The sequence below is a fragment of the Gorilla gorilla genome, chromosome 18, assembly GCF_029281585.2.
Source record: "Gorilla gorilla gorilla isolate KB3781 chromosome 18, NHGRI_mGorGor1-v2.1_pri, whole genome shotgun sequence".
In the NCBI taxonomy this organism is placed as follows: Eukaryota; Metazoa; Chordata; class Mammalia; order Primates; family Hominidae; genus Gorilla; species Gorilla gorilla.
Window position 1 is genome coordinate 104,378,849 of NC_073242.2, and position 72,089 is coordinate 104,450,937.

The 72,089-nt window shown below is 41.8% G+C and overlaps 1 protein-coding gene across 1 annotated transcript; it reads right to left on the bottom strand.

Annotated features, from left to right (window-relative positions):
* Positions 1 to 486: 486 nt before the first annotated feature.
* On the bottom strand, positions 487 to 57,143 carry LOC115933368 (Golgi apparatus protein 1-like). Its single transcript, XM_055366523.2, has 12 exons — positions 57,104 to 57,143; positions 34,802 to 34,888; positions 29,497 to 29,712; positions 22,435 to 22,638; positions 20,749 to 20,820; positions 18,959 to 19,142; positions 16,994 to 17,208; positions 11,794 to 11,915; positions 9,048 to 9,149; positions 6,265 to 6,418; positions 3,434 to 3,571; positions 487 to 669 (listed from the first exon to the last, which is right to left on the bottom strand). Exons 3-12 carry the CDS (start codon positions 29,671 to 29,673, stop codon positions 502 to 504), a joined length of 1,536 nt encoding a protein of 511 aa, XP_055222498.1. The 5' UTR covers positions 29,674 to 29,712; positions 34,802 to 34,888; positions 57,104 to 57,143; the 3' UTR covers positions 487 to 501.
* Between the last annotated feature and the right edge of the window lie 14,946 nt (positions 57,144 to 72,089).

A 72,089-nucleotide genomic window follows, 5' to 3' on the forward strand; every position in this document is an offset into this window, starting at 1 on the left:
TTTTTTTAAACACAGTCTCCCACTCTGTTGCCCAGGCTGGAGTACAGTGGCGCAATCTAGGCTTACTGCAACCTCCGCCTCCCGGGTTCAAGTGATTCTCCTGCCTCAGCCTCCCAAGTACGTGGCACTACAGGCGTGTTTCACCACACCCAGCTAATTTTTGTATTTTTAGTAGAGATGGGGTTTCACTATATTTGGCAAGCTGGTCTCGAACTCCTGACCTCGAGATCCGCCTGACTCGGCCTCTCAAAGTGCTGGGATTCAAGGCGTGAGCCACCGCTCCCGGCTGTACAGCTGCTATCTTAAGGGAGAAACAGAGGCAAGTCTAATGACTATGATAAATCTAATTTATGAAGAAAACCAAAGGGCTGTATAGAGTGTTGTTCTAGAGAAATGAGGGAAGGAGCTCACAAAGCAACACAATATACTTCTTTATAAAGCAAATATGGAAAATTTGATCAGGTTTCTTTTCATTGACAGAAAATCTGCACTCTCAGGAGTCTAGAAACAGTAGAATCGAACACAAAAGGCCAGGATGCTGGCAGCCACTCTCCTCCAATGAGTAAGCTGCATACCACTTACCTCTGATTCTAACTCAGTGAGGTTGCCAACTATATCTCTACACTCCACCACCAAGTCATCCAGATGGTCCTGGAGGCACTCCAGCTCCTGCAAATATAAAGGCAAGCCACTGGCATTTATCAGTCACATACATGAACAAGGGAAGGGGAGATATCAGCGTCATGACACTTCCCTTTTCAGTGGTCCTCCTTTCTCTTCTTTTTAAAATTACCTCACCGAACAGGACACAAAAGCTTTGTTTAATTCCCCAGACTAAGATTGTTGAAAAGATAATTACTTCATGTAGCAGGTTGGTTATGAGGGCCAAGTGGGCACAAGAGCCATGCAAAGGCTGGGCACGATGGCTCACACCTTTGATCCCAGCACTTTGGGAGGCTGAAGTGGGAAGATCACCTGGGGTCAGGAGTTCGAGACCAGCCTGGCCAACACAGTGAAACCCCATCCCTACTAAAAATACAAAAATTACCCGGGTGTGGTGGTGGGTGCCTGTAATCCCAGCAACTCAGGAGGCTAAGGCAGGAGAATTGCTTGAACCCAGGAGGGGGAGGCTGCAGTAAGCCAGGATCGTGCCACTGCACTGCAGCCTGGGCAACAAGAGTGAAACTCCATCTCAAAAAAAAAAAAAAAAAAAAAAAAAAAAGAGCTGTGCAAATCCCTCAGAAGACCAAATCTACAAGTGCAAGGAGAATCAATCTTCAAGTGTCCTCAAAGTCTAAAAACCTTATCAGGCCTTGATTCTATTTTCAATCTGTGCTTTGATAATTTGTCACCTCTCATTTTAAATATGCACTTTAATAATGATCATCAGACAAATTCACAGTGAAGAGCACAGATTATTTTAAGACTCTTTATTGGCAAAGTAATTGGGAACCAGGGGTCTGGAACACAGGATACAACTGATAGCTCCTGCAAGTCAGATCTGGGATTCTAACTCCAGTATACATCAAAAGGGTCCTCTGAAGAAAAACAAGTGAACACACTAGGGTTTGGGTACTTAAAAGCTATCTTGTGTGGGCTTTGGCAACCGAGCTGGAGCTATCTGTAGCATTAGTCTATTACTATTCCTTCTAGAGGTTTACAGGTTTAGAGGTTTCAAGTATAATATCAGCTCACTTTCACAAAACATATCAACAGCTATTTCTTAGCAAAGTGCTCTGTTAAAGGATCAAGTTTAACTTACTATTCTGCAAGAATCTCTCTGTTTCAGAATTAGAATGTGAGGGGAAGAGAGGAGTTGTAGGAATTATACAACAGCCAGAATGGAAGAAGAAGAAATAAAAAAGCTAAAGGAAAATACCCCAAACTTTTGGGAGTAAAATAAACGGCTAAGAGAAAGATCCTATTAATAGAATCCTGGCTGGTCTCAGTGGCTCACACCTGTAATCCTAGCACTTTGGGAGGCCGAGACAGGTGGATTGCCTGAGCTCAGGAGTTTGAGACCAGCATGGGTAACATGGTGAAACCCTGTCTCTACTAAAATACAAAAAATCAGGTGGGTGTGGTGGCAGGTGCCTGTGATCCCAGTTACTAAGGAGTCTGGGGTACAAGAATTGCTTGAACCCGGGAGGCAGAGGTTGCAGTGAGCCGAGATTGTGCCACTGCACTCCAGCATGGGTGACAAAGCGAAACTGTCTCAAAATAAAAAAAAAAAAAGAATTCTTAAGTTTAGCTTCTCCATGACGGGCTGCAATGTAGTGCAGCTTTCTAAAGTTTACTTTACTCGGGGTTCTAAAGGAAACTATTTTCTGGGATTCCAAATCACCATATCCCTTGTTTCATTGGACAGAGGCAACAGAAAGCTGAACTATAAGCATTTTCTAACAATATACCCAACAGAACTGTAGCAGGCTCAGGAAACAGACTGCTGAACATGATAGTCCTATGCTCAACAGACCTGAGTAGGCAATCACGTTTCTCCTTTAAAATGTCCAATTCCTGTACCTGTGACTTTTTCATACTGTACTTCCAGAGGGGGTTTTGTAGTGGTACAAATGGAACCCAGAAACCTGAGTTCACTCCTTGAGTATTTATGTGGCTTTAAACATGCAGTATTCCTACTGCTGAGTATCCTGCATTCAGATGGAAGACAGCTAGCTTCCCACATGACCTGCAGTCATGCATCTTTCCTTCTTTCCCTTAAACTGGGACACAATCCTAAGGAGCCAATCACAGCACTCAGGGAATTCTTGGGGGCTGCTCCTTCCCTCTGCTTCCTAGATGGAGAGGCTATATAATGAACCCAACTGAATTTTAGGTAAGGGAATGTATACACTTAACTTCTCTGAGCTTCAATTTGTCAACCAGGTGAGAAAAAATTCCATTTCTACATGTTTTTTGGGACTGTTCTAGGGCATGCCCACTATTCATGCAGACCAGTACTCACATATGCACAGATTTACACCCTGCTTATCTCAAAAGGACTTAATGGAGAAAATGAATTAAAAATGAGTAAAATGAATAAAGATGAGAAACAAAAAGGAAAGAGGATGTGAAATGGAGCCAGTAGTAAGCTTTCTACAAAAATGCCTACCATGAAATCTTATATACCTGTAAGACGCAGGCCATACCATTGGCTCTAGAAGTTTTAATAAGCAACAGGAAGAGGGAAAATAATCAATTACAAAATACAATAACCATAATGCAAACACAAACTCGCTGCCAACTATTCCTGATACAAAGACCAGAGAGAAAATTTTCCTGAGAATTTCTTCCAGAGAAAATATTGAACAATACAACAAATCACATCTGTAAGGTAAAGAGAGATGGATTTTATGGTGTTTGTACTCTGCATAAAATGTTAAACATTAACATCATCATTATTGTAAGACAAACAGAAAGCGATGTCACCTACCTGTCCAGTCTCTGTTTTCTCACTGCACCATTTTCCCAGATCAATCAGGCACTTATCCTGGAGGGCAGGATCCAGCTTGACATCCATGGCACGCTGGTGTAGGATCCTTTGGACTTCAGCTCGGCACTCCCGTGAGAGCTGCATGAGAAAAAATGAGCTAAATACTTGAAAGGTAACAAAACAAAAACACAAAGATATGAGATAAACCTGCTATGAGGAAACTAACAAATAACCCTGTATTTTATCTCCCAAATTTTATACCTCAAATATCTTCCAGAATAAAAATTAAATGTTGCGGCCAGGTGCGGTGGCTCACGCATGTAATCCCAGCACTTTGGGAGGTCGAGGCGGGCGGATCACCTGAGGTCGGGAGTTTGAGACCAGCCTGACCTACATGGAGAAACCCTGTCTCTACTAAACACACAAAATTAGCCAGGCATGGTGGCACATGCCTGTAATCCTAGCTACTCGGGAGGCTGAGGGAGAAGAGTCGCTTGAACCCGGGAGGCGGACATTGTGGTGAGCTGAGATTGCACCATTGCACTCCAGCCTGGGCAACAAGAGTGAAACTCCATCTCAAAAAAAATAAAAAAAATAAAAATAAATAAATAAATAAAATGTGCAAGAGGCTTCGAAAAGCCCATATCTTTAGCAATGCGATTATACATATTCAGCAGTTTCTAATATACTATATAAACAACATTCTTTTATGAGAGTATCCTGATAAAAGTGAACTGGCTTCATTCAGACTAGGTTAGTTGGAAAGTTTTGTGTTTGTTGTTTTGCTTAGCAAAACTAATGTGTCAGTCTATGAACGCCATGTAGAAGGTCAGATCCAATTCAAGAGAGCATAATATACACTTGACTCAGGAGAAATGAGTTCAAATTGACCTAAATCAGAAAAAGCAGGAAAATGTAGATATAACATTATGAGATAGGACTGGACTCTTCTAGATGAGCTATGAAGAATTAGCAGAGGGTAAAGCAGGTGAAAACTAGTATTTTTCCAAGGGCCATGACAAAGCTGTTACTGACAGATACGGTTAGTCTCTCTTGCAAAAAAAGAAAAAAAAGCCAGCATACCCGGGGCAGGAGGGATGGAAAGTAACTGTTTAATGAACACAGGGTTTCCTTTTGGAGTCATGGAGTGTTTTGAAACTAGACAGACATGATGACCACACAACACTGTAAATGTACTAAATGTCACTGAATTTTTCTCTTTAAAATGGTTAAGACCAGGAGCGGTGGCTCACACCTGTAATCCCAGCTCTTTGGGAGGCTGAGGCGGGCAGATCACCTGAGGTCTGGAGTTCGAGACCAGCCCGACCAATATGGAGAAACCCCATCTCTACTAAAAATACAAAAATTAGCCGGGCATAGTGGCGCATGCCTGTAATCCCAGCTAATCTGGAGGGTGAGGCAGGAGGCGGAGATTGTGGTGAGCCGAGATCGCACCATTGCACTCCAGCCTGGGCCAACAAGAGTGAAACTCCGTCTCAAAAAAAAAAAAAAGGGTTATTTTGGCCAGGCACAGTGGCTCACATCTCTAATCCCAGCACTTTGGGAGGCCCAGGTGGGCGGATCACCTGAGGTCAGGAGTTCAAGACCAACCTGGCCAACCTGGTGAAACCCCGTCTCTATTAAAAATCCAAAAAAAAAAAAAAGCCAGGCATGACGGCAGGCACCTGTAATCCCAGCTACTCGGGAGGCTGAGGCAGGAGAATCACTTGAGCCAGGAGGAAGAGGTTGCAGTGAGCCAAGATCACACCACTGCACTCCAGCCTGGTGTGCAGTGAGACACATTCAAGAGTGAGGCTTTGTGTCAAAAAAAAAAAAAAAAAAAAAAAGGTTAACTTTATGTTATGTGAATTTCACCTCAATTAAAAAAAAAAAAAAAGAAAAGAAAACTAGCACCACAGACTCCAACTCTTTCTTATTTAAAAGAGAAGAAACCTCCTACCCCCTAGTCACTATAGTGACCAGAAAGATGCCGGGATTTGGGAGCCCTCACGGTTAATGAGAGGCTCATTATATGGAGAAAAAAAAAAAAAAAAAAAATTCCCAAGTTTTCTCACACAGCAGTATGAACACTGGGTTAGGGTGCAGCAACTGATGTATGCCATTTCCTTCTGAGTCCCCTCATTCTGGATTTGAGATAGCCAGGCTTTTGCATTAAGCTCAGAAGGGGTATTTCTAAGGATGGATGAGAAGTGATACCATCTCAACTCTCCGGAACAAAGGCAGGACTGATAATGGAGCATCTCAGAAGGTAGAGAAAGCCATCGTGGAGAACAAGTGCATGTCAGTGCGCACCGGGAAGCAACTGATGCTGCCGAGACCCCAGCACACACAAACATCCCAACAAAAAGCAGCAGTTGGGGCAGACAAATACCAAGAGACTGAGGTATGGAGGTTTCTGCTCCAACCAGTCCATGGGCAGACAATGCGAATGTGTTCAGCTGCCAAGAGGAGAAGCCTAAAATCCATTTGTAGCCTGGCTAAAAGCTTCTAATGGATCCTTAAACCTAAATAAAGTTAGGACAGCAGAATTTAACTGTCCATTTGTGATTCAGATTTTGGGAATTAAAAAAAAAATCTGGAAATCTTCCCCCACCCACTTTGTTAAAAACATAAAATCAGATGATAGAAGCTGGTAGGGCAACTCTAAGTGCACTCATGGAAGGAAGAAGTTTCTAGAAGTGCAGCAATCTTCTCACCAAAAAATAGTCTAAAAAGTTTTCCTAAGATGACTGAAATCAGAAGAATATACAGCAAACAATTTAAAAAACAAATGACAATAAGAAGAAATGAAGTCGATATTCACTGCATACCCTCCTTCCCTGTTCCTCAGTGCGGTAGGCGTGTCTGTATAAACAAGAGAACACAGCTCCCTGAGGCATAAATTCACTGGTCTCATTCCAACCGTGGGTGTGGCAAAGACGAGAAGCGTCTCCCTGGCACTTGCGGTACAGGACAGGGTCCAGCCTATAAGGTTAAGAGTTAGAAGATAACCACTAATTAATAGACATTTCCTTCTAACACAGGCTCAGGGTTTTTATGAGGTGTTTGCTTGTATACTCATTGATAATCACTTCCAGGGGCGTGGAGACAGAAGATATGTAAAAGTATATTTCTGAATTTTGTTCTTTTGTTGTTTTTTTTTTGACACGGGATCTCTCAATCTGTCACCCAGGCTGGAGTGCAGTGGTGCTATCTTGGCTCACTGGAACCTCCGTCCCCCGGGGCTTGAAGGCAATCCTCCCACCTCAGCCTCCCAAGCAGTTGAGGCAACAGGCACACACCAGGCTCTTTTTTGATATTTTTGGTAGAGACAGAGTCTCACCATATTGTCCAGGCAGGTCTCAAACTCCTGAGCTCAAGCAATCAGCCTGCCTTGGCCTCTCAAAGTGCTGGGATTACAGGCATAAGGCACCGCACCCAGCCGTGAATTCTGTTCTTAATGAACACACAGTAGTCAGCACTGTGGGAGGCCTAGGCAGGAGAATAACCTTCTATAGAAGTTTGTTAACCTTCTACAGAAGATTTAAAGTCTCTCTCAAAGATATCTTGGCTTTGTTAGATACCTAACATTTTAATAGACTTAGCACTCACATGCCCTGGGTGAAAACAGAAAACTAGGGTTGCAGCCACCACCAGGCAATTCACAACTTTTTACTTAATACTTTTTACTAAATACCTTTTTCTAAGTAGGAATGAAGTTCAATCCTATGTAATGTATTAGATTCAGTAAGATCAGGAAATGGCAAGATAAATAGTCTCCTATTCAATTTTCTCTCTTCTTCCTGTGCCAGGTAAGGTGGTTATCTTTTTGGTCACTTGAGTGTGCTTATCAATTTATGAGACTTGACATTTAACTCTGAATCTGGAGACAGTGGATTAGACAATGAGCCTGCTTCTTCTCCAAATCAGACCAGGGCATGCTTAATTCTGTCCATATTATATTGTCAACTTTGGTAGATGGCTAGTTAATGGGAGAAAAAAGCTAATAGTTAATGAGTAACTATTAAGAACTAATATTTAATGAGTAACTATGCAGCACTTTTTTTATTATGGGGGAAGGAATTAAAGAGGAGAAAACGTGATTTTGATTAAGGCAATACACTCAGTAGACTATTTAGGTTGAGATGGCCTGAGTAAGCAAAGGGAAATTACAGCCCAGCTTTCTGTAGTCCTTTCCAGAGCTAATCTGAAGGAATAGAAATAAGAATATATTGAATCTTTAAGTAACCTCTTTCTAGAAAAAGTGTGTGGGCAAAACACATGCACACACACACGTTTTTTGAGATAGGGTCTCACTGTTAACATGCAGTGGCATGATCACAGCTCATTGTAACCTACAGCTCCTGGGCTCAAGTGAATCTCCTTTTTCTTTTGAGACGGAGTCTCGCTCTGTCTCCCAGGCTGGAGGGCAGTGGCGCGATATCGGCTCACTGCAACCTCTGACTCCCGGGTTTTACGCCATTCTCCTGCCTCAGCCTCCCGAATAGCTGGGACTACAGGCATGCACCACCTACGCCTGGCTAATTTTTTTTGTATTTTTAGTAGAGATGGGGTTTCACCGTGTTAGCCAGGATGGTCTCGAACTCCTGCCCTTGTTATCCTCCCACCTCGGACTCCCAAAGTGCTGGGATTACAGGCGTGAGCCACCGCGCCCGGTTCAAGTGAATCTCCTGCTTCAGCCTCTCAAGTAGCTAGGACTACAGGTGCACGCTACCATACCTGGCTGATTTTTTTTTAGTTTTTAAAGAGACAAGGTCTTGCTATGTTGACCAGGCTGGCCTTAAACTCCTGGCCTCAAGCTATCCTCCTGCCTAGGCCTCCCGAACTGCTGGGATTATATGTGTGAGCCACTGTGCCTGGCCAAAATATATATTAATCACCAAAAAAAATTAACTACCACACCATGGTGGCTTAACAACCGAATGGAGAAGCCACTGAACTTGAAAAGCTAGAGAAGCAGTCGGATCCAGCACTGGCTGCTTTGGAGGTGGGGAGAGAAAGCAAGATGCGGAAAGAGGAGGGGAATGACAGCCAATGAACTCAATGATTCTGGCTGTAATACGGATCCTTCTCCTAGTTCATCCTCCCACCCCCGCCGCTTTTTGTTAACAGAATGAGAGGGAAATCAGAGAATCAAGTTGTCACTTATTGACAAAAACCCCTTAAGACAGACTTAATTCAGTAACTCTCAATAAATAAATAAAAGCCAATTACCATATCCACTGCAAATCAATAAAAATACAACTGCACTATTATCTTCTTAGAGACATATCTGAAGGCGCTTTTGCCACCCCCACAGGTGCCATACTTCTTACTAGACAGATCTTTGTAGTATTAGAAACATTTTGACCCTGACTTCCAAAGTCGTGGTGAACAAGGATGTGTGGTACAGGCTGGTAGTGGGCTGACTCTGCTTTTAGATAATGTTCTGAAAGTGATAAAGAATAGTTTTTCAGGGGATTGGAGTGTGTTAGCTGTCCCAGAACCGAACAAAAAGAGTTTCCTACTGATTATTTTAATAAATACAAGTAATTATGACTACACAGGAGAAGAGGCTGAGGCAATACATTTACTTTGGCTTCAAAATACTCACTTCCAATCCCGGGAGATGAAATACTGCAGCTCTAAGAGACGGTGTTCACAGTCTTCTACCATCTTCTCTGTGTATAAATGTTCCATCAGGCACGACAAGATCCTAGCCATAAAATGTGTAAAATTGTAACAAGAGAGAAGTGTTCAGAACTCTATGTCAATATAATATTTCCCTGGTCTGTAGAAGGCGGCTTTTAGTTATTTTCTTAGGGCAATCAGATTTATTTTTCTGAGAATCACTCAAATTAACTGAACCTGACAGTGGTTATACCTTCGATCAACTTCAGAGCCACTCAGCACTGAAGACTATGCATGCACAAGGGCAGTGTGCAGCTGCTGTATTTTTAACTGGTTATGAAAACTTTCCAACACACAAAGAAGTAGAGAATAATGTAACAGCCACCTTCCCTCCCCATAACTTTATCAATCTATGGCCAAGTCTGTTTTAACTCTAGGCCTCTTTGCTGATATTTTAAAGCAAAATCCCAGATACTCCATCATTTCATTTGTAAATATTTCAGCATGTTTCTTTAAAATATAAGGACTTAATACCATTATCACACCACTAAGCAATTATTTTAAAAGCTTTACTATCATGTAATACCCTGTTAGTTTTCAAATATTTTCCTTTCTTTTCTTTTCTTTTTTTTTTTTTGAGATGGAGTCTCGCTCTGTCGCCCAGGCTGGAGTGCAGTGGCGCAATCTTGACTCACGCAAGCTCCGCCTCCCAGGTTCACACCATTCTCCTGCCTCAGCCTCCCAAGTAGCTGGGACTACAGGCACCCACCACCACGCCCGGCTAATTTTTTTGTATTTTTAGTAGAGATGGGGTTTCACTGTGTTAGCCAGGATGGTCTCGATCTCCTGACCTCGTGATCTGCCCGCCTCGGCCTCCCAAAGTGCTGGGATTACAGGCGTAAGCCACCGTGCCCGGCCCAGATACTTTCAATTATCTTTTTTTTTTTACAAGTTTGTTCAAATCAGGATCCAGAAAAGGTTAACTGATAAGTATCTTAAATGTATTTTCATCTGTAGCAGTTCTTCCTTCTTCCCTCTCCCCTGCCCCCTCTTTGCTTGATGTGGTTATTTTTACACTGTAAATATTCTTAATTAGTTTAACCACACAGAAAGCTTTGAGGAAGAATATGATTTTCTAATTCTCTAGCACAGCATGAACAGCAGGAGTTCTTGCATAGCAGCATGAGATAAACATGGACTATACTGCAGGCTATAAAGATTTTTGCAGAATGGGAAAGCTGCTCTTACTTGTAACTGGTTTTTTTTGTTTTTGTTTTTGTTTTTTTTTTGAGATCGAGTTTTCCTCGTTGCCCAGGCTGGAATGCAATGGCACGATCTTGGCTTCACCTGCCTCAGCCTCCCAAGTAACTGGGATTACAGGTATGCGCCACCAACACCCCACTAATTTTGTATTTTTGGCCAGGCGTGGTGGCTCACACCTGTAATCCCAACACTTTGGGAGGCCGAGGCGGGTGGGTCATGAGGTCAGGAGTTCAAGACCAGACTAACCAACATGGTAAAACCCTGTCTCTACTAAAAACACAAAAATTAGCTGGGCATGGTGTCATGTGCCTGCAATCCCAGCTACTCGGGAGGCTGAGCCAGAAGAATTGCTTGAACTGGGATCCGGGAGGCGGAGGCAGCACTAAGTGAGATTGCGCCACTGCACTCCAGCCTGGGCTACAGAGCAAGATTCTGTCTAAAATAAAAATAAAAATAAATTGTATTTTTAGTAGAGACGGGGTTTCTCCATGTTGGTTAGAGGCTCATCTCGAACTCTGGACCTCACGTGATCTGCCAGCCTCAGCCTCCCAAGGTGCTGGGATTACAGGTGTGAGCCACCACGCCTGGCTTGGTTTGGTTTTCTGAGACAGGGTTTTGCTCTGTCATCTGGGCTGGAGTGCAGTGGTATGATCATAACTCACTGTAACCTTGAACTCCTGGGCTCAAGCAATCTTCCCACATCAACCTCCCAAGGAGATGGGACTACAGGCATGCACCACCACGCCAGCTGATTTTAAAAACTTTTATGTTGCCTTGCTATATTGCCCAGGCTTGTTTCAAACTCGTAGCTTCAAGTGATCCTCTCACCTCGGCCTCCCAAAGCACTACAATTACAGGCATGAGCTACTGCATCCGGCCATGGTTTAAGAGCTGTTTTTACATCATAAAAAATAAAACTAAAGAATGAGAATACTTTAATATAGCATTTATTCAGCTTTTCTAGATCTTGGTTGCAACTTTAGTATTCATTTTGTCCATTACTACTCCCTTCAACTACCACATTTTGTTTTCTATTTCTATTTTCTGTTTCAAGTATTTTCTGATGATTACCAGGTAGTCAATGTATACAATGAGTCAATATACAACTAGGATGAAAAGTACAGAGTGCCAAAGTATGTACCACCTATCCTCAGTGTTTCTCTCTTTCATTTTAATTTGATCGTGATATAAAATTATTCAGTAACCTAATATATAGGTCCATATATGCTCAGTCATTGTCCGTAAACACCATCACAATATTGGGTCTAGGTGTCTCTATATCATGGATGAGGCAGATCCTAGGTTTTAATTCCAATACTAGTTTTAATAAAAGTTGGTGTATATTCAACTTGTTCAACAAAATTTCAGTTAAGATGTCAAACCACCCAAAAGTCATTTGAAGGAATGTTCCCTGTGCTGCCAAATGAAATACAATATGGATAAATACCATGGAGAAGATAACTTACATCGGGTCTCCAGATCTTATATGTTTGCAGGCTGTCTGGATTACAGATTCACAAGCTTCATTCAAAGCTCGATCAATGCGGTAATCTGCACCAGGGTCAGTCTCCTGAATCAGTGTTTGAAGCTGAATTAAAATAAATTAAGAAGGAAGAAAGAAAGTCACTTAGGTGCTAGGTAAGAGCAGTGTCTTCATACATTCAGTTGCTCAGTCCTATTTACCACAATGTACTCCAATAAAGTTGTCTACAGTTGTCACTAGCCAAGCTCAAGAGCATTTGCCAAATACTTTTCCAACTGGTTTCTCTACCTTGACTGCAGGTTTTTCTGTTTGAGTCATTGATGGGGACTGCTTATCTATGTTCTCAGTAATCCCTGGAGGTCTTTACAACATGAATATGAAGGCTGCCTCTTTGCTTTTATCTGCCTACTTGTTAATCAGATTACTAAACCTGGTGCACCCAGCAAAGCCAGATTTAAGTGGAAAAGAGTAAATAAAGAACATTTTCACTTAAGAGACCTAATTGGGTCCTAAGAATCTAGAATTTGAATTTTGCTGCAAAGACACTGGTATTAAGTCAAGTGTGCTGTGCTTTATTAAAAGCAGATGTGCAATTTCATTTAACTTGCAGAAATATCAATTACAAAAAACAGGATTATGGTATTTATAATTTCCCATTTTCCTCAACTATTTTTCTATAACCAAGAGGTAAACCAGAGCTTGCTCATTCTAAGTACATAGAAAAATACTTGTCATTATGCAGCTGGAAATGAGACTATATTCTTTATCATTTACTTTTCCATCTTGTCATGGAACAAAGGAAAGACAGGAGAATAGGTACTTCACATTTTTTTTCCTGCCTTTAAAGCACTTGGGGCATAGATGAAAAAGCTCTAAATTAAAATCAAAAGAACTGAGTTCTATTAATAGTTCTGGCTCTGACAGATTAGCTTTGAGAACATGGACAAATTGATTACCTCTAAGTTTTAGTTTCTTTAACTGCAGAAAATTGTAAGAAATAATAATATATGGGAGAATATTAGGTAAACTGCAAAGCATTTTATAGACATGAAAGATGATTATTACTACAGATAAGTAGCAGATGGTGTTTTGGGGTAGAAATCTTTTTTTTTTCTCCCCGAGACAGAGTTTCGCTCTGTCACCCAGGCTGGAGTGCAGTGGCATGATCTCTGCTCACTGCAACCTCCACTTCCCGGGTTCAAGTGATTCTCCTGCCTCAGCCTCCTAAGCAGCTGGGACTATGGGCATGTGCCACCACTCCCGGCTAACTTTTGTATTTTTAGCGGGGATGAGGTTTCGCCACGTTGGCCAGGCTGGTCTTGAACTCAAGTGATCCGCCCACCTCGAACTCCCAAAGTGCTGGGATTACAGGCATAAGCCACCACACCCAGACCTGGGGTAGAACTCCTTAATAATAGAAAGCAAATTTGAAAACCATAATCCTTACTGGTTTGCATTCCCTTTTGCCAAGTTAAAAAACTGGAACCCTGTTGTGTCACTGATTTGTCCTCTGATCCTTATACATCTAACCTATGATCCCACAGGGCCTTCACTGGAGCACCTGTGGGATCATAGGTTAGATCACAAATTTATCAGAGAACCATAATCAAAAGGAAATAAAGGAAAAAACCACAAACTTCTATTATCCTGAAAGAAGCTGGTAATCCAGAAGAGAGAAACATGAAAGATTTCCAATATTCTAGGATAGAAGTTATTTATACCAAAAATTGTTGGTGGCAATTTGGGAAACCTACAAAATGCTGTGGTTAGCTGGTGGGAAAATTACTATCGAATGATTACCAATGTTACTTATGACATTTGTTGACAAAGACCAAAGCATTTACATCTTTTTCTGAGAAAAGTTGGAAGCAACATGGGAGTCTGCAAGTCTCTGCAAGAACTCTATCAGTTAAATATCCATGACTGACAGGCAAACGTCAAGAAACAATACATGCACTAGACTGCAAGCATTTACAGGCGAAAATGAATGCCCTCTAGAGCCTAGTGGGCTAACAGCTCCAGGGATCATTGCCACTCTGGAATTTAGTGACAGTAGCGTGGGAAATAAACACTGAAAATGTGAATTGCTACATGATTATACACCTATTCCAGCCCCTGGCATGCTTAGGAAAACCTGGGAAAATGCTTCAGAGAGATGACTAGAGAATAAGACTGGCAGTTATCTTTGGCCTAGGAGAGCCTGGGCCCACGCTTACTCAGCCATGAACGAAGAGAATTTCACAGTTCATGATTATGGTGCATTTGGGAGAGTAAGTACTCAACAAGATGATAATTATCCTTACGCTTTACAGCTTACTACCTGTTGAGAAATCACTAAATCAATCACCAAGCAGAGAACAGGGAAAACTAATGGTCAACCACAGACAGGTATGGAAGTCTGCTGTATTAGGAAGAAAAATTTGAAAAAGAAAGAAAAAAGGGGCCAGGAACAGTGGCTCATGCCTGTAATCCCAGCAGTTTGGGAGGCCAAAACGGGCAGACTGCTTGAGCCCAGTAGTTTGAGAACAGCCTGGGCAACACGGCGAGACCCCATCACTTAAAAAACAAAACAACAAAAAAGAAATAAAAATAAACTCCCCCAAAATGAATTACTTTAAAACATTCATCAATTTGACTGGGGATGGCTACTGTAGTAGAACACTAAGGACATTTTTCTCCCTTTGGATCATTTAGGCCTTCAATTTTTGTGGGCAAAAGCTAAAAACCCTGGGTCCATAAAAATAAAAATAAAGCGCTTCTTTCCTACTTGGCTAAATTTTTTTAAAATTTTATTTTAATGTTTTAATTTTTTATTTTTTGAGGTGGAGTCTTGCTCTATTGCCCAGGCTGGAGTGCAGTAGTGTGATCTCAGCTTACTGCAACCTCTGCTTCCCAGGTTCAAGTGATTCTCCTACCTCAGCCTCCCAAGTAGCTGGGACTACAGGTGCGTGCCACCACGCCCGGCTAATTTCGTATTTTTCATAGAGACTGGGTTTCACCATGTTGGCCAGGCTGGTCATGAACTCCTGACCTCAAGTGATCTGCCTGCCTTGGCCTCCCAAAGTTCTGGGATTATAGGTGTGAGCCACCATGCCCAGCCCCACTTGGCTAAATTTAATATGGGCAAAACCATATGTTTCACTACTTGAAGCCACTCTACATTTGGAAAGTACTTTTCTTCTGGACACAAAGGGTGATGTGGGAAGTACTTATGTATCTTTCAAGCTGAGTCACTAGTTCTTTCAACAAGCTACATTTTAAAAAGCCCTGGGTGTGAATTAGGTGCCTCGAAATAAAGTCAAATCAGTCTATTTTCTTTTTTCTGTATCCCTTACTACAAGTGTAGCCTCAGTAGAAAGACAGGTTTAGGCCGGGCATGGTGGCTTACACCTGTAATCCCAGCACTTTGGGAGGCTGAGGCGGGAAGATCACCTGAGGTCCAGAGTTTGAGACCAGCCTAGCCAACATGATGAAACCCCATCTCTACTAAAAATACAAAAATTAGCTGGGTGTGGTGGTGGGCAACTGTAATCCCAGCTACTCAGGAGGTTGAGGCAGGAGAATCATTTGAACCCGGGAGGTGGATGCTGCAATGAGCAGAGATTGAGCCATTACACTCCAGCCTGGGCAACAAGAGTGAGACTCTGTCTCGAAAAAAAAAAGGTAGGTTCATTCCTAACCCCTGCCACAACAACCTTTCTGTGCTGCTTTAAGGATGAAGTGCAAATATAGGCTGTCTCCTGATTCATTTTTGGTCTGGGTCCCAGGACCCACACTGGCACAGAGGTTCCCCAAGGAAGTCACCAGCAACAACTGCACCTTAGAAACAACACTGTGGCAAAATCAAACAGCAGATTCCAGAAGCCTTCCCTCCTGCCCAGGTTGGTATTTTAAAGAAGTTACATTTGTCTGTTTTCCCACCATGGGATGCATAGACACGCATGCGTGCGCACACACACACACACACAGACACACGTGCACACATGCACTGGTGTCTACTCTGGGTCAAGGTGAGTAACTAAAGCTAAGATATAATTTTACTCCACATCCAAATTCTATAAAACTGCTGTGTTTCAGACTGCAAAGTTTTGTTTCAGACTGTAAAAATCTGATTTTACACGATTATCAGGAAAATAAAATTCGAGTTGATATCCAGTTTTTAATAAAAATGCCAACTATAAAATAATAGACTGATTGTGGCTTTCTAAAGTTACACTGAAGGAGGAGAGCCTCAAGTTTCTACTATTCTAGGATATAAAGCGAAACTATCTCTTGTGCTCCCTAAAGGAAAGTTCACTGCACAGGGCACACTGGTGCACATGGTATGTTAAGTTGCTCTAAGACTCCTATCCAGTAAAAAGTAATCAACATGGACAACAGGAATGAAAGGGATGTACTAAATCTCTAATACATTAACTTGTGTTTTGTACCTGACCTACAGTTATTCAACTGTTTATAAACGCTAGATCAAGAAGAACTTTATCTCCCCAAGCAAAGTATGCTAACTGTGAGGTTTAGTGATAGAAAAAGGACTCCCACCATGGCACACGTTTACCCATGTAACAAACCTGCACATGTATCCTGGAACTTAACATTAAATTAAATTAAAAAGAAAATGGCTCTTCCATGCATAGTTGCCCTAGTATATGAAGAAAAGATAGTGTGATTTCAAAAATGACATGCTCTCTTGATCCTTCAGGCCAGGAATTCATGCCATGCGGTAAATTAGTAACAGAAAAAATTTAGAAACTTAGAAAAAATTTCAATTCATATCAACTCTTTTTCAGCCTCAACTCAATCAAATCTATTACAACAGGCAAATTCTCTCTTGGTAGAGGGCCTGTCGTCATTGACTGGAACCTGGTTTGCCTTGATTCTGAGTTTAGGAAATCCAGTCTAGCAAGCTGCACTTTCTTTAGGAACTCTAGCAAATAATGCATTCTATCTATCTAAGAAGACAATTCTTTTTATTGATTATGAGCTCAAACTTTTGCTCTGTAGCAAATGTCACATTCTTACTAAGATATGCCTGAAGAAGCAACGTTCAGTCTCTGATCATTAGTACCTAATGTTCAATGTGATACCACAGATGATCCATATAAAGCAAGGTGGGACAGCATCAGGAAGAGGCTCTTCAGCTGATAAATGTGACATTCAAAATGGCAATAGCAATGTCTCCTTACCGCCTGCTGGCAGTTCATTCCAAGGTTCCCCTTCTCCCCTCGAACTACTTTCATCAAACAGTGTAGGGTCCGCCCTTTTCGATGTAATCCAGAACAATGGTGTTCAATCTCCCCCCGACAGCTTAGGATGATCTCAGGGCTCAGAGAAAAGTCTTCCATCAACATGCGTCGGTAATCCAACATCTCCCCCTGGCACTCACTGCTGACTTGTCGCCCTAAGTTAGGATGTAAGTCATAACATTACGAAGGGTGATGCTATGTATTAGCATCAGAAATCACCACCTATTAAAAGTACATATTTCTATCTGTAATACAATATACCTATCAGACATGCTAACATCTGAAAAGTTTCGAATTAGCAAAAGCTTTAGCAGCATAAAATAGGCTTAGACTCCAGATATTCAGGCTTCTCCTGTCACTGTTCTGCATGAAACAGGTTTTATACTACTGCACTAATAATGCAAATGCTTTGCCCATGGAAATCTTATCAATAAGATAACTATTAGGGTAAAAATGAAAGCCAAAGAACAATCTCCACTGGCCTACACAATTAAAGCTTTTGGAAAAGACTACATTTAAGATATTCACTATAAGCTCCCCCAACTTCTTTGAGCTGTAAATGCCAATGGGGAAAACTTTTTTTTTTTTTTTTTTTTTGGGGGGACAGAGTCTCACTGTGTCACCCAGGCTGGAGTGCAGTGGCGCGATCTCGGCTCACTGCAAGCTCCGCCTCTCGGGTTCACACCATCCTCCTGCCTCAGCCTCTCCGAGTAGCTGGGACTATAGGCGCCTGCCACCACGCCCGGCTAATTTTTTTGTATTTTCAGTAGAGACGGGGTTTCACCGTGGTCTCGATCTCCTGACCTCGTGATCTTCCTACCTCGGCCTCCCAAAGTGCTGGGATTACAAGCGTGAGCCACCGCGCCTGGCCGGGAAAACTTAAAATAAAAAGATTAAAACAAAACAAAAACTGGTCACCCAGACAGTTTGTTTAGTGATAAAGCCAAAATTTGAAGCCAAGTCTGACCCATGTGCTACATCACGCTACCCTGAGTCTCCTCAAAATGTTGCACAATGTGTATTTCAAAAACGAAAACTAGGCCAGGCGCAGTGGCTCACACCTGTAATCCCAGCACTTTGGGAGGCCGAGGCAGGCAGATCACGAGGTCAGGAGATAGAGACTATCATGGCCAACATGGTGAAATCCCATCTCTACTAAAAATACAAAAATTAGCTGGGCATAGTGGTGCGTGCCTGTAATCCCAGCTATTCCAGAGGCTGAACTAGGGAGTCGGAGGTAGCAGTGAGCTGAGATTGCGCCACTGCACTACAGCCTGGTGACACAGCGAGACTCTGTCTCAAAAAAAAAAAAAAAAAAGAAAAGAAAAGAAAAAACTATTCAGCTGGGCACAGTGGCTCACGCCTGTAATCCTAGCACTCTGGGAGCTAAGGTGGGAGGATCACTTGAGGGCAGGAGTTTTGAGACCCGGCATGCCAACGTGGCAAAACCTCATCTCTATTAAAAAAAAAAAAAAATTGCTAGGTGCAGTGGCTCACACCTATAATCCAAGCACTTTGGGAGGCCGAGATGGGCAGATCACCTAAGTTTGGGAGTTTGAGACCAGCCTGACCAACATGGTGAAACCCCATCTCTACTAAAAATACAAGAATTAGCCGGGCGCAGTGGCGGGCGCCTGTAGTCCCAGCTACTTGGGAGGCTGAGGCAGGAGAATGGCGTGAACCCGGAAGGCGGAGCTTGCAGTGAGCCGAGATTGCGCCACTGTACTCCAGCCTGGGCGACAGAGCGAGAGACTCCGTCTCAAGAAAAAAAAAAAGAAAAAAAAAAGAAAAATACTCAAAAAAGCAAATATGGGAGGAAACTAACGTTTATATATATAAAGCTCTAGAGTGTGAATCCAAAAAGGAACAGAAATGATAATTTAAAAAAAAAAAAAAGAATGCTACCTCTGTGTACAGCTGACTCCAGGCACATTAACAAGTAGGAGAGCCTGGCTTCACGCGATCGCGGAAGGTTTTCCACATTGCACCGGTATTTCTTCAAGTCACTTTTACAGGATTTGGCCAATGAATAACTGACTTTATAATCCTGGGCAATCAGCTTTTGGCGGGTTGTAAGTGCTTCTCGACACTGAGGAAAGAGTACAGCAACAGCCGTGAGACCACTCATGTAACTTTACTGTTGACGTGTACCACTAAGATGAGCATAGCGACTCAGCCAAGTACATGTCAACAACTGCAGTTATTACCAACATATCTATCTTTAAGTTTGGTTAAAATTTTCACAATTGAGCTAAGCTACTGTGGCATGAGACAGGGGTAAGTGGGTGGGGAACCTAGAAATTCTGTAGTCACTTGCTAGTTGTTGCTGCAATAGCAGCTGTCCAAAACATGTAAATATCTCATAGATCCCAATATGTTAACTTGACACACAGCATTCTTTTCCACTTTAACAATACCCCTAACATAAATTTCACTAGCATCAAACTGGCAACTAACATAACATTTGGGATATTCTGTTCAATGCTTTAAAATACAATTATTCAATTATTCTGTATCATCTGAATAATAAGATTTGAATAAGATTGTTCAAATGATACAAGAAAAAGGAAATGAGAAACATTTCTTCAGCTACACAGGAAAGTAAATGACAAGATAGCAAAATTAATTATTTCAAAAGCCATCAACTATTCTTGCATTCATTCAGGGACAAAGAACTAAAAGAGGATGCTTAATGATATAGCTGCTGAAAAATTAAATAACTAATTGCCTAGAAAGCACATTGATTTGGTTAACCTAAACTTCTTGAGGAGGCAGGGCTGGCCTTAGTGTGGTTTTATATAAAATTCTCTGATTTTACTCCCCAAACAAATATCTGAGAATTTTATATAAAATCACACTGAGGATTTTATATAAAACCACAGTGAGAGGCGGGTGGATCACCTGAGGTCAGGAGTTTGAGAGCAGCTTGGCCAACATGGTGAAACCCCGTCTCTACTAAAAATACAAAAATTAGCTGGGCGTGTTGGCAGGTGCCTGTAGTCATAGCTACTAGGGAGGCTGAGGCAGGAGACTTGCTTGAACCCGGGAGGCAGAGGCTACAGTGAGCCGAATCATGCCACTGCACCCCAGCCTGGGTGACAGAGAAAGACTCCACTCAAAAAAAACAAAAACAAAACAAAACAAAACAAAAACACCTAAAAAAACCACCACAGTGAGAACCCTACTTGGCTTCTCACTATCTAGATATCACAATCAGGGTTTCATTTTCTTGGTTTCAGCCAAATATGCTTAAAACCCAAGTACCTCACCTCTGAAAGGGGTGAGCTTTAACAGTCATTTACGTTTTGGTATAAGATTATAAGAAATATTGTTTGAGAGAAATTGAGAAAGCTTTTTTTTGAGACAGAGTCTCACTCTGTCGCCCAGGCTGGAGTGCAGTGGTGCGATCTCAGCTCACTGCAACCTCCACCTCCTGGGTTCAAGTGATTCTCCTGCTTCAGCCTCCCGAGTAGCTGGGATTACAGGCGCCTGCCACCACGTCCGACTAATTTTTGTATTTTTAGTAGAGACGGCGTTTCACCATCTTGGCCAGGCTGGTCTTGAACTCCTGACCTCGTGGTCCACCTGCCTCAGCCTCCCAAAGTGCTGGGATTACAGGCGTGAGCCACCGTGTCTGGCTGAGAAAGCTTTTAAAAAACAAATAAAACATTCATTAGTTTCAAAATAATACTTACCTTTTCACTCATGGATTCTTCAAATTTATGGTTAAAGAGGCACTTATACACTCTGCCCTCACCAGCTTGTGTCTATAAGATGGAACATACACATTATTATTACTTTAGCTAAATAGTTATGCTGAACATTATCCACAATCTCATATAGAACTTTCTATTAAATGATTATAATCGTAGATACCTTTGGACAAACAGCTCTTCCATTTATAAAATTTAATAGGCTTTTAACAAAAACAGTGACTGCAGTAAAGACGAAAAAAATATTCCCATGATATTTGGAGTTTGTCATTTGTTCTCAGATGTATTTTGTTAATTAGGGAACCAAGAGAAGTGTTAGAGTCTGAGTCTTTTTTTTTTTTTTTTTTTTTTTTTTGAGATAGAGTCAGTCTTGCTCTGTTGCCCAGGCTGGAGTGCAGTGGCACAATCTTAGCTCGGTGCAACCTCTGCCTCCTGGGTTCAAGCAATTCTCCTGCCTCAGAGCCCCAAGTAGCTGGGATTACAGGCCCCCGCCACCCTGCCCAACTAATTTTTTTACTTTTAGTAGAGATGGGGTTTCACCATATTGGTCAGGCTGGTCTCGAACTCCTGACCTCAAGTGATCTGCCTGCCTCGGCCTCCCAAAGTGCTGGGATTACAGGCGTGAGCCGCCGCACCCGGCCTCTGAGTCTTCTTTCTTACAAGTGTATGCTAGAGTTAACGAAACTCTTACATCAGTGGCTCTGATGGTTAAAGCTGTTAATGCAAACCAGCAGGCAGAGTGGAAGTGTACACAAGTTACTTTCAGTACTTTGTTGTAAGGATGGAGAGACCATTCCATTTAAAGAGTTAGAAGGCTGTTCTATAGAGTCAGCAGGTGGTAATCAAGGATTTGGTTTTAAAGATTAGCCACCTGCTGTTTTCTTCACCTTAGCCAAAAACACATAAATATATAATGCGTCAAAGTTTTAGCCACTGAATAGATGTAAATAAGATCCTGGGTAAAATAAAATTCCTATAGATAAAACAGACTTCCAAGAACTGAAATTGAGAAGTGAGATAAAGCAGAAAAAATACGAAGTGCAGATCATTAGAAGCCAGTTGTTAATCAAATGTTCAATCATCAAGGTTGAGCATCCATTTACCACTTTCTGCTATACTGGGACCAATTTCTTCTTCCATTTCTGTGGCTTTTCTACATGTGAGGTTTCTTGATGGCTTATTTTACGTTAGAATAGAGTACTAAAAAATATTTAAGTCACAGTGGCTCGTGCCTATAATCCTAGTACTTTCAGAGACAGAGGGAGGAGATCACCTCAGGCCAGGGGTTCAAGACCAGTCCGGGCAATATAGCAAGGCCCCATCTCTACAAAAAATTTTTTAAAAAATTGGCCAGGCAAGATGGTGCTTGCTTATGGTTTTAGCTACTTGGGAGGCTGAGGCAGAAGAATCGCTTGAACCCAGAAGTTGGAGGCTGCAGTGAGCCATGATCACACCACTGCACTCCAGCCTGGGCACCACAGCAAGACCCTGTCTCAAAAATTGGGGAGGCTGAGCTGGAGCACTGCTTCAGGTCAGAAGTTCGTGACCAGCCTGGGCAACATAGCAAGACTCAATCTCTCAAAAAACAACACAACTAAATTAATTAAAACAAAATTATATATGTGTAAAAATAAAAGGAAGAAAAGAACAGTTTCTGAGCTGACTCACATTTTCACAAAAACGCTCCCGATCATCTCGGCAAGCAAAATATAAATGCCGGTCTAAGTGAAAGTCATCCGATGACAGCTCAGCCACCCGGAGAATGGCTTTCTTGCAGAGTTCAGAAACTTGAATCTTGGGTTCTCTTTCTTCTGCTTCTTTCACCAGGCCTTTCTCCAAGCATGATACCACCTCACCTTGTGAATGTGCATCCTAAAATAGCGAGGATATTAATATTTTAAAACTTTTACCACATGGGTTTCAAATAAACAACATTTGGCTACACACACACACACACACACACACACAAAGTAATAAAACCCCATCATAAAGTTGACTTATTAATGTTCTACCGAGAAATCAAGTAAGAACCAACCACATTGTGGAAGTTAAAGAAAATGCTCTCAATAATCTTCAGTTAGAATATAATACTTGCATGCTACAAATGGAAACAGAGATCCTGGAAAGTTTAAGTATTATAGTTTAGTTAGCACTAGAAATAAGAACCTGAATTTTTAAAAATTTAAAATGTCAAAAATTCATAAGAAACACAACAGGGCCAGGCACGGTGGCTCATGCCTGTAATTTCAGCACTTTGGAAGGCCGAGGCAGGTGGATCACCTGAGGTCAGGAGTTCGAGACCAGCCTGGCCAACATGGTGAAGGCCCATCTGTACTAAAAATACTAAAAATACAAAAAATTAGCCAAGCATGGTGGTGTGCGCCTATAATCCCAGCTACTCAGGAGGCTGAGGCAGGAGAATCACTTGAACCCGGGAGGCGGAGGTTGCAGTGAGCCGAGATTGTGCCACTGCACTCCAGCCTGGGCGACAAGACAGAAACTCCGTAAAAAAAAACAAAACAAAAAAAACCACATTGGCTCAAAGTTCTGGTCATAGTTCATGTCAAGACTGAAATTACACTGCTGAAATCTCTGTTCATTTGTCTCTAAAAACCAGGCATTTCTCAAATAACAGTGCTTGCTATTTTTTTTTTTTTTTGAGACGGAGTCTCGCTCTTTCACCCAGGCTGGACTGCAGTGGCGCTATCTCGGCTCACTGCACGCTCCCCCTCCCAGGTTCACTCTATTCTCCTGCCTCAGCCTCCTGAGTAGCTGGGACCACAGGTGCCCGCCACCACGTCCAGCTAATTTTTTGTGTTTTTAATAGAGATGGGGTTTCACCATGTTAGCCAGGATGGTCTCGATCTCCTGACCTCATGATCCGCCCGCCTCGGCCTCCCAAAGTGCTGGGATTACAGGCGTGAGCCACCGCGCCTGGCCAACAGTGCTTTCAGTCAAGTTAAAAACCAACAAACCACACAATCCACTAAGAAGTTAGAGACTTTCTTTCTCCTTTCCCTACTCTGTGGTGTCCACAAACATCCCAATATGTAGAATCTGTTGTTTAATACTCACGTTGATGTTTTGGATTTATCTTAATGGGATTTAACAAGATTACCACTGTTTACACAAAACGCTTCTGAGAGTTTTCTTAAAAACCATCCAATTATCTTTAATTGTACACTTCATCATCCCCAGAGCAACCACAAACATTCATTCATGCAAAATATGAGATAGTTCCCCTAAATATTTTCTATTCAAGAGTCCTAATCTATACTTATAAGATATGCTTCAACAATTTAAGGTATAACGACTAATATAGCAAACCAAAGCATCTTAAAATATAGTGCTATTAGCCCGGCACGATGGCTCAACGCCTGTAATCCCAGCACTTTGGGAGGCCAAGGTGGGCGGATGACGAGGTCAAGAGTTCAAGACCAGTCTGGCCAACACAGTGAAACCCTGTCTCTACTAAAAATACAAAATATCAGCTGGATGTGGTGGTGTGCACCTGTAATCCCAGCTATTCTGGAAGCTGAGGAAGGAGAATCGCTTGAACCCAGGAGGTAGAGGTTGCAGGGAGCCGAGATTGCACCATTGCACTCCAGCCTGGGGGGGCAGTGCAAGGCTCCGTCTCAAAAAAAAAAAAAAAGTGTATATATATATATATACATATTTTATATATATACATTATATACATATATATAGTGCTATCATTTATACACACGCAATTAAAATCTTGTTATAATAAAATACCTATATATGAAATAATCTGCATATAATAAAAAGATTCTGGCCAGGCGTGGTGGCTCATGCCTGTAATCCCAGCACTTTGGGAGGCCGAGGCGGGTGGATCATCTGAGGTCAGGAGTTCGAGACCAGCCTGGCCAAAGTGGTGAAACCCTGTCTCTACTAAAAATTCAAAAATTAGGTGGGTGTGGTGACACGTACCTATAACCCCAGCTACTCAGGAAGCTGAGGCGAGAGAATTGCTTGAACCTGGGAGGCGGAGGTTGCAGTGAGCTGAGTTAGTGCCACTGCACTCCAGCATAGACAACAAGAGTGAACTCCGTCTCAGGCAAAAAAAAAAAAAAAAAAAAAAAAGATTCCTAAAACCAAGTAGCGTAACATCTACTTCAGACAAAATTTCAAATCAACCAAAGAATGTATTTTTTTCTATTTTAATTAAAGGATTTGTCTATAGCACCTTAATTTCCAAGTGTTTCCATGAAAGCTTTCGTGTTATCTCCTAACACACATATGAAGAAAGGACACAGCCCTGATATCTACTGCGGACATGAATGAACAGAGGCTCATAGGAGTTAACTAACTCATTTGAGTTGTAGAACATAAAGTGTCTAGCTAACAGTCCATTATTTATTTATGGGGTTAATCTGGGTGAGTGGGTGGAGTCTATAAAACTCCTAAAACTTGTTTGTTGTTGTTGTTTAACTTTCATTTTTATTTATTTTTTTAAGAGACAGGGTCTTGCTCTGTTGCCCAGGCTGGAGTGCAGTGGAGGGATCATAGCTCACTGCAGTCCCAAGCTCCTGGGCTCAAGTGATCCTCCTGACTCAGCCTCCCGAGCAGCTGGGACTAGAGGCACACACCACCACCCTCAGCTATGGAACACTGTGTTTTTTACTGTAACTTTCCTATGTTTATATGTACTTATATACACAAATACTATAATTGTGTTATAAATGTCTCCAGTATTTCAGCATAGCCACATGCTGTACAGGTTTGTAGCCTAGGAGCAATAGGCTATACTACATAGCCTAGGTGTGTAGTAGGCTATACTCTATGATACTCACACAGTGATCAACCTGCCTAACAACACATTTCTCAGAACGTGTCCTGGTATTCTCATTGTATCCTCATCGATAAGCAACGTGTGACTAAATGTAACTACACTGGCATTAGGTCATAACAATACTTCTGGCTGGGCACGGTGGCTCACGCCTGTAATCCCAGCACTTTGGGAGGCTGAGGCGGGTGGATCACAAGGTCAGGAGATAGAGACCATCCTGGCTAACACTGTGAAACCCCGTCTCTACTAAAAATACAAAAAATTAGCCGGGCATGGTGGCGGGCACCTGTAGTCCCAGGCACTCAGGAGGCTGAGGCAGGAGAATGGCATGAACCTGGGAGGCGGAACTTGCAGTGAGCTGAGATTGTGCCACTGCACTCCAGCCTGGGCGACAGAGTGAGACTCCGTCTCAACAACAACACCAAAAGAAAAAAAAACAATACTTCTCTACTAGATGTTTCCATTCATTGTAACTTTCAGATAAATACTTTTTTCAAATAAGGGTATTTCAGGAGTTCCTCGGAGTCTCTGAGCTTTTAGTGCATTGGAGTTTATAACTGAAATGCATATAAATATTTGACAACGAAGACTGCATGGTTAGTTACCAAACATTAATTAAAGTGAGGTGAACTACACACCTGCACATTATGAGAAAATAAGCTCATTTTGGTTTAAAAAGTTATTAATACACAGGCTTGGCATATGAGTAATAAATTATCCTATAAATGAACTTACAATAATTTTTTGTTAACTTTATTATGGTAGAAAAACATCTGCCTAAAATCTACTGCCAATGCCTTGATCCGTTTTTAGAAGTTTGATAGGCAGTATTTTTCTTCCCCATATTCCGTGTCCTTTAACAACAACAGCCCCCACAAAAAAAAAAAAAAACCAACAACAGATGCTAACACTAATCTCTAAATAGTAGGCGAGAACTCAGTTTTTATCTCTGCTATAAACCATTCTCTATTTCAATCCTTCTGCTGTCTTCTGTAATCTACCTCACTAGATAAAGGAAAAAGGAATATTAGAATTACTCAAATTAACTGGTTAAAAGCAGGAAATAATAAATGAAATAATAAATAATAAATGATACAGCTACCAAGAGAAAAGCATAAAAGTACTAATACTGTGGCACATGTCCGCAATTAAGTTCCTTTGTTGGCAGCCACAGTCTTTTTCTTCAGATGATGTAAATCATTTATATCTTTACTTTTGGAAATCTGCCCTTTCATTTTGACAACATTTATTATTATATAAAATTCTAAAGCCTTTATTAATGTATCTTCTTTGTTCTAAAATTTATATTAACATTTGAAAAAATCATAGTTTTGAAATCATGACATTTATGTGTTCATACAAAGGCAAGGTACAAACAGATTAACCATGAATCCTCTCCTCGGTCCTTTGGAGGAGGCCAAGTCAAAGCCAGTCATAGAAGTTTCAAGCTTCAGTGGCAGCAAATTTGAAACTGACAAGCCTGTTGTTTTCTGTGTTCAGAAGCTGCTTTGTTAATTTTCAGTATAAGTTTTCTATCTAAATAACTGGCTTCAGAAAAGCAAACTACGGGTTTTAGAAAAAGGCAGAGAAGAGCTGAGAACATGCCTCCCTCTTTTTTAAATTTGGCTGTAGTTCAGAGTGAATGATATAGGAAGGAAGGTGTTTTTTCAGAAGTTCAGGTGTGAGTCTATCTCACTGCCCCCAAAATACAAGAAAGCCTTTGATGCTGGTGTAGCGACCTGGTATAAACTGAAATTTCACCCAACTGGTAGACATACTGAAAGATTAAATGACAAAAGTGTCATTTCTATCTTTAGTCCATAGGAACAATTTTTGTTATTTTATCTAAGTTGAATAAACAATCCTGTCGTGCCTTTTGGCTCCAGCAGTACTATTTTCTGCAATCGTTTCAGTCACTACAGACTTAGTAACTCATACATGGAGGTGACAATTCGGAGAGCTAGAAGGAGGCTAATCAGCTGCTACCTTGGTGGTCACCAGGCAAGAACTACTCCACAGAGGGACTGAAACGCTCGGCTTTACTGCATGGAGCACTCATCACGAGGGTGAAAAAGCCTCATTTCTGATTCCTGAAAAGTATGTTTGGAACCCTGTGGAGACTTTAAAAGGAGCCAGGTTTGGAACTGGATATAATTTTCAACATCCTAAATAAAGTCAGAAGAGCTTCCTGAATCATCAGTGACTTAAGTGCTTTTGTGCCATTTTGAGAGTCTGCTGGAAAGGAAAACACTGCGTTCTTTATTAAAGCTGTCCTTTCCTTATTTGCCTGAAAGATTTATGCCAAGCCACAGAGTTTTTCAAGACCAACTCAGTGGTACACTCTGATAAAGGAACAGGCCCTGTGCTGATATTAAGGAAAGGGTATCAGGGCTTTGGTGACAGCCAGACAATACACAGCAAGAAACCCTTCATTTGAACTGTGTGCTCAGTTCCAGGATCCTAACACCATGTCCCCTTTGTCAGTGATAGACGCCTGCCAACCATGAACAAATAGAGGGCAAAGGGAAAATGGGTTTTATTTTCCATATTTCCTGAACAGCAGATTAATGAGCAGCAGCAACTAATAGGTGATGCCACAGGTCTCAGGCTCCCTCTCCCACCGGCATCCATTACTTTTCAGGAGTTTTTTTCATTTTTGCTAAGCAAACAAATTCAGAATAAACCTGGCCAGATTTCTATTGTGACCTTCTGTTCAGCAGACTAAGTCAAAAAATAAGATCAGATATAACTGTGGAAGAAGAAACTAGCTAGGTAGTTATTTTCTTTCCTGTCTTTACTAAAATCAGTTCTTCTGAGATGAAGATTAATAATATATCACATTTAGAGAGGACTTTTCTTCCAACTAACTAGAAGTACCTTCACATATCTTAAAATTTTCTAATATTTTATAGATGAACAGCAGCCAGTGTGCTAAGTAATTTTTTTGTTTGTTTTTTTTGAGACGGAGTCTCACTCTGTCTCCCAGGCTGGAGTGCAGTGGCGTGATCTCGGCTCACTGCAAGCTCCACTTCCTGGGTTCATGCCTTTCTTCTGCCTCAGCCTCCCAAGTAGCTGGGACTACAGACGCCTGCCACCACGCCCGGCTAATTTTGTTTTTCGGTGTTTTTTTTTTGTATTTTTAGTAGAGACGGGGTTTCACCATGTTAGCCAGGATGGTCTTAATCTCCTGACCTCGTGATCTGCCCACCTCAGCCTCCCAAAGTGTTGGGATTACAGGCATGAGCCACCGCGCCCGGCCAGTAATTTTTTTTATACTAACAGTGGGACATACGCAGAGAACGATTACTGAACTTGGCCGGGACCGGTGGCTCACGTCTGTAATCCCAGCACTTTGGGAGGCCGAGGCGGGCAGATCACTTGAGGTCAGGAGTTCAAGATCAGCCTGGCCGACATGGCGAAACCCCATCTCTATTAAAAATACAAAAATTAGCTGGGCGTGGTGGTGCATGCCTGTAGTTCCAGCTACTCGGGAGGCTGAGGCAGGAGAATCACTTGAACCCAGGAGGCTGAGGCTGCAGTGAGCGCAAATCCCACCACTGTACTCCAGCCTGGGAAACAGAGGGAGACTGTGTTTCAAAAAAAAAATATTAGAGAACTCAGGTCTCTCCTTTGCCAGAGGCACATTACAGGTAACCAGCAGCTGGTCTAATATTGTGAAGACAACACCACTCTTTGCAGGTATTAATTCCTCTGCTTCCCATACAGTACTGAAATATTTTGCTACAAACACATGAAATACACTGTCAACCAGCCTTAGCTCTTAGGGCTGTCTGGACAAGTTTCTTCAATTTCAACTTAAGGTCACTCCAGTCCTAAATTTTTCCCATGTCAGTTATACAAAGCTTTTCATACACCAAATTTTAAGACCCCTTTGTTGAAGCTAACGTAGTATTAGATACCTTTTCTCCAAGCCGAATACTGCCACATTTCAGAATGTTGATGTCATTTTTGCAGTCATCCATGAAGCCACAGATTAAACGGTAATCACTAAAAATGATGGCCGTCATCTTAGTAATGTACTGGTGACACTGATACTCAGTGATGTTGCCTCGGTGATCCACCAAGCAGGAAACCATGTAACCTTTTCCAACCGGTTCATCAGCACATTCTTTAATCTGCTCAAAATAAAGTAGCTGTTTTACAAAAGTATTCCATGCTCGTATCAAACAATATTTATCAAAGAGAAAAATGTCTGAAATTTTCCTGTTGATTTCCTAATTCTTTACTTGGAAGAAAAAAAGAAAAATGCTTAGAAATATATCCAAGGAAAACATTTAGGAATACATTCATTTTAAAGAAAAATAGTGTCATCCCTACTCAGACTGTTGTGCCTTCTAGAAAAACCTGATTAATGTGTTTTGCAAAAAAATACCTACATATCAAATGCTTAGGTAATGCTCACTTCTAAATGCAGTGAAAAGAGCTGTTAACATCTACAGCTTTGGCATGGTCCTATGGAAGTCCTTGTAACCATGCAAAAAATGCAGGGGACAGCGAGGGGATGAATCTAGGGAGGAAGGTTTGACAAACAGGTGCAAAAGTGAAGTCCAGCTGCATACCCTAAGCCACGCTACACAGAAAACTATTATTGTTAGGCAAACCTAAGGGCCAAGGAGAGACAGGAGGGAAGGTGTAATATTACTTCTTGACATGATATTATTATTATTTATCTTTTGAGGCAGAGTCTTGCTCTGTCGCCCAGGCTGGAGTGGAATGACATGATCTCGGCTCACTGAAACCCTTGGCTCCCAGGTTCAAGTGATTCTCCTGCCTCAGCTTCCTGAGTAGCTAGGATTATAGGAGCTCACCTCCATGCCAGGCTAATTTTTGTATTTTTAGTAGAGACGGGGTTTTGCCATGTTGGCCAGGCTGGTCTCGAACTCCTGACCCCACGTGACCCGCCCACCTTGGCTTCCCAAAGTGCTGGGATTATAAGCGTGAGCCACCTCACCTGGCCTACTTCTTGACATGACATTAATGTGTTCTAAATTAACTATGGATTGAACATGTGTTTTTGAAATCAGTAGAATCCAAACTTAACCGCTGTGGTCTGGGACACATGTGGTCTGGGAAACATGTTTAAAATAATGATCAGTGCAGTTTAGCAAGAAGTTTGGGAAGGGGAACCTAGTTTGGGTGGTTTAGACATATGATCTAGTGGATAAGGCACAGAGTGATTCTGCATGGTGGTGTTCCTGCAAAGTGCATTCCAAACCACAAAATGCTAATAAAGCAAACTAGCCCCGAAATGCTGAAATTCAGGCAAAAGTAAAACCTAATAATAGAATTATAAGCTTAAATTATAAAACAGAGAAGGTGTTTGGAAAAGAGCCTATTGCATTTGGGGAAATTAAGACAAACTGAAGTGGCAATTCTGACAAGAGGAAGGAGTTAAATGGGAATGTTTATTTTGAATATAAACAAGAAACAGTGCTTTATTTGTCCTTTGAATGCAATAGAGAGCATTCTCCCCATTAGGCCTATCTATCACAAGCATGCCCATAGGGCAAAACAAACACAATCTCCTCTTCCAAAAGGTGCTGGATGAAGGACACACCACCGAGGAATTATCCTATAGGCAACAGGTTGTCTTCACCTCTAACTCCAGTATCAAATCCAGACCACGTAAACAACTCAGTTCAGAAAAGAAAGTTGTGTTTACTTCTAAAGGGGCAAACTTGGGAATTTAGTAAATAGTCTCACACTGGTTTCAGAGACAGCAGAGATTTTCAACAGTCAAGATGAATGAAATTCTTTCAGTTTAACCCCAAGTAAGTTTTTGTGATGCCTAAAAGAGGGCCATGGCTGGGCGCGGTGGCTCACGTCCGTAATCCCAGCACTTTGGAAGACGGAGGGGGGTGGATCACTTGAACTTAGGAGTTTGAGACCAGCCTGGCCAACATGGCGAAACCCCATCTCTACTAAAAATACAAAAATTGGCCAGGTGCGGTGGCTCATGCCTGTAATCCCAGCACTTTGGGAGGCTGAGGCGGGTGGACTGCCGGAGCTCAGGAGTTCGAGACCAGCCTGGGCAACACGGTGAAAGCCTGTCTCTAATAAAATACAAAAAATTAGCCAGGTGTGGCGGCGTGCGCCTGTAGTCCCAGCTACTTGGAAGGCTGAGGCAGGAGAATTGCTAGAACCCGGCAGGCAGAGGTTGCAGTGAGCTGAGATTGAGCCATTGCATTCCACCCTGGGCAACAGAGCGAGACTCCTTCTCTAAACAAATAAACAAAAAACCCAAAATTAGCTGAGTGTGGTGCCACACATCTGTAGTCCCAGCTACTTGGGAGGCTGAGGCAGGAGAATTGCTTGAACCCAGGAGGTGGAGGTTGCAGTGAGCCAAGATTGCGCCACTGCACTTCAGCCCCGGTGACAATGAGAGACTCCATCTTAAAAAAAAAAAAAAAAAAAAAAAAGAGGGCCAGGACTGTATTTCCTGGAAAAGATTTTTTTTTTTGCCGAACAAAACAGATTTAAGTTTGAAAAGTGAAAGGAGGAATAGATGCTTGAAAATCCCAGCACTTGTAATTCAACCACAGAAAAACACTGGATAAAAAACAAGACTAGTGGCAGACACCCACTTAATGAAACAGAGAAACATTTTTCCAGGCCCTAATATTGAGCAACCAAAAGTTTTAAAACATCTCAAGAGGCCAGGAGCGGTGGCTCACACCTGTAATCCCAGCACTTTGGGAGGCCGAGGCGGGCGGATCACGAGGTCAGCAGACTGAGACCATCCTGGCTAAACTAACACAGTGAAACCCCATCTCTACTAAAAATACAAAAAAAAATTAGCCATGTGTGGTAGCAGGTGCCTGTAGTCCCAGCTACTTGGGAGGCTGAGGCAGGAGAATGGCATGAACCTGGGAGGCAGAGCTTGCAGCGAGCAGACATCGCACCACTGCACTCCAGCCTGGGTTACAGAGCAAGACACCGCCTCAAAAAAAAAAAAAAAAAAAAAAAAATCAAGAAAAACCAGGAGCACATTTTGAACTGTAGCCTCAATAAGAAACTAAATGTAAATTTTAGCTTCAATCACTTGAGATTTTACTGAAACACAGAGATGTGGCACCTACTCATTTTTCAGCTCACTATCCATTACAACAGGGCATGGTGTTAGAATGAGAAGTTTGCATGTTTCTTCATTCTGCTGAATAGCACTTTTTCCTTCTATCTTACTAAACTTCTAAGATGAACAGCAAAAAAGGGGCACTAAATCATCACCAACATATTTAAGAATAGGAGTAAACTCTGAAGTGGCTGGGGAGCAGATTGAAGAGGTACCATGAGCAAAATGCTGCAGTCACTCTATTTTTTGACTGGAGCCAGAAGGAAAGCAGGCAGGATTTAGCTCAATCCTGGAGATTAAGTTTGGTTTGTATTAATAGTTTACAGGTATTCTTGTGATGTTGTTTTTCTCCCTGGAAGTACGATTCCAAAATTAAGAAAGATGATAGAATGAAAATATAGAATGAAATGTTTTGCTGGAGACTGTGTTCTTCCTGATATTTAATTTCCCTGACTCCAGTATAATCTTCCTGTGGGAGGGAGAAGTGTCCTTGTTAATGCTAATCTTTTACAAAACTAGAACACCCCAAAAGGTCACAGAGGACCATCGTGATACACACATTATATGGAAGCCAGCCTAATGCAGAGTGAAATTATTCTAGTGAATATGTACATACTCAACTAAATTTCCCTGGGCCAATCAAACTGGTATGTATTTAATGGGACACAAAATGAGGCAAAACAAACATATGTGGGTGTATATATATGTATCTCTCCCAATGTGTTTTTTTAAAAAAAACTATTTATGGCCGGGCACGGTGACTCATGCCTGTAATCCCAGCACTTTGGGAGGCTGAGGCGGGTGGATCACCTGAGGTCAGGATTTGAGACCAGCCTGGCCAACATGGCAAAACCCTGTCTCTACTAAAAATACAAAAATTAGCCAGTCCTGGTGGCATGTGCCTGTAATCCCAGTTACTTGGGAGGCTGAGGCAGGAGAATTGCTTGAACCAGGGAGGGAGAGGTTGCAGAGAGCCAAGGTGGCACCACTGCACTCCAGCGTGGGCGACACAGCAAGACTCCCATCTCAAAAAAAAAATCTACTTACAATTGTATAGTACCACAATATAGAGGGAAAATACAAACATTTAAAGTTCAAGCCTGGGAATAATTTCTTTGTTAGTATTTAGTTTAGTTATTAAGCAAACATCTTTGCCCTTGATATTTTAAAGTTAGAGGTTTAGTCCTATAGCTAGCTAAGGTAGTTTGAGATGTAGAATATTAAAGCTAGGAGCTAAAGATAAATTTTTCAACGATATGCCTTTCTGCTTGGAAGCCCCAAGGTAAATATGAGGGGTCACTGCTTTAAAAGAATAAAACATAACTGATCTAGTATTAGAAAGTTTGAGAAAACAGGTTCTACGAGTCCCCATAATGACACAAGGAACACAGGCTGATGGTTTATCTGGATGAGACAGGGTCTTCCTTAAGAGCTCTGAAGAATGTGGCCCTGACTTAATTCATCAATAGGGCCAGCTTGAGGACAATTAGTATGGTGTGAGATCTATGACTGTTAATTCTGGGGTGGAAAAATAGCAACTGTTTTCTCTGTGATTCTCATATTTCAGTACGCAGAAACTCTGGCTTCCTGGAGCTTCTATTACTGATTCAAAAAAAAAAACCGTTAAAAAAAAAAAGAAATTTAAAGTACCACAATTTTCACTAATATTATTTGTTGTTTACACTGGGCCAAGACAAATAATTTTTAAAATCTTAACCTTTTTAACACTAACTCCTATTATTTGAAGTATATACCTCTGTGGGTCAACTGATCCAGCTGCATAGCCAAAACAGGAATGCTGACAGACCTCCTGTAACCAGGCTGATATGCTTCAGACACAGCATGTTGTCCAATGTGTGAGAGTAGCACTGATACCTCAGCACTTTTACTTGCTGTTTTGAGACCAATAGAACCTGATTTCCAACTGCCTCAATCAATAGTATCCTAATGTAAGCGTAGGTGGACATTAACAAAAAGAGTCTAATTACACCCCCCAACTTCCTAATTGTCAACCAAGACAGATGTGAATTCTAAGAAAAGTAATGTAACTGAGTCATTCTTCTCATAAGGGCTGGTCTGGTAATTTTCTCCTCTGAGCCATCAGATGTCTACAAAATTCTTTCACAACTTACCTCTGTTATAGTAGATTTGCAAACCTCTCTGGCCACAGATTCAAATTTGGGGTCTGTAGTTAGGTTCAGCTTATAATTCCACAACAACTAGATATGAGAGGGAAAAAAAAAACAAAGAAAAACTCCAGTTAGAACAGTATGAAATTTATTATCAACGTTAAATGACAAAAGCCAATTATACAGAGTCAGACAAAACCTATTCACATCAGATAACAAACAAAGTAGGATAATATGCCATCACATTCCTAGATAAAAGGAAAAAAATGCAAGACAAATAAAACGATGACTATTCAGATATATTTTTGTCGTTTTTACTAAAGGACAATTTTTTTTTTTTTTTTTTTTTTTTTTTTTTTGAGACAGAGTTTCACTCTTGTTGCCCAGGCTGGAGTGCAACGGCGTGATCGTGGCTCACTGCAACCTCCACCTCTCGGGTTCAAGCGATTCTTAAATGACAATTTTTTTAGAGCTATAAATTAAAAACCATTAAAAAGTCAAGAAAAAATGAAAAATTAAGATCCTTGGTAAGGTTTTCAAGGAAAATATAAATAGGTTATATGAGCTAAATTCTGCTTGAACCAAAAAGTCTAATCCAGAAGCTCAGATTTGGTGGATTCAGTCTCAGATCTCACAATCAACAGTGCTTTCATAGATCGGTTTCATGGAGGAGAGTTGCCCAGGTTCTAGTTTCTAGGCATATTTATCTTCATTCATTCATTCATTTAAAAAAAAATTGCCAGGCGCGGTGGCTGACGCCTGTAATCCCAGCACTTTGGGAGGCAGAGGCGGGCGGATCACGAGGTCAGGAGATCGAGACCATCCTGGCTAACACAGTGAAACCCCGTCTCTACTAAAAAATACAAAAAATTAGCCGGCGTGGTGGCAGGCGCCTGCAGTCCCAGCTACTCGGGAGACTGAGGCAGGAGAACGGCGTGAACACCGTAGGCAGAGGTTGCAGTGAGCCGAGATAGCGCCACTGCACTCCAGGCTGGGCGACAGAGCAAGACTCTGTCTCAAAAAAAAAAAAAAAATTTGTAGAGATGGGATCTCACTGTGCTGCCAGGCTGGTCTTGAACTCCTGGCCTCAAGCAATTCCCCTGCCTTGGCCTCCCAAAGTGCTGGGATTACAAGTGCGAGCCAGCATGCCCAGCCTCTTCATTCCCTTAAAACACTTGACACATACACTATAAGGTCTACTTTTTTTTTTTTTTTTTTTTTTTGAGACAGAGTTTCCCTCTTATTGCCCAGGCTGGAGTGCAATGGCGCGATCTCAGCTCACCACAACCTCTGCCTCCCAGGTTCAAGCAATTCTCCTGCCTCAGCCTCCAGAGTAGCTGGGATTACAGGCATGTGCCACCATGCCTGGCTAATTTTGTATTTTTAGTAGAGATGGGGTTTCTCCATGTTGGTCAGGCTGGTCTTGAACTCCTGCCCTCAGGTGATCCACCCACCTTGGCTTCCCAAAGTGCTGGCATTACAAGAGTGAGCCACTGCACCCAGCCCATAAGGTCCACTTTATACAGCTGTTTTAACACGTTACACTAGAAAATATCTAAAGCCTATTCTTGCAGATAATGACTAAATATTACTTTATTTTTGAAGCTTCCATAAAAATATTTTGATAAGTGATCCAATTTCTGAAACTTAGCAAAAATGAGCCTTAAATTGTTCAGTTGGTGAGATAGAGCAGAGACTTTGGATGATGTAGAACATGAAGACGTATGTATATATTCATTTTTGGAGGGGGGTACATTCCTCTCTGGCTACTATATACTCCTAGACAAAAAAATACAGTCATCAATCACTGATTCAGTTAAATATCTGCTTGGCAACGCGTTTCACAGATAGGCTATTAGAAGAAACAAGCAAATGTTTACTGAGTACATACTGTGTTCCAGACACAGTGTTAGGAACTGGTGGATAAAACATAAGGAGAAGGACAAAGACTGTCCAGTGGCAGCTACAGTCAATGGCAGGGAGTATGATCAAGTAATTGGCTAATGGCATCACTGGGTACCACAGCAGTATAGGGGAGGAATATTCCAAACTGGGGAGGGATGGGGAGTTTGGTCAGGGAAGATTTACCATAGAAAATGCTAAGATGAAACCTGAAAGGCTAGAAGCAGTTAGCCAGATTCAAGGGTAGGGAGAAGACTTTTTTAGGCAGATGACACCGCATCCATGGAAGCAAGGGGTGGAGGGAACCAGAAGTCCAATGGAGGACTGACCGAGGAGCCTCAAGCCAGGCCAGATCAGAAAGCCTTTGTAAGCCATGACTGAACTTTAACCCAAGAATAACGGGGAATCACAGAAGAGAAAGTAGGGGGTGACACGACCAGATCTGCTTTTTAGAAGGACAGAGGCATATAAAAAGTACATTAGAAATGACATGGAAGCATGCAGTTAATTCTGTATGAGTGCTGAGGAAGATCTGAAGAAAACACAAAGGATGGGTAGGATTTCTTCTCCTCCCTCCTCAAAAACAAAAATATGAGTAAAAGCTCTCATCTCTCGGCTACCATCAATAACTGAGTTTTTAGGCTGGGCATGGTGGCTCATGCCTGTAATGCCAGCACTTTGGGAGGCCAAGGTGGGTGGATAACCTGAGGTCAGGAGTTCAAGACTGGTCTGGCTAACATGGTGAAACCCGGTCTCTACTAAAAATATAAAAATTAGCCAGGCGTGGTAGTGCATGCCTGTAATCCCAGCTACTCTGGAGGCTGAGGCAGGAGAATAACTTGAACCTTTTTTTTTTTTTAAAAAAAAAAAAAGAGAGAAAGAAAGAAAAGAAAAGCTTTCTGGTATCTCAAAAACTTAGGACAAACAGTAACAAAAGCCAGAAAAATTAAAACTATAAGCAGAATATTTCCTTACTATTTTATCGAATGCAAAGTCAGATGTCCTACAATTGAGCTAGAAATAGATTTTCCGCCAACAGACGTTTAGATGACCATTTAGATTTTTTGAATGTCTTCACCTTTTAATTTGAAAACTTACTTGTTCTGACAGGCATAAATTTCCTTATGAACAAGTCTCTTCCCTAAGAACCATGACAGTATTGTCAAATGCTAAATATTTTACTGTATCTCATCTTTTTTTTGTTCATTTCAAATTGAGATATAATTCATATACCATATAATTTACCTCTCTAAAGTGTACAATTCAGTGGTTTTTTACTTTATTCACAAGGATGGGCAACAACCACCATTGCCTAATTATAGAACATCATCACCCCAAACAGAAGCCCACACCCACTCTGTCACACTTTATCCTCTCTACCCTCATCTTCTGGCAACCATTAATCTACTTTCTGGTCTTTTATTTCTTTTTTTTTTTTTTTCCTCAGACGGAGTCTTGCTCTGTCACCCAGGCTGAAGTGCAGTGGCGCGATCTCGACTCACTGAAGCCTCCGCCTGGGTGACAGAGCGAGAATCCATATTAAAAAAAAAAAAAAAAAAAAAAATTTTGCCCAGGCTGGAAGTACAGTGGTGCGAGTGTGATCTCGGCTCACTGCAACCTCCACCCCCCGGGTTCAAGCAATTCTCCTGCCTCAGCCTCCCTACTAGCTGGGATTACAGGTGTGCACCACCACATCCAGCTACATTTTTGTATTTTTAGTAGAGATGGGGTTTCACCATGTTGGCCAGGATGGTCTCGATCTCCTGACCTCATAATCTGCTGGCTTCCAGCCTCCCAAAGTGCTGGAATTACAGGCGTGAGTCATCGCGCCTGGCCTCAAATCTTAAGACATCCATCTATGAATCTATCTGTTCACCCATCCCAAACGTGTAATGAGTAACTACTATAATCTGGACATCCTTCTAGGTAATGGGGATGAGAAAGGTGAACGAAGGAAAAAAAAAAAAAAAAAAGACCATTGTCTCAGCAAGTCAAGAAGCTCAACCACAGGAGGACAAAAGAAGGAAGAGTCAGGTTGGAAAGGGAATAAACAATAAAAATATAGTGTGATAAATGTGATAACAAGCATGCAGGAGATTTTACAGAACACAAAGGAAGAACACATTTTGGTGAGTGGTAAGAGGAGGGACAGGGAGTCTTGGTAGCAGTCCAGTCATCCTGGGCTTGATCCTCAGGGATAAGAAGCAATTTAGTCAGAGGAACTGACGGAGACTGGGCTTCTAAGTGTACAAAGGTAGAAAGGACACAAAGAATAAATGATAACCTATGGAAACAGAGTTCAGAATAGCTGGAGTTGAAGGTATGAAAGATGAGATGGGGCGCAGGGGTCAGATCACATTGAATACCGCAGTTCATATTAAAGGTTTTGAATTTTATCTTAAAGGAAATGGAAGGTTAATGGATAATTTTGACCAAAGAACTCAAAAGATCACATCTGATTATACTGGAGAAGGGCAGGATTTAGGGAGGTTAGTAGACCAAGAGGCAAGAACTTATTTGAATGAAAAAAGATGGGATATACTTGAGATACTTAGAATAAAGTAATTACAGGATTAGGGTGTGGGCTAGGGGATGAAGGGAAAAGTTTCCTTCAGTCAAGCTCCTTGAAAATATAGTCAGCCTACTGGCAGACACCTCCCAGTAGGGGCCAACAGATATCTCATACAGGTGGGTGCCCCTCTGGGACGAAGCTTCCAGAGGAAGAATCAGGCAGCAATATTTGCTGTTCTGCAGCCTCCGCTGGTGATACCCAGGCAAACAGGGTCTGGAATGGACTTCCAGCAAACTCCAACAGACCTGCAGCTGAGGGGCCTGTCTGTTAGAAGGAAAACTAACAAACAGAAAGGAATAGCATCAACATCAACATCAACAAAAAGGACATCCACACCAAGACCCCATTCGTAGGTCACCAACATCAAAGACCAAAGGTAGAAGATGGGGAGAAACCAGAGCAGAAAGGCTGAAAATTCCAAAAACCAGAATGCCTCTTCTCCAAAGGAACACAACTCCTCACCAGCAAGGGAACAAAACTGGAAGGAGAACGAATTTGACAAGTTGACAGAAGTAGGCTTCAGAAGGTCGGTAATAACAAACTTCTCTGAGCTTAACGAGCATGTTCTAACCCATCAAAAGGAAGCTAAAAACCTTGAAGAAAGGTTAGACAAATGGCTAACTAGAATAACCAGTGTAGAGAAGAGCTTAAATGACCTGATGGAGCTGAAAACCACAGTAGGAGAACTTCGTGAAGCATACATAAGCTTCAATAGTCGATTTGATCAAGCGGAAGAAATGATCAGTGATTGAAGATCAAATGAATGAAATAAAGCCAGAAGACAAGATTAGAGAAAAAAAGAGTGAAAAGAAACGAACAAAACCTCCAAGAAATATGGCACTATGTGAAAAGACCAAATCTGCATTTGATTGGTATACCTGAAAGTGACAGGGAGAATGGAACCAAGTTAGAAAACAATCTTCAGGATATTATCCAGGAGAACTTCTCCAACCTAGCAAGGCAGGCCAACATTCAAATTCAGGAAATACAGAGAACACCACAAAGATACTCATCAAGAAGAGCAACCCCAAGACACATAATTGTCAGATTCACCAAGGTTGAAATGAAGGCAAAAATGTTAAGGACAGCCAGAGAGAAAGGTCGGGTTACCCACAAAGGGAAGCCCATCAGACTAACAGCAGATCTCTTTGCAGAAACCCTACAAGCAAGAAGAGAGTGGGGGCCAATATTCAAAATTCTTAAAGAAAAGAATTTTCAACCCAGAATTTCATATCCAGCCAAACTAAGCTTCATAAGTGAAGGAGAAATAAAATACTTAGCAGAGAAGCAAATGCTGAGAGATTCTGTCACCACAAGGCCTGCCTTACAAGAACTCCCGAAGGAAGCACTAAACATGGATAGGAACAACTGGTACCAGCCACTGCAAAAACATGCCAAATTGTAAAGACCATTGACACTATGAAGAGACTGCATCAATTAACGGTCGAAATAACCAGCTAGCATCATAATGACAGGATCAAATTCACACATAACAATATTAACCTTAAATGTAAATGGGCTAAATGCCCCAGTTAAAAGACACAAACTGGCAAATTGGATAGAGTCAAGACCCATCAGTGTGCTGTATTCAGGAAGATCTACCAAGCAAATGGAAAGCAAAAGAAAAAAAAAAGCAGGGGTTGCAATCCTGGTCTCTGATAAAACAGACTTTAAACCAACAAAGATCAAAAGAGACAAAGAAGGCCATTACATAATGGTAAAGGGATCAATTCAACAAGAAGAGCTAACTATCCTAAATATATATGCACCCAATACAGGAGCACCCAGATTCATAAAGCAAGTCCTTAGAGACCTACAAAGAGACTTAGACTCTCACACAATAATAATGGGAGACTTTAACACCCCACTGTCAACATTAGACAGATCAACGAGACAGAAAGTTAACAAGGATATCCAGGAATTGAACTCAGCTCTGCACCAAGCAGACCTAATAGACATCTACAGAACTCTCCACCCCAAATCAACAGAATATACATTCTTTTCAGCACCACACCACACCTATTCCAAAATTGACCACACAGTTGGAAGTAAAGCACTCCTCAGCAAATGTAAAGGAACAGAAATTGTAACAAACTGTCTCTCAGACCACAGTGCAATCAAACTAGAACTCAGGATTAAGAAACTCACTCAAACTTGCTCAACTACATGGAAACTGAACAACCTGCTCCTGAATGACTACTGGGTACATAACGAAATGAAGGCAGAAATAAGGATGTTCTTTGAAACCAACGAGAACAAAGACACAACATACCAGAATCTCTGGGACACATTCAAAGCAGTGTGTAGAGGGAAATTTATAGCACTAAATGCCCACAAGAGAAAGCAGGAAAGATCTAAAATTGACACCCTAACATCATAATTAAAAGAACTAGAGAAGCAAGAGCAAACAATTTCAAAAGCTAGCAAAAGACAAGAAGTAACTAAGATCGGAGCAGAACTGAAGGAGACAGAGACACAAAAAACCCTTCAAAAAAAACCAATGAATCCAGGAGCTGTTTTTTTTTTTGAAAAGATCAACAAAATAGATAGACTGCTAGCAAGACTAATAAAGAAGAGACAAGAATCAAATAGACACAATAAAAAATAATACAGGGGATATCACCACCGATCCCACAGAAATACAAACTACCATCAGAGAATACTATAAACACCTCTACGCAAGTAAACTAGAAAATCTATAAGAAATGGATAAATTCCTGGACACATACACCCTCCCAAGACTAAACCAGGAAGAAGTTGAATCTCTGAATAGACTAATAACAGGTCCTGAAATTGAGGCAATAATTAATAGCCTACCAACCAAAAAAAGTCCAGGACCAGATGGACTCACAGCCAAATTCTACCAGAGGTACAAAGAGGAGCTGGTACCATTCCTTCTGAAACTATTCCAATCAATAGAAAAAGAGAGAATCCTCCCTAACTCATCTTATGAGGCCAGCATCATCCTGATACCAAAGCTTGGCACACAACAAAAAAAGGGAATTTTAGACCAATATCCCTGATCAACATCTAGCTGAAAATCCTCAATAAAATACTGGCAAACCAAATCCAGCAGCACATCAAAAAGCTTATCCACCACCATCAAGTTGGCTTCATCCCTGGGATGCAAGGCTGGTTCAACATATGCAAATCAATAAACGTAATCCATCACATAAACAGAATCAATGACAAAAACCACATGATTATCTCAATAGATGCACAAAAGGCCTTTGACAAACGTCAACAGCCTTGCAAACTAAAAACTCTCAATAAACTCGGTATCGATGGAACATATCGCAACATACTAAGAGCTATTTATGACAAACCCACAGCCAATATCATACTGAATGGGCAAAAACTAGAAGCATTCCCTTTGAAAACCAGCAAAAGACAAGGATGCCCTCTCTCACCACTCCTATTCAACATAGTATTGGAAGTTCAGGCCAGGGCGATCAGGCAAGAGAAAGCAATAGGAAGAGAAGAAGTCAAATTGTCCCTCTTTGTAGATGACATGACTGTATATTTAGAAAAGCCCGTCGTCTCAGCCCAAAATCTCCTTAAGCTGATAAGCAACTTCAGCAAAGTCTCAGGATACAAAATCAGTGTGTAAAAATCACAAGCATTCCTATAAATCAATAACAGACAAACAGAGAGCCCAATCATGAGTGAACTCCCATTCACAATTGCTTCAAAAAGAATAAAATACCTAGGAATCCAACTCACAATGGCTGTGAAGGACCTCTTCAAGGAGAACTACAAACCACTGCTCAAGGAAATAAGAGAGGACACAAACAAATGCAAAAACATTCCATGCTCATGAACAGAAGAATCAATATCGTGAAAATGGCCTTACTACCCAAAGTAATTTATAGAGTCAATGCTATCCTCATCAAGCTGCCACTGACTTTCTTCACAGAATTGGTAAAAACGACTTTAAACTTCATATGGAGCCAAAAAAGAGCTAGCATAGCCAAGACAATCTTGGGCAAGAAGCACAAAGTTGGAGGCATCACGCTACCCGACTTCGAACTATACTACGAGGCTCAAGTAACCCAAACAGCATGGTACTGGTACCAAAACAGATATACAGGCCAATGGAACAGAATGGAGTCCTCAAAAATATCACCAGATATCTACCACCATCTGATCTTTGACAAACCTGACACACACAAACAATGGGGAAAAGATTCCCTATTTAATAAATGGTGTTGGGAAAACTGGCTAGCCATATGCAGAAAACTGAAACTGGACCCGTTCCTTACACCTTATACAAAAATAAACTCAAGATGGATCAAAGGCTTAAACGTAAGACCTAGGACGATAAAAATCCTAGAAGAAAACCTGGGCTGTATTAATACCATTCAGGATATAGGCATGGGCAAAGCAATGGCACCAAAAGCAATGGCAACAAAAACCAAAATTGACATATGGGATCTGATTAAACTAAAGAGCTTCTGCACTGCAAAAGAAACTATCATCAGAGTGAACAGGCAACCTACAGAATGGGAGAACATTTTTGCAATCTATCCACGTGACAAAGGGCTAATATCCATTAAAAAGTCAAGAAACAACAGATGCTAAAGAGGTTGTGGAAAAATAGCAATGCTTTTACACTGTTGGTGGGAGGGTAAATTAGTTCAACCATTGTGGAAGACACTGTGATGATTCCTCAAGGATCTAGAACTAAAAATACCATTTGACCCAGCAATCCCATCACTAGGCATATACCGAAAGGATTATAAATCATTATATGATAAAGACACATGCACATGTATATTTATTGTGGCACTATTCACAATAGCAAAGACTTGGAACCAACCCAAATGTCCATCAATGATAGACTGGATTAAGAAAATGTGGCACACATACACTGTGGAATACTATGCAGCCATAAAAAAGGATGAGTTCATGTCTTTTGCAGGGACATGGATGAAGCTGGAAACCATCATTCTCAGCAAACTATCACAAGATCAGAAAACCAAGCACCACATGTTCTCACTCATACATGGGAGTTGAACAATGACAACACATGGTCACAGGGAGGGGAACATCACACACTGGGGCCTTTTGGGGGTGGGGGGCTAGGGGAGGGATAACATTAGGAGAAATACCTAATGTAGGTGATGGGTTGATGGGTGCAGCAAAGCACCATGGCACGTGTATACCTATGTAACAAAACTGTACGTTCTGCATATGTAACCCATAACTTAAAGTATAATAATTAAAAAAAGTATAGTGCATACGATTATGTGCAATACATACTTGATATTGATAATAAATGACTATGTTACTGGTTTTTGAAAAAAAAAAAGAAAATTTAGTCTATAGCTCGTTTAATCTACTTCCTCTTTTATTCACCCTTAAAATTTTAAGTCAAAGCTATGTTGAGTCAAACAGTTCTATAAAGTTAGTTTAAAAAATCGAAACAAGAAATTCCCTGTCCAAAGTCCCACCCACTCCCCAGAAGCAGGCACTTTCAATTCTTTTTGCTTATGTTAATTACCTCCATTATTTTTAAACTACATGCTTAAACTGTCATTTCTTGACTTGTCACTTTTAGATATTCTGTAGTAACTTACACTATAGAAGATGAGGAATGAATTCTCATACCCATCTTCCTGGTCCCACTCCTCCCCATACAGTTAAATCATCATGTTGTTAGATACTCAGTATTCACATTATTGACTATGTAAAAAGTTATATATACTAAGACACAGAATATTGTATTTATTTTCCTATACGACTTTTAGTTTGCTCTATAGTTAAGTCACTTATTTCATAGGCCTATTTTCCTATACACCCATTATTAATTCATCCTCAATCTCTTTACTAGAAATGTAAATCTCCTCTCAAAATGTTCTACTGTGTCCAGTGAGACATTCCTCTTGCAGTCTTTTCATTTTCCTGTTTCCATCAGGGACTGGCTATTTTCTCTGTACATGCATCATCCTTCTCCAGCATCCTCAGAATTTCCTTTGCTTTTCTCTTAGGCTTATTCATTAGTCACTGGGTTCTTTATCTTTCTCTGCCTTGGTGTATTCCCTCATTTTCTTTAAGCACATCCTCCAGGGGCTTTATTTAAAAACACGTGGCCGGGCACGGTGGCTCACACCTGTAATCCTAGCACTTTGGGAGGCCGAGGTGTGTGGATTACCTGAGGTCAGGAGTTCAAGACCAGCCTGACCAACATGTAGAAACCCTGTCTCTACTAAAAATACAAAATTAGCTGGGCGTGGTGGCGCATGCCTGTAATCCCAGCTACTTGGGAGGCTGAGGCAGGAGAATCGCTTGAACCCAGGGGGCGGAGGTTGCAGTGAGCCAAGATCACACCATTGCACTCCAGCCCGGACAACAAGAGCGAAACTCCACCTCAAACAACAACAACAACAAATATGCATGAGTCATAAATGTTTGGAAGAACTGCATGCCAGAAATATCTTTATATTACTTTGACTGGATATCATTTTTCAGTAAGCACTTGTCCACTGTCTTCTAGCTTCTAGGAATGCTAATGGGAAGTATATTACTCAAATTGCCACTACTTCGATTTGGACCTGGGTTTTTCTTCTCTCTGAAAGCTTTAAGGTATTTTGTTTATCCCCAGGATTGTGAAATTTTACCGACAGGCAGCAGTGAGCAAAAAGGGCAACAGCCTTCAAGGAGTTTACATTCTATGAAAGAGAGAAAGATAAGGCACAAATTATCAAGTAAATGTGTCAGGTGATAAGCTAGGGCAAGGTGAATTGAAAGTAGGAGAATGGGGTGCTATTTTCCATAAGAGAGTAAGAGAAGGAAAATGAATAGCCACGGAAGATGAATGTTCCATGTGGAAAGAATAGCGAATGCAGAAGTCCCGAGTCAGGATCATTTTCTGAGTATCTGAAGAATAGCAAGGAGGACACTGTGGCTTAAGTAGAGGTGGCAAGGGGCAACGGTCGTAGGAGAAGAGGTCAGAGAGTTGGTATTTGCACGCTTGCAGGGCACAAAGATTTGGGAGTTTAATCAGTGAGAAAAAAGTTTTAGGGGTTTTTGGACAGAGCAGTAATATGAACTAACATGATAGAGGGATCATTCCAGCTGTAGGATAGACTAAGCAGGAGGGAGACTGCTTAGGAGGCCAACACAGAAGTCCCGGAGAGACGTGATGATGACTTGTATCACGGCAATAGCAGTGAAAATGGCCAAATTCAGGATATATTTCAAGGAGCAGCCAGAAGATTACTAATGGATTGAATGTGAAGTGTAAGAGGAGAAGAAACAAGGTTTCTGATTTGAGCAACCAGAAGAATAGAGGAGCCACTAGTGGGGATGGGGAAGACTACAGGAAGAGAAGGTTTAGGGGCAGAAAAATCCAGAGTTTCGTTCTGGAAATGACTATTAGACACAGTAGAAATGTGGAATCAGCAGCTAAAGTCTGAGGTTCTATGGAAAGGTCTGGGCTGAAAAAAGACAATAACAACAAATTGCCAGGAGGGCAGCATCAACTGTCCCTCCTCAATGTAGGTCCTGGCAGCAGTTCATGGAGCCATCTGGAGGCATTTTCTCCCCATGGCCGTTGCGACTATTGTCTAGTCACAGGGGCATGGAAAGGAGGTGCCTTGGCTCAGAAGCCTCAGGCCCCATGGGAACCAATATCCTTTGTAACAACGCTCTGGGCAGAGTTTCCAGGGTCCCTGCAAAGGATACATCCAGGCTTATGAGTCACCACATTCAGCAAAGCATGAAAGTACGGCATCCGGATTGGGCATTTATAATTCATTAATGGCTCTTCACAGCCCATCTAAAATTTACCAATCAGGGTCATTTTAATTATAAACAATGCTGCTTAGGCATTTAGTTGATATTTTGCTCTCATTAGGTTAAGGGAAAGGGAAATTAAGAAGTTAATAGAATTCAAATACTAATGAAAATGGGAAAAGGGCTTTGCTAACCTTTTACTCACAGCGCTGTTGTGAGCTGCTACAAATATTTAGCCCTTTTGGGCAGATTTACAAGTATTTGTGTAGGGTAAACACCTAGAAGTAAAATGGCTGTATCATTTGCTATGCTTTAGCTAATACTGCCAAGCCAGCTTTGAAAGCACTAGCTGTGCTAACTATCACCGTTGTTCCACATTCACACAGATACTCAGTATTGGCACTGTCAAGGTACTGGTATCTCACTGAGATTTTCATTTTCACGTCCCTGATTACTAAGCGAAGTTAAGCACCTTTTCATTGTTTTTAGTTCATTCAGACGTCATCTTTGAGACATGGCAGATTAAGTATCTTACATATTTTTTTTTATTCCACTGGCTTTTCTTTGTTGCTCTGTGTGATTTCTTTACATATTCTGGATACACTGTCAGATGTATGTATTATCAATTTTTTTACTTTTCCATGGTTTGCCTGTTCATACTCTTAATATTGTATCCTTGTTTATTTATTTATTTGAGACAGGACCTTGCTCTGTCACCCAGCCTGGAGTGCAGTGGCGTGAACATGGCTCACTGCAGCCTGAAGCTCCTGGGCTCAAGCGATCCTCTCGCCTCAGTCTCCAAAGTAGCTGGGACCACAGGCCTGCATCACCACACCCAGCTAATTTTTCATATTTTTTGTAGCGACAGAGTTTCACCATGTTGCTCAGGCTGGTCTCAAACTCTGGGCTCATGCAGTCCTCTCACTCTAGCCTCCCAAAGTGCTGGGATTACAGGCCAGAGCCACGGAACCCAGCAATACTGTCTTTAATGAAACAGATTTTTAAGTTACCAATTTATCAGTCTTTTTGCTTTATACTTAGTGCTTTTTGTTTCCCAATTAAGAAAACTTAAATTTTTAATTTTTGGGTACATAGTAGGTGTATATATTTATGGAGTACAAGAGATACTTTAAAAGAGGCATACAACCATTTAAGAAATCTTTGCCAGTCTCCAAGTCATGAAGATATTTTCCTATTTAGAAATTTTACTGTTTTACTTTTCACATTTGGATCTGCAGGGCATTCAGAATGGATTTTCCATCAATGGCATACAGTAAGGGTTAAGATTCTTTATTCAAGTATCCATTTATGTATGAATCTGCTTCTACCACACTGACTTAATTACTGCTGCTTTACAGTAACTCTTCCACCAGGTAGTACAGTCTCTCTGCTTGGTTCTTCAAGATCGCTTTGGCTGTTATAGGTACTCTGTGTTTCCACATAAATTTTAAAATCACGTGGCAATTTTGCTAACAATAAATATGGGATTGCACAAAATCTATAGTCAATGTAATGAGCATTCACATTTTTTATAACACCAAGTCTTCCAACTCATGAGCACAACTGCTCATTTATTTATTTAAAGGCCTTCAAATTTCTCTTAATAATATTTTACAGTTATCTGTAGAGTGGTCTTACACATTTTTGTTAGATTTATTCTTAAGTATTTGATGCTTTATATGTTACTTTAAAATAATATTAATTTTTAATATATTTTTAAAATTGGCTTGTTAATAATATATAAAAGTACAATTAAATTTTACATACTGACCTTCTATCATGAGACTTTACTAAGTTCATCTGTTAAGTACTTGCTAGTCCATTTATAAATTCTTTTGGATTTTCTACTTATATAATTACCTCATCTGTAAATAATGACAATTTATGATTCTGCTGATAGTGCATTTTAAAAAATAATAGGCCAGGCGCGGTGGCTCATGCCTGTGTAATCCCAGCACTTTGGGAGGCTGAGGCGGGCACATCACCTGAGGTCAGGAGTTTGAGACTAGCCTGGCCAACATGGTGAAACCCCATCCCTACTGAAAATACAAAAACTAGCTGGGTGTGGTATGTGCCTGTAATCCCAGCACTCAGGTGGCTGAGGCAGGAGAATCACTTGAACCCAGGAGGTGGAGATTGCAGTGAGCCGAGAATGAGCCACTACACTCCAGCCTGGGTGACAGAGCGACACTTCATCTCAAAACAAAAAAAAAGAATAAAAAAAATGACAGCTTAATTTTTTTCCTTTTTAATTATTACCTGTTTTCTTTTTTCTTGCCTTACTGCACTGGCTAGAACCTCTATGATAATAAGTAACTATGTCTTGTTCCGAATCTTGGGTAGAAAGCTGTTAATATTTCACCATGAAGTATGATGCTTGCTGTAGGCCTTTTTATAGACACGTTTTATCAGATTAAATAAATTCCCTTCTAGGGTGGGTGCTAAAATTGGAAATTTGAATGCTAATTTGATATTTGATGATGTTAAAGAATTATGGTATTTTAAGATATGACAACGGTACTATGGTCTTTTTTTGTTTTTAAAGTCCTTATCCTTTAGAGTATTTACTGAAATATTAACAGATGACATGATATGATGTCTTGGTTATGCTTCAAATGAATACAAAGGGAGGGGAAGTACATAAGGATATAAATCACCCAATACCAATCTGAATTAATATTTGAAGCTGTATGGTGATTCCATGGGGGCTGGTTATACTACTCTGTTGAGATAGAATTTACATTGTAAAATTCACCCTTCCAGAGCACAACTCAGAGGTTACGGTTGTACAATCATCACCACTAATTCCAGAATATTTCCCCAAAAGAAACTCTGTATCTATTAGCAGTCACCTACCATTCCCCACTTCTCTGAGTTCCTGGAAACCACTAATCTTCTTTCTGTCTTTGTGTCCTTTTTGTGATCTTTTGAGTCCAGTTATTGAGGTTCATCCATGTTGTAACATGTATTAGTACTTCATTTTTTTGCAAAGTGATATTTCACTGTATGGCTACATCATGTTTTATTTATCCATTAATCAGTTAATAGGTATTTGGGCTGTTTCCATTTTTGAGCTTTTAATAATAATGCTGCTATGAACACTTATGTACACATTTTTGTGTGAAAATGTGTCAACTCTCTTGGGTATACATCTAGCAGTGGAACTCATGGGTCATATAGTAACTCTATTTAACTTTCTGAAGAACTGCTAATCTGTCTTCCACAGTGGCTGCACTACTTCACATTCCACCAGCAATTTCTCTAGACTCACACCAACATTTGTTAATTGTCCACCGTTTTGATTACACCCATCCTTCCTAATGAGCGTGAAGTAATATCTCATTGCGGTTGGGATACGCATTTCCTTTTTTTGTTTGCTTTTTAAAGAGACAGGGTCTCACTCTGTTGCCCAGGCTGTGGCATGATCATACCACCGTGCCTGGCTACATTTTTAAAATTCTTCTTTGTAGAGATAGGGGGTCTCCGTATGTTGCCCAGGTTGGTCTTGAACTCCTGGCCTCAAACTATCCTCCGGTATTAACTTTCCAAACTGCTGGGATTAAAGGTATGAGCCACCCCACCCAGCCCTGCATTTCCTTAATGACAATGATGTTGAGCATCTTTTCATGTGTAACTGGCTATCTGTATATTTTCTTCTGAGAAATGCCTATTCAAATCCATTGCCCGTTTTAAAATTTGCTTTTTATTCTAGAGTTGGAAGAGTTTTTGTATGATCTCAATACTAGACCCTTTATCAGGTATATGATTTGTAAGTATTTTCTCTCACTGTATAGGCTGCCATTCAACTTTCTTGATAGTGTCCGATGCACAAAAGTTTTTAATTGTGATGAAGTTCAAGTTATCTGGTCAGGCGCAGTGGCTCATGCCTGTATTCCCAGCACTTTGGGAGGCTGAGGCAGGCAGATCACTTGAGGCCAGGAGATGGAGACCAGCCTGGGCCACAGAGCAAGACCCCCATCTCTACAAAATAGAGACAGAGCAAGACTCCATCTCAAAAATAAATAAATAAATAGAAGTTATTCAGGCTGGCCAGATACCCAAACAATTTTCCAAGAGAGAAGTATCAATTGAAAAATGAAAATAGTATATAAGTAACAAACAATTTTAAAGTAAAATATAACTTGTACATAAAATATAACATAATGGAAGGTCATTGTACTCTCCAAGGGAGAAAGAGAAGACTTGAGAGTTGGTGATGGTTGGTAAAGGCAGGGTATGAGGGAATCATTCTCTGGAAAGTAATGTAAAATCAGATGACTGACTATGAGGCAGGCATTCAGTATCAGTATGAAGACATATTTTACAGTAATTCTTTTCCTTAGAACTTTGGCACCTAGAAAAAACTGATGTGGAAAGATTCATGACATTACCTGTAGATCAATCTTTGAGATTTAAAAAATACACTTTGGGCCGGGTATAGCAGCTTACACCTGTAGTCCTAACACTTTGTGAGGCTGAGAAGGTTGGATTGCTTGAGCCCAGAAGTTAGAGGTCAGCCTGGGCAACAAAGTGAAACCCCATCTCTACAAAAAATACAAAAATTAGCAGGGCATGGTGGTGTGCATCTGTAGTCCCAGCTACTCAGGAGGCTGACGTGGGAGGATCACTTGAGCCTGGGAGATTGAAGCCGGAGTGAGCCGTGATCACACAACTACACTCCAGCCTGCGTGACAGACCAAGACCTTGTCTCAAAAAGCAAAACAAAACCAACACCAAAAACCACTTTTTGACATGGAGAAATACTGTATGTGCAAGACACACTGAAGAGGAACAGAAGATGCTACTTGATCACTTCCTGCTATCACTCCTTTAGCACTCCTAACTATGAGGTAGAATTCAAATTTGTTCCATGTGATAGTCTGACTAGTGTTGAGTAAGTCGCTACACGCAAATTTGCTTAAAACAATAATGTCTCAGGGCATATTCTGTGTTTTGGGTAAAGTGCTATCAACTTGTAAGGGTCATGATGGCTAAATACCATTAACTGAACAATCATTATGTGAAACAACTCTGTATCCTGATCATACATCCTTAACTTGGTCACAGTCCAAATTGAATTGATATTATGCTACCTCATATACAATATAAGAATATTCCAAAGTAAAATTATATTTTTATTCCTACCCACCCTTTGTGCTACTGTTGTCATATATTTTATTCTACACGTTATAATCTGAAAGTAAAGTGTTAATGCTTTGGCTTAAGTCAGTTCTTTTTTTTTTTTTTTGAGATGGAGTTTTGCTCTTTTTGCCCAGGCTGGAGTGCAATGGCGCTATCTCGGCTCACTGCAACCTCTACCTCCCAGATTCAAGTGATTCTCATGCCTTGGCCTCCTGAGTAGCTGGGATTACTGGTGTGCACCACCACACCCAGCTAATTTTTATATTTTTAGCGGAGATGGGGTTTCGCCATGTTGGCCAGGCTGGTCTCGAACTCCTGACCTGAGGTGATCCGCCCACCTCGGCCTCCCAAAGTGCTGGGATTACAGGCGTGAGCCACCACGCCTGGCCAAGTCAGTTATCTTAAAGAATGAAAGAATAATAGTCATATGTATCAATTATTTTTCTCTTCTAGTGCTCCTACTTCTCTGCTTCAATTTGTGATCCTTTTACCTTCAAGAATTTAGGATTTCTCACAGTGTGCAAATGTGGGAGATGAATATTCTCAGCTTTCGCTTGTCTGATAACACCTATTTTATTTTTTTTGAGATAGAGTCTTGCTCTGTCGGCCAGGGGTGAGTGCCGTGGCGGGATCTCAGCTCACTGCAACCTCTTCCTCCCCAGTTCAAGTGATTCTTATGCCTCAGCCTCCCAAGTAGATGGGATTACAGGTGCGGTGGTTAATTTTTTTTTTTTTTTTTTGAGATGGAGTCTCATTCTGTCACCCAGGCTGAAGTGCAGTGGTGCGGTCTCGGCTCACTGCCAGCTCCGCCTCCCAGGGTCACACCATTCTCCTGCCTCAGCCTCCCGAGCAGCTGGGACTACAGACGCCCACCACCACACCTGGCTAACTTTTTTGTATTTTTAGTAGAGACGGGGTTTCACCGTGTTAGCCAGGATGGTCTCGATCTCCTGACCTAGTGATCTGCCTGCTGGATTTACAGGTGTGAGCCACCAAACCTGGCCATTTTTGTATTTTTAGTAGCGACGGGATTTCACCATGTTGGCCAGGCTGGTCTTCAACTCCTAGCCTCAAGCGATCTGCCTGCCTCTACCTCCCAAAATGCTGGGATTATAGGGGTGAGCCACGGTGCCTGGCCTATTTTCATTTTTTAAAGGGGTATTTTTTGCTGGGTATAGAATTCCATGTTGGCATTTTCTCTCAGCATTTTACATTTATTGTTTCATTTGTCTCTAGTTTCTACTGCTTGCTTTGTTGAGAAGCCAGCTGTCATTTTCCTTCCCTCAAGAGAATGTCTCTTTTTCTTTGCTTGCTTGTTGAGTTTTCTTTTTATCTTTCCGTTTTGGCAGATTGTTAATAATGTGTCTAGGCTGGGCGTGCTGGCTCACACCTATAATCCCAGTACTTTGGCAAGTCGAGGCGGGTGGATCACCTGAGGTCAGGAGTTCGAGACCAGCCTGACCAACATGGTGAAACCCTGTCCCTACTAAAAATACAAAAGTTAGCTGGGCGTGGTTGCGGGCACCTGTAATCCCAGCTACTCAGGAGGCTGAGGCAGGAGAATCACTTCAACCCCAGAGGCGGAAGTTTCAGTGAGCCGAGATCACACCATTGCACTGCAGCCTCAGTGACAGAGCGAGATTCTGTCTCAAAAAAAAAAAAAATTGTTAGGTGAGTATGGATTTCTCTTGAGGTTCACTAAGTTTGTTGAATTTATGGCTTAATGCCTCTCATTAGATTTGGAAAACATCTTGGCCATTATTTCTTCAAATACTGCTTCTATCCCATTCTGTCTACCTTTTTTTTTTTTTTTTTTTTGAGACAGAATCTCGCTCTGTTGCCCAGGCTGGAGTGCAGTGGTACGATATTGGTTCACTGCAACCTCCACCTCCCAGATTCAAGCAATTCTCCCGCCTCAGTCTCTTGAGTAGCTGGGATTACAGGCACCTGCCACCACACCCAGCTGATTTTGTAATTTTTAGTAGATATGGGGTTTTTTACCGTGTTGAACAGGCTGGTCTCGAACTCCTGACCTCAAGTAATCCACCTGTCTTGACCTCCCAAGGTGCTGGGATTACAGGCATGAACCACCGCACCTGGCCATGAATCTGTTTTTATGTCCACTAAAGCTGTCTTTTAAAACTACCCCTAAGTTCTTAATTTCTGAAATTATATTTAGTCCAAAAATGTCTAACTGATTTTCTTAATAAAGACTAATTCTCTGTTGAAATACTTCATATTTTCATCCATTTTAATTTTCCTCTATTTTATTTATAGGGAAATATTTTATTTTCCTCTATTTTATTTACAGGAAAATATTTTATTTTCCTCTATTTTGTTAGTTATTTGAAGTCCTTGTCTGCTATTAATAATTCCAATATATGAATTACCTCTTCTCTGGATCTCTCTCTGTTGGCTACTTTATCTCTTGATATCTTCCTGCTTCTTCTCATATCCAGCCATTTCTGATAGCATGTGGGACATTATGAATGCTATATTATAGAATTTCTGGGTTATACAATTGTTCTCTAAAGAGTCCTGACTGCTTCTTACATAGACCTTCCACCAAATCTCCTGTTTTTTGGATACTATTTGTCCCCCATTTTCAGCAGTATCATATCCTTCCTATTCCTTGGCTCTTTGAGAGTTTTTTTTTTTTTTTTGAGATGGAGTCTCACTCTGTCACCCAGACTGGAGGGCAGTGGCATGATCTCACTGCAACTTCTATCTCCCTGGTTCAAGCGATTTTCCTGTTTCAGACTCCCGAGTAGCCAGGATTACAGGGGTGTGCCACGACGCCTGGCTAATTTTTTTATTTTTAGTAGAGGGGTTTCACTATATTGGCCAGGCTGGTCTCAAACTCCCGACCTCAGGTGATCCACCCAGCCTTCCAAAATTCTGGGATTACAGGTGTGGACCACTGCGCCCGGCTGGCTCTTTGAGAGTTCCAAGGCACACATCAACTTTTTTCTGGGTTTCTCTTCTGTCAGATTCAGTCTATTGATGGATTTTGAGGTTTTCCCCTAATCCCTTGCTTTATAAATAATGCCACAACAAATATCCTTTTATAGACACATCTCTATCCATTCTTTTAAGTATAACTATCCATAAATTCATAGAAGTAGAAATGCTGGGTCAAAACATATGCATTTTAGGTTGACTGTTTTATAGCTTGTTTTTATTCCCATACATAGGCTTAAACAGGGTTCAGCCAACTTCTTCTGCAGAGGGCCAGAAAGTAACAGTTCTGAGGGAACTGTAGTCACTGTTGCAGTTACTCAACTTTGCCATCCTAGTGTGAAAAGCAGCCACTGGCAATACATAAATAAATGGTGTGGCTGTTTCAATAAAATTTTATGTATAAAAACAGGTAGTAGACTGGATTTGGCCTAAGTGTTGTAGTTTTTTGATCTATGGGCTAGAGAATGCTTAAATACACACATCCTTATCAATACTGTGTATTTATCCTTTTTTTTTTCTTTTTAAGAGATGGGGGTCTTACTTTGTTACCCAGGCTGCAGTGCAGTTTTGTGATCATAGGTCACTGCTACCTCGAACTCCTGGCTCAAGGGGTCCTCCAGCCTCAGCCTCCCGAGTAGTTGGGAGTACAGGTGCGTACCCATTTATCAAATTTTTGATATTTGCTAATCAAATGGATGACAACAGTGCACTCATTTTTTGCTGAATTTTTATGCTTTTGATTCTGAGGGAGAATAAACTTTTTACTGTTTATTGGACACCTTTTTCTTTTCCTGTGAACATTCTATTCATGTCTGTTATGTTTATTAATAGCATTTTCTATTAACAAATATAGTCCTTTTCATCTGCATTGTGAATACTTTTTTACAAAACATTTTTTGGGGAGAAAGCTTTTAATGTAATCAGATATAGATGCAGATATATATTTTTAAAGCATCTTTTGGGGTTGTGTCATATTTAGAAAAGCCTTCCCTCTAATCTTCTAGTACTCTTCTAGTTTTATTTTGTACTTGACTTACCTAGGTTTTCATAAGAGTAAGTAGTTAACCTAAATAGCCAATCTGTCTCTGCTTATACAGCCTCCGGTCCCATCTACCTTCTACAATGTGATAGAGTGACTTTTGCCACATATAGGTGCCTCTTCTAAGACCCAGATCAAGTGTCACCTCTTTTATTTATTGATTTCTTTAAGACAAAGTCTTGCTCTGTCGCCCAGGCTGGAGTGCAGTGGCACCATCTCGGCTCAATGAAACCTCCGCCTCCTGGGTTCAAGCGATTCTCCTGCCTCAGCCTCCAGAGTAGCTGGGATTACAGGCATGCACCGCCATGCCCAGCTAATTTTTGTTTTTTGTTTTTTTTTAGTGGAGACGGGATTCTCCATGTTGGTTGGGCTGGTCTCAAACTCCTGGTCTCAAGTGATCTACCTGCCTCAGCCTCCCAAACAGGTGGGATTACAGGCGTGAACCACCATGCCCGGCCTCATCTCCATTATTAAGCCTTTTCTGACATCAACTCACCTGGACAAAATTCATTTTTGTGTCTCCAATGTCTTCTGTATAGACTTCTACCAAAGCACCCAATACTTTTTGCACAGAGTTGATTTCACATCAGTCTCCTTTTAATGTGCTACTATTGCGTTTGGCAAAAAGAAGATGACTGTGTGATAAGTAAATGAGAGAACTTTAAAACAGGAAATTCTAAAGTTGTAAACTTGATAAGCAGAGAATTATTTTCACATGGTAGCTGTAACTGAAGAAAAATTTAAGTACATAAATATTATTTGGGAGAACCTGCAGGCTTCTACAATGAAGGGTTATTTGTTGATTTTACCAGCGTCCTTAAAGTTTGTCATCCTTTTAAGATTAAGACTGTAAGAAAACATAGCACTTCCCAGAACAACAGGAAGAGCATCCCAAAATCTGTCATCATATCTATAAAGCACATATGGTGCATCACAGAAAATCCGTACTTACATGATTGCAGTCTGAAGAAATTTCATTTTCAGGCTAGAAGAGAAAAAAAAGAAGAGATGATGTAAAAAAAAAAAAAATATATATATATATATATAGAACCTTTCAAGTTTTCAAACACCACCAAAATAAACTCAAAACAAGAAATCTGAATATTCAACCAAATATGCTTCTTCAACATAAGGAGTAAAATGGAGCTTGCATATCTTTTAGGCTGTTGGGGAGAAATGTACCAGAAAGGTACATGAGACTTAACCCCTTCCCTATGGTACAATGTGAAGATGGGGAGAATGGAGAAGAATATGCTAAAGCAATAAATAAAGCAACAATGACATAAGGACTCCTACAGGACACTTTATAATTCACTTATTATAGAGTGCAGAGAAAGTCGCTCAATTTTTATTTATTTATTTTTTATTTTTTTGAGACAGGGTCTCACTCTGTCACCCAGGCTGCCATGCAGTGGCGCAATCATGGCTCATGGCAGCCTCAACCTCCCAGGCTCAGGTGATCCTCTGGCCTCAGCCTCCCGAGTAGCTGGGACTACAGGCACAATGTCACCAAGCCCAGCTAATTTTTCTGGTATTATTTATAGAGATGGGGTTTCACTATGTTGCCCAGGCTGGTGTAGAACTCTTGGCTCAAGTGATCCACCCACCTGAGCTTCCCAAACAGCTGGGATTACAGATGTGAGTTACCGTTCCCAGCCCCCATCAATGATTTTTAAATTGGCCTAATGTTGCCATTGGGGGAAGCTACGTGATGGGTACGTAAGATCTCTAGGTACTGTTTTTGAAACTTCCTGTGAGTCTATAATTCATAACAAAAAGTTTTCTTAAAAAAACATTTGGAAATATATTCCTATGGATACATTTGCTTTGTAAAGCCAGATACACATACCAGAGATAAAATGAACTTTCAGGCGGGGCACGGTGGCTCACGCCTGTAATCCCAGCACTTTGGGAGGCCGAGGTGGGCGGATCACAAGGTCAGGAGATCGAGACCATCCTGGCTAACACAGTGAAACCCTGTCCCTACTAAAAATACAAAAAAATTAGCCGGGCGTGGTGGCAGGCGCCTGTAGTCCCAGCTACTCTGGAGGCAGAGGCAGGAGAATCGCATGAACCCGGGAGGCGGAGCTTGCAGTGAACCGAGATCGCACCACTGCACTCCGGCCTGGGCCACAGAGCGAGACTCCGTCTCAAAAAACAAAAAACAAAACAAAACAAAACTTTCAATTCCATGACAGAAAAAAATGTGCACTAGGTTTCACGTAATATTACATAGCTTTGCAATACATAACTCCTTTAGTTTCCTTGTTCGTGCCTTCAAAGGAGACACAACTGCAATAAAACACACCATAAGGCGGCACCATTTCCTGAGCGAGTGCAGTGGCTCACACCTGTAATCCCAGCACTTTGGGAGGCTGAGGCAGGCAGATCACTTGAGGTCAGGGGTTCAAGACTAGCCTGGCCAACATGATGAAACCCCGTCTCCAGTAAAAATACAAAAATTAGCCAGGCGTGGTGGCACGCGCCTATAGTCCCACCTACTCAGGAAGCTGAAGTGGAAGAATTGCTTGAACCCAGGAAACAGAGATTGCAGTGATCTGAGATTGTGTCACTGCACTCCAGCCTGGGCAACAGAGCAAGATTCCATCTCAAAAAAAAAGCATAATTTATTTTGAGTTTCCATAGTATTCTAATCTGTTTATATAAAGTGAATTCTGTGTGCCTATAACTTAAATATTATCAATTTAGGTAGCAAAACTTGCTAGTTTTAAAATAAACAGATGTTTTCTATTCAAGGATAAAGAAAAGGCAATAAAGAAAATAGAACACATCAAGTAGCCACACCTAGCATTATTTCAAGAAGAAAAAGGTTTCCCTATGGAATTATTAATTCCACTGCAGAATTCAGTAGGCATTAGCAACATACAAACTCATTTTTATACTTACAACATATATTAAAATTGACTTTAATTAGGTTGCTAGGTAATCATAAGATTCTATTATATAACACAGTACTTTTGAACTTTCTCCCTACTTGTCTAATAGCAGATACTTTAATGCCTTTTTAAGGTGCCTTTCTCAGTCTCAGAAATCAGCCTCCATGCTGAGTCAACCTAGCTTAACTCTGTTCCCACCACCTCAATCTGAAGTTTAACTTATATCTCTTAATAGTTTATTTACAAGAATGCTTTTTCTTAGACAGTTTTCTACACTATCCTTTTAAAATCTATCCTTTAAGTTTTCCCAATCAATTAGCAATTCTAGCTCTTTCTCAAACAAGGGATGGAAGGCAATTAATATCACAATCTTCCCTACTTATACTCATTTCTACTAAACAACAAATTTGGATTAAAGGTGCATTCTTGAAAGAAATTTAGAGCATTGGAGAATTTTCAAAATAATGTCAAATAAGATGTAAGCTCCCCATAGAAATAAATGTATTGTCATGTTTAGAGTCCACAGGACTATATTAGCAAATTAATTACTGTTTTAATGACTTGCTTCCCCACAGCAGGAGAATGGATTATTTCTCCCAATTTTTCACTTGCATAGGAGTTTACATCCAGATCCTCTGTTTTGTAAGTCTGTACCGCCTCCTGCTATAAACTGAGTATACACCCGGCTCCGCTGACGTTGAGCAAATCAAGATAGCAAAAGAGATGAAAAGCAAGCACTGCAGTCCACATTTGCAGTTAATTGAGTCTCCATGGATGATGCCATTCCTTCCTAAGAGGTGCAGTACTGTGTGCTTAGTAATACTGTTAATGTAACATAATATAATATAGGCCACTGACATGCTCAGGCCAATGGAGTTTTAGGAGATACAATATGAGCAGAGGATTTAAATGTGCCTGGGTAGTTTGGCCTGTATTCCTGCACCTCTGCCATTCCCCATGAGAACATGGTAGTACAAAGAAAAGAGACATGTGGAGCAGACCTGAACTTAACCCTCAACCTGTAGCCTGAAGCAAAGCCATTTCGAATAACCCATGGGCAAGAAAAACAAGCCTCAAGTTAAGCCCATGAAAGTTTGAGGGTGTCTGTTATGAAGAAAAAATGACTAATATATCTATTAAACAAATAAAATAAAAATATCAAAGCCTTTAAATTGGAACCTGTAACAGCTATGATCTAAAATGAGTGAATTATATTGGAAAGCACAGAGCACTACTGTACCTTTCATGAAGAAATGACATAATCCATGGAGACACAAAAGTGCAAATCTGGACACCAGTGCTTGCTTTTCATCTCTTTTGCTATCTTGATTTGCAACTGACTATAAATGGGTCTTATTTTTGCATTCATTCATTCATTTAGTTTTGAGATAGAGTCTTGTTCTGTTGCCAGGCTGAAGGGCAGTGGCACCATTATGGCTCAATACAGCATCCACCTCTTGGGCTTAACTGATCCTCCTGCCTCAGCCTCCCTAGTAGCTGAGACTAAAGGTATGTGCCATGATAGCTGGTTAATTTTTTAAAATTTTATTGTACAGACCGGGTCTCGCTATGTTGCCTAGGCTGATCTCAACTTCTGGTCTCAAGTGATCTTCCTGCCTCACTTGCCCAAAGTGCTGGGACTGCAGGCATGAGCCAGTATGCCCAGCTTTTTCCTAGGTTTAGTTTCTCTACGCAGAAAGAAAAGATGACAGAATAGGAATGCCATAAAAACAAGGTTATGATGTTAGGTCTTTGAGATTCATGGAACCAAATCGCTATGAAGAATTGTCAAGCATAATTGTGACAATTAATTTCAGAAATTTAGAAGGGTTTTTAGAATCCAAGAACACAGTGGTGATTTAGAGAAACAGAAGAGAGAGTACAAAATATAAAATACAAAGGAGTATTTTATACTACCCTGGGAATGGTGGGTGCATCAATAATGTCCGAATAAATGAACTCGAGAAAGTAAATAAAAATAATAAATAAATAAAAAGAAAACACTATGCTTCAGCACTCAGTCATGTGATAAAGAACCAATGAACAGAAATCTCAAGGAACGAAAACAGATGCGGGCGCTGATTCGGGTTTGGTTCTCATACTGCACCATTCTCATTATGTCCCAATTAAACCACTTCATCAGATATAGTACATCTATTTCCACAAAACTTTAAGTGCAGACAGGCTCACTTGTCTCTAATCCTAGGAGATGAATAGCATGAGGAATAACACCCAGAATTACTAAAATAAGATAAAATTGAGGATTTTTTTTCTTCCTCTTTGGTAATAATTAGTGAAATAATGCTCTGAGATGATCCCAAGAAATTAGCCAACAAGTATATATTGAATAATGATGATGAACTCAAAATTGTGCTAGGCATTGTTGCAGGATACAAAGACAACATTCTATCTGGTCTCTAATCTCAAGTTGTTTCCAATCCAGTTATACAGTTAAAATAGCGAAATCAAACAAGCAAGAGGAGGGATTTGAGATAGGCCTAAAGAATTAGAAGAGTGATCTCCAAAAAGGAGTGGAGTGATTCCTCAAGGAAGAAGTTACATGATCCCTTGGGGGTCAGGAAGAAAATAACAGAGCTTCTGTTTTTAAAAAAGCTTATCCTTTAATTTATGTTTTAACGTATTTTTATAATGCATATAACATGGGTGTAACTAATATTTTATGAGTATGTATCTACTGGGGGAATGGTTACTGATTTTTCAAATGATAGGAAGAACATGACCAAGATAGAGGAAAAAAACTTCTTCTCGTCATTAAGATTCCTACCTCTACCTGCATTCTTCAAACCAGGGGCAAAGTGCTGGCTCCTAGCCTGTGGAGGCATCAAATTAGAAGCTGAGCTATGTCACATTATCAGCTACTCCTTATTCTGGAGACAGAAGTCTGGGCTTCAAAAAGAAGGATCTCTTACATCAAGTGTTTACTCATTGGAAATAAAACTGTCCTCTTACTATGGAAAACTGTAAGAAAAAAAGTTATGAAAAGTATAATAAATAGCTGCTAATTTAATGACCAAATATGAGAGAAGAGATTCCTGACATTGCATATATTAGTATCAATAAGTAAACTATTATAAACGGAAGAATGAGAAGATGAAGAGAATTTAGCACATCCCCACCCCAATGCATCAGTGACTAAAACAGAGAAGGAACTTGGGTAATGCTGTATAAATGATACAGCAAACAAAGGCAGTAAAGGGAAAAGCACCAAGTACTTGGAGACACCTGCTTGACTTCAATAAAGAACATGATGAGTGTATCAGGAAATGGTCAAAAAACAAAACAGAACAGAACAAAAAACCTCACAAAAAACAGAAAACAAAAAAGAACCCTGCCACTTTTCTATAGTAGTTAGCAATAGAAGCTGTGTGACTTTAGGTACATCACTTAACTTCTCTAAACCCCTAACAACAGGCTTTGAACTAGAATGGGAATACATGAACAGGCTTTGGGAGTCTGAGATATCTTGAAATTGAAGGCAAGCATTTGTGTGTATGTGTATTTTTCTGAGAAGAATATCCACAACAGCTATCACAATCTCAAAAAGATCCACGAGGCAAGAAAAAATTAAGAAATACTGGTCAAACATTGGTTGTGGTTCTTTCCAGCTTTATGAGTCCATAAAATCTGAGATGTGGAATTTAAAAATGTACTTACTGAATTTCAAGTTTTTTTAATGTAGATAATTTGTATATTATGATGGTTACTACTGTTTCACCTTAATCTCTCCTAGTCAAAGTCACAACAAACAGGTTGCAGAATAAACTACTGAAAAGCTTGAGTCTGAATGTTCTCAAATCAACTACCACATTCACTTAGGAGGAAGGTTTTTACAGAAAGTCTGGAACTATGATTTCCCCAAGGTGAATAGGCTGAGTTAATGAGTCTGGCAGGAGAAATTAAAGGATTCATAAAGCTATCTTGGAAGGTGTCCCAGTTTCTGAAACAGAAATGCTTGGGAGTTGGATGTTGTCTAAAATATGGAAGATTCTACAGTTTCCACTGAAGCTGAACTACATCAGATCACATAAAGGAATAGGGTCCTTTTTCTAAGATACCTGGTACTAAATTAAGTGACAACCGACTTTGTTTTTGAATCCCCCAGGAGAAAACAAACAAAAGATGCCAACAGTATCAGTGCTTTTACAGCCTTAGAAAAATTTGAAGTCACGCGATAACCTAATGCCTCCTTTCAATTGGAGACACTCTGCTGCAGTATTAAGTCAAGTCTTCTGGGAGTTTATTCATTAAGAACCCACTAACTTCCCATCACACGAACACTTCATTTATTAACCTTGTCCAAAGCCCCAATGACAATGAAGATAATGTAGCTGGTCTCTAACAAAATAAACCCAATCTTTTACCCCCGGGAAACTCTCCTGAGCAAGTCTAAATGCAATCTCAATCCTCAGGTTTAGAACTGCTTTCCTCTTAGTGCCTTATTCTGGCTCCAACAGAATTTATTTTTCTTATTTGTACCCAGGGATAGTGGTTGAGTATTGTTTTTCCAAAAGGACAGTGATCAGCACAGGCTTTATGCCTTCCAACAATGTTCTGATTCACTAAAGAGTTGTAGCCGCTTTTATTTAAGTCTTTAACATTCAACTACCTTTTCAAAAAGGAGTTACTGTACAGGTCCAACGGGAGATTTTGAGATTTTTTTTTTTTTTTTCTTAAAAAGACATGAGATACAGAAGCTGGCTCTCAAGTGCATATCTAATCATCATACAAGGCTGAATGTGGAGTTTTTAGGGGGAAAGGAGGACATGATATTTTAAAGAAGGAAAAAAGCACCACTAATCCTATGAGATGAGTATGGCAATAAAGTCAGTCAGAGAAAGTTTCATGGAGGGTACATTTGAATTAAGTCTTATAGGCGGTCGTGGTTTGGTTAAGGATGCTGTGTGCAGGTTGAGGCAGATGAGAGGTAGGCTGGGAAAGGTGGAGCACTAGGCTGTGGGTGGCGTTGAAAAGGCACATTCTGTGCCGATGGCTGAGAAAGTGAGGGACCCCATGACAATCACTCCTAGGCTTATTCATTTGGCATCTCCTAATACGTGCTAGGACAACTACAAGGCTTTAGTAAAAATCCCAACGTTGGTCCAATAATGGTTTCTCATAGTTCAAATTAAGATGTCATGCTAAACACAGTGTCATAATTTGATTTACTTTTATTACTTGTGTGCTTCCCAAGTGGACGGTGGGATAACAGTTGTCAAATATTATATAGTTACTCCTATAGGAACACGTTAAGTTTTAAAGATAGACAAGGGCAAGACCCTCACAGACAAATTAGAGCCCATTTATCCCTGGTTTTTAAAAGGTCTCACATAAATATAGAACAGTGAGTGGGCTATGTTGACGTTAAAACTTGTCTTGTACCTTTAAAATGAAAAATCTCCTCAAAGCCCTTTAATTCTAATAAAATAAAAGGGTATACGTATTTTACAGTGGGAATTAGCAGAATGACTCAGAGAGCATACTTACGCCTAGGTATAAATATACTGACAGGACTTTTAGCTTTGTCAAGTACTAATTAAGTCATCTTCAGTGAGGTTATATCCCTATTCTGAAAATATGAAAACACACAGCAATTGCTAATTACTCAAAACCACTGCTTTGGACCTAATGGTTGACCTCCCTCCATCTCCCAAAAAAGACTAAGTAACTCCTGACTCCCTGACAGAAAGATCCATCTCTCTAGAGAAGATGCTCTGCCCCAAACTTTACTTTGAGAAGCCAAATTACATCTTACTTTTGTTTAAGAAAACTCTAACACTAGTTAAACTGACCAAGTGGAAACACTCAAATTAGTATAATTTGTCATCTTCTATGCCCAAAGCAGGAAATAAAAAATAACAAATAAGAATATAGTTCATGGTTGACCTGTGAGTGAAAAAATAAAAATATATATATATATATATATATATATATATATATAGCAATTTAGTTACTGAACAAAAACTGAATCATTACATTATGGCAAATGTAATGACTTTTACATTGGATTATAATATTTATTAATCCATGAATATAAAAATAAATAAATTTTATAAAGTATTAAATGTAAATTTTGTAAGTATAAACTGTAAATTTTATAAAATGTAAATTACAAAAACATGTAATTTTTTTCTACCGTGTATAAAAAAATGTAAATTCTTTCCTTATATTTCCCATTTATTTTACTACCAGGAATTAGAAACAAGGTGCTCATAAACTATAGGAGATAGGCCATCCCTTCAGGGGAACATTTAGAGATATTTCTGTGCCTTGGTTTCTTCATCTGTGAAATGGGATTGTTGTGAGAACGCAACGGGATTCCCAGGGCAGTTCCTAATGCATAGTCTGGTTGCGTGCGTGTGTGTGTGTGTGTGTGTGTGTGTGTGTGTGTGTGTGTGTGTGTGTGTGTGTGTGTGTGTGTGTGTGTGTGTGTGTGTGTGTGTTTAATATAGAGACACCCTATCACCCTCCTGTCTCCACCACGTCTCAGATGGGAAGGGAGAGTGTCCTGGATTAGCCGCAGGCCAAGCATGGGTCATCCCTTCATCTGCATAGGGCGCCAGTTCACATTAGCCTTTTATGAGCCACAGACCAAATCCTTCATCCAGGTAAGGGGTAGCCAATAGAACCTCAAAAGCAGTACTTAAAACCCAGGAGGCTGGGTGCCATGGCTCGTGCCTGTAATCCCAGCACTTTGGGAGGCCGAGGTGGGCCGATTAATGAGGTCAGGAGTTCAAGACCAGCCTGTCCAACATGGTGAAACCCCATCTCTACAAAAAATATGAAAATTAGCTGGGAGTGGTGGGTGCTTACCTGTAATCCCAGCCACTTGGGAGGCTGAGGCCAGAGAATCACTTGAACTCAGGAGGCGGAGATTGCAGTGAGCCAAGATCATGCCACTGTGCTCCAGCCTGGGTAAGAGACTTCTCAAAAATAATAATAATAAAAAAATAAAATACAAAAACAAACTAACAAAACACCTAGGAAACTTTGTAACCAGGCTCTTGAGCCGCTTGCTTAGGCCCACTCCCGCCCTGCAGAGTGCTTTATCTGTTTCATAAATTCCTGCTTTCACTGCTTCCTTCCCATGTTTCATTGCTATGTTACTTTGTGGGTTTTGTTCAATTCTTTGTTCAAAATGCCAAGGACCTGGACCGCTCACACTCACAGCCCTGCTTCCCGGAACAGGCCTGGCTGAGTTCCAGCTGTGCAGTGAAGCCCAACTGTGGGAGGCGGGGGACCCTGGACTCCCTCTCATGATCTGGACAGAGATGGGGTCTGGGGGTACACCTGGTCTCAGACCAGCCCCAGATTCTTTTGTGACCTGAAGGCAGCTGGCTGGTCATTGGAACTGGCAGAGTCCCTCCAACGATTTGGGGAGGGAGCCTCTGAAGCAATCTTTAGAGTGACATCTGGGACACAGTGAGGAACCCCCTGGCTGCTGAACGAGGGGTGTCCGTGAGCCAGGACCACTGGGCACCAAGGGCCTGAATCCAGGCTCCTCTGCCCCAGGACTCGTGGTATGCTGTGACTGCAGGGACAGGCAGGACCCCATCCCCTTCTCCCCAAATGCAGTCACACCCAGACGGGCCCACTTGCAAGGTCCTGCGCTTCATTTATGCTCTGCTGTCCTCATCTTGAAATTTTTAGCACATGCCTGTAATCCTACCACTTTGGGAGGCCGAGGCAGGTAGATCACCTGAGGTCAGGAGTTCGAGACCAGCCAGGTGGAGAAACCCTGTCTCTACTAAAAATACAAAAATTACCCAGATGTGGTGGCGGGCACCTGGAATCCCACCTACTCGGGAGGCTGAGGCAGGAGAATCACTTGAACCCGGGAGGCAGAGGTTGCACTGAGCCAAGATCATGCCACTGCACTCCCGCCGGGGTAACAGAGTGAGACTCCATCTCAAAAAAAAAAAAAAAAAAAAATTCTTAGTAACTTCTGAATAAGGGCCCCACATTTTCATTCTGTACCAGGCCCCACAAATGATGTAGCCGGCCCTGCACACCCGCCTTGCTCACCAGTTGCCCAAAGTGGCTGACATGGAAGGATCCTTCATACTCTGAAGCCCGCGGTGCTTATGTCTTGGGAACTGCATCCTTTACTCTGAACAAAGGGCAGCCAGGTAGAAGAGGCTGTAGACAGGCCCAGAAGAACCTCACAGCCTCTATCTTTCCCTTCCATCTGGTAGGTTGGGCTGCCTGAGCTTCCCCTGCACAGGGCGCCCCGCAGGAAACTTGTTTCAGACAGAGGTGTATATTCTCCCAGTGAGGTGACAAAGTCAGGAGGAAGGAAACCTCGGGTCGGACTGGAGAACTCTTTGCTGAGCTTGTTCACTGCTCCTGGCATCCCCACTATGCAGAGGAAAAGGGGACTCCCCAAGCAGTGGGATCCCCCACTTCCCAGCCCAGGCTCTGTCTGCCTTGGCAGAGGCTGGGCTGGCTGAGCACCTGTGGGCAGCCACGCACCTCAGGATGTTGCGCTACAGCCTGACCCTATAGAAAGCCAAGTGCAAACGCTGCTCATGAACCTCCACTCCCAAGAATCAGGCTGCTTGGCCTTGTCTCTGCTGTGGCCCCACCACTCGAGCCCTTCCTGCCAGGCTTGGAACCTCCATGGCCATTTAGGGACAGCATCTAAGCCACCTTTGCAACCTTGGCCTTGGAATGGGCTGTTGCACAGGGAGCTCAGCAAATGTTCCTCCAAGTGCCTCAGGCCCCGATTCCCTCTCATCATCCCTAGAATAGCTTTTCCTTTTGAGATGCTCAGGACAGGCAGACACAGGCCTCCTGTTCCCAAGAAGCAGAGAAGGGGACATGGGGCTGCAGGGCCAACACAGGGAGAGTCTTCCTGAGTCCTCCTCCTGCCAGCTGGTCTTTGCAGCTGCGGCCAGCCCTGGAGGCAGGAGACACAGCCCCAGGGTTCTGCAGCAGCGCCTGCCCCCATTCCTCCAAGATGGCGTTCTGGGTGCTCTGAGCAAAACTGGATGCTGGCAGGAAGCAGCTCAGCCCTGGCCTTCGTGGGAAGGGCAGGCACCCTCTCCTGACCTGGGGCTTCCCAGGCCGTCCTTTGGCACGTACTGAACTCTTTGCGGAATCATCTATGCCACCTCCCTCTTCCCTCCCAGGCTGAGACAGGACAGAGCTGCTCTTTGGAGCTCCTTGTCCCTGTGCAAGGCCAGGGAAGCAGAGGGCAGGGGAGGAGATGGCAGGACCAGCGCTGCTTCGGCTTCGCAGCCTCCACCTCCAAAACCAGACAGAGCAGGAAAATCAGACTCCAGGCCTGGGAGGGCAATGAGTCCAAACGCCTTCCCCTTCCTGGCTGTCACCCAGAAGTCCTCCAAGATGCCAGAGCAAGGGCTTTTCATCTTTACTTTCCTCCTGAAACCTGAGACCCCATGAAATCAACAAGGAGCAAGTGAGTACTTCCCAGAGGAAGCTTTACCTCTCAGCTGCTTCTCAGGGAATATCTACCCCAACGCTGAACTCCTGAAGATTTCAGTTAAATGCAACCCTCAGCCTGATCCCACGGGGAGCCCCAGGGTGTGAACTGCACATCTGAGATTGTCTTTGTTTTTTTGAGATGGAGTTTCGCTCTGTTGCTGAGGCTGGGGTGCAGCGGAGCAATCTTGGCTTACTGCAGCCTCCGCCTCCCGGGTTCAAGGATTCTCCTGCCTCACCCTCCTGAGTAGCTGGGACTCCGGGCACACACCACCCCAACCTGGCTAATTTTTGTATTTTTAGTAGAGACGGAGTTTAACCATGTTATCCAGGCTGGTCTCAAACTCTGACCTCAAGTGATCCACCCACCTCGGCCTCCCAAAGTGCTGGGACTACAGGCATGAGCCACTGCTACCAGCCTGAGATTGTCCTGTCACCTACAACACCTGGCCCACCCTGAAAGTCACAAAAGTCACATCTCCCCCTTCTCATTCCAGTCTAAGGATAAACAGCCGCAGCACTTCTCAGAGAAATTTGCACAGTGGAGGACACTTTCCAAAGTCCTTTCACATCGTGTACAGGAGCCCTGTGACCTAAGAAGAGCAAATGTCTTTACCCCGTTTCTCAGATGAGTAAACAGAGGCCCAGGGAGACAAAGTTAACTTGCACAAGGCCATGAAGCATTTTGCCAGAAGTGGGGATGTAATCAATCCACACACGATTCCCAGCAGTGGAATCTTTCCAGTACCCTAGTGCTCACCCACACTCTCCGCCAGAACTCTTTTTTTTTTTTTTTTTTTTTTTTTTCTTTGAGACTGTCTCGCTCTGTCACCCAGGCTGGAGTGTAGTGGCGCGATCTCGGCTCACTGCAAGCTCCACCTCCCAGATTCACGCCATTCTCCTGCCTCAGCCTCCCGAGTAGCTGGGACTACAGGCACCCGCCTCCACGCCCAGCTAATTTTTTGTATTTTTAGTAGAGACAGGGTTTCACCATGTTAGCCAGGATGGTCTCGATCTCCTGACCTCGTGAACCACCTACCTCGGCCTCCCGAAGTGCTGGGATTACAGGCATGAGCCACTGCACCCGGCTGACCTGTTTCATTCTGCTTTCTTCCCATCTGGCTACTGACCTCCCCTGTCCTGGTGTCATCTGCTGTCATTCATGATGACCCTGCTCATTAGCTGCCCTACCCATGCTCCACGCACTCAGCTGTGGCGGTGCAGGAGGAAGTTCACCTGGGGAGTCCACTCCTGAGCCAGGAGTCCAGAGCAAGCATCTCCAGCCCGCTTCCAGGTGCTTGGCCCCGTGATGGTTCATTCATTTATTCTCCAGACCCCTACTGAGCACCTGCCTCATGCCCAGCCCTGAGCAGACAGCAGTGAGCAGGTTCCCACCCTCACTCTCTGGTGTAGAGCTGTCCTCTCTGGTAGCAAGTGCTGAGAGAGGGGCCCAAAACCAATGGTACCTCCACCAGGTGATCTGGCCGTGGGAAGCACAGGGGTGGCGTCACCTGACTTCCCAGCCCTCCTTGAAGCTGACTCTTGCCTTTACACCCATGGAGCTTTCTTTCTCTTTTTCTTGTTCTTTCTCTTTCTTGCTCTTTTTCTTTTTTCATTTTCTTTTTCTTTCTTTCTCTCTTTTTGTCTTTTTTCTTTGTCTTTCAAGAAATTGAGGCCAGGCATGGTGACTCACGCCTGTAATCCTAGCACTTTGGGAAGCCGAGGTGGGTGGATCACCTGAGGTCAGGAGTTCAAGACCAGCCTCACCAACATGGAGAAACTCCATCTCTACTAAAGAAAAAACAACAACAACAAACACAACTAGCATGGTGGGAGATCACATCATTGCACTCCAGCTTGGATGACAGAGTGCGACTCCTCAAAAAAAAAAAAAAAAAAAAAAAGCCAGCCGGGCACAGTGGCTCACGCCTGTAATCCCAGCACTTTGGGAGGCCAAGGTGGGTGGATCACCTGAGGTCAGGAGGTCGAAACCAGCCCGACCAATGTGATGAAACCCCATCTCTACTAAAAATACAAAAACTAGCCAGGTATGGTGGCACACACCTGTAGTCCCAGCTACTCGGGAGGCTGAGACAGGAGAATCACTTGAACAAGGAGGCGGAGGTTGCAGTGAGCTGAGACGGTGCTATTGCACTCCAGCCTGGGCAACACGAGTGAAACTCCATCTCCCAAAAACAAACAAACAAAACAAACAAACAAAAAAGCCACATGATCTGAGACTCAGCCTACAAGTGCTGGCTTTGTCAGTCCCATGTTCTGACCAGGGCCTCATTGACCATTGCATTCCATGCGGGGTGAAGCTAGTAGAGAGCGGCCTTGTGCGAAGGCAGTAAGGTCTGGAGCTGGGTGCCCTGAGTATCTGTGATGTCATCTAACTTCTTGAAACAGTGTATCGGCCATGAGGCAGGAGAGGGAGATCTCATTGCTCTCTCAAGGTGTTCTCCATGCGGCCCTGGACACATCTGTTAACTGTTCTGTAAGACGCGGGTATTGATAGCACCTGCTTTGTGAGATGATTTTGAGGATTAAATGAGAAGAGGAGGTTGGGCACCACGGCTCACACCTGTAATCCCAGCGCTTTGGGAGGCCGAGGTGGGTGGATCACCTGACGTCAGGAATTCAAGACCAGCCTGGCCAATATGATGAAAGCCAGTCTCTACTAAAAATAACTTCTTTGCCCAGTTACCTTCTTTTTTGGGAGGATGGGGGTGGGGAGACAGCTCCTCACTCTGTCACCCAGGTGGGAGTTTAATGACGTGATCACTGCACCCTCGGACTACTGGGCTCAAGCAATCCTCCTACCTCATTCTTCCAAAGAGCTGGGATTACAGGCACGAGCCACTGTGCCTGGCCCAATGTCTTTATTTTTTATTTATTTATTTATTTATTTATTTATTTTGAGCCACAGTTCCGCTCTTGTTGCCCAGGCTAGAGTGCAATGCCGCGATCTTGGCTCACCACAACCTCCGCCTCCCAGGTTTAAGTGATTCTCATGCCTCAGCCTCCCCAATAGCTGGGATTACAGGCATGCGCAACCATGCCTGGCTAATTTTTGTATTTTTAGTAGAGACAGGGTTTCTCCGTGTTGGTCAGGCTGGTCTTGAACTCCCGACCTCAGGTGATCCACCCACCTCGGACTCCCAAAGTGCTGGAATCACAGGCGTGAGCCACCATACCCAGCCTCAGTTTCTTTATTCTTGTCCTTCCATCGACGTGGCGCCTATTTTTTTTTTTTTTTTTTGAGACTAGTCTTGCTCTGTCACCCAGCGGGGAGTGCAATGGTGAGATCTCAGCTCACTACAACCTCCACCTCCCGGGTTCAAGCGATTCTCCTACCTCAGTCTCCTGAGTAGCTGGGATTACAGGCATGTGCCACCACACCTGACTAATTTTTTGTATTTTTAGTAGAGACAGTGTTTCACCGTGTTGGCCAGGCTAATCTCAAACTTCTGACCTCAGGTGATCCACCCGCCTCGGCCTCCTGAAGTGCTGGGATTACAGGCATGAGCCATTTTCTTTCTGCCCAGCTATTTTTTTCGTATTTTTTGGCTAGACGGG

What these genes read in the sequence shown, in the direction of transcription:
- LOC115933368 (XM_055366523.2), bottom strand. Translation starts at nt 29,673, where the DNA reads ATGGTTTCCTGCTTGGTGGATCACCGAGGCAACATCACTGAGTATCAG. An exon ending in GTATTCGGCTTGGAGAAAAG is followed by an intron (nt 22,639 to 29,496) that starts GTATCTAATACT and finishes TCGCTATTTTAG; the next exon opens with GATGCACATTCACAAGGTGA. An exon ending in GGGAGCGTTTTTGTGAAAAT is followed by an intron (nt 20,821 to 22,434) that starts GTGAGTCAGCTC and finishes TCCATCTTATAG; the next exon opens with ACACAAGCTGGTGAGGGCAG.